This window comes from Talpa occidentalis, unplaced genomic scaffold, assembly GCF_014898055.3.
Source record: "Talpa occidentalis isolate TD23 unplaced genomic scaffold, MPIMG_talOcc4v2.1 talOcc4.16, whole genome shotgun sequence".
Classification (NCBI taxonomy): domain Eukaryota; kingdom Metazoa; phylum Chordata; class Mammalia; order Eulipotyphla; family Talpidae; genus Talpa; species Talpa occidentalis.
In genome coordinates, this window is record NW_023601653.1 from 35,587,777 (window position 1) to 35,645,431 (window position 57,655).

The 57,655-nt window shown below is 41.7% G+C and overlaps 2 protein-coding genes across 2 annotated transcripts; both read right to left on the bottom strand.

Annotated features, from left to right (window-relative positions):
- Positions 1–19,823: 19,823 nt before the first annotated feature.
- Positions 19,824–37,252, bottom strand: YEATS4 (YEATS domain containing 4). Its single transcript, XM_037514008.1, has 7 exons — positions 36,994–37,252; positions 34,461–34,580; positions 31,589–31,655; positions 31,396–31,490; positions 27,524–27,616; positions 27,347–27,434; positions 19,824–20,456 (listed from the first exon to the last, which is right to left on the bottom strand). Exons 1-7 carry the CDS (start codon positions 37,042–37,044, stop codon positions 20,287–20,289), a joined length of 684 nt encoding a protein of 227 aa, XP_037369905.1. The 5' UTR covers positions 37,045–37,252; the 3' UTR covers positions 19,824–20,286.
- Positions 37,253–42,350: 5,098 nt separating this feature from the next.
- Positions 42,351–47,547, bottom strand: LOC119247522 (lysozyme C). Its single transcript, XM_037514009.2, has 4 exons — positions 47,365–47,547; positions 45,179–45,343; positions 43,865–43,943; positions 42,351–43,068 (listed from the first exon to the last, which is right to left on the bottom strand). The coding sequence occupies exons 1-4, from the start codon at positions 47,531–47,533 to the stop codon at positions 43,002–43,004; spliced, it is 480 nt and encodes a 159-aa protein (XP_037369906.1). The 5' UTR covers positions 47,534–47,547; the 3' UTR covers positions 42,351–43,001.
- Between the last annotated feature and the right edge of the window lie 10,108 nt (positions 47,548–57,655).

Consider the following 57,655-nt stretch of genomic DNA (forward strand, 5'->3'; position numbering starts at 1 on the left):
CCATCTCTAAAACATCAGACTGGTTAGTCTTGCCCTGCCTTACATCTCAAAAGATTCTTATCCTATTATTAGGGGCTTCAAATCCAGGAGAGGTTGCTAGAACTGGTTGCTCAAGTGCCAGATAGAACCCATAATTTTTTTTTAAGATTTTTATTTATTTATGCATACAAGAACTGGGGTGTAAGCCAGAGGTGTGGGGGTGAGAGGATTCACCAGAGAGAGTGGGGGACAAAACAGGCAGATCCACTAAAATACACTGCTGAGGGGAGCAGCGGGCGAGACAGGAGAGGTCTGCTGCACCATGTGGGTGCTCCCTGACTGGCCGGGGATCAAACTCGTGCTGCAGTGGCTGGTGATATCTTGATAGCACTGTCTTTAACCCCTGCACCACCAGGGAGGCCCTAGAACCCATAATTGCAGTTCACTTATTCTTGCAATATTTTTGAAATCACTTAACAATAAGGATTTCAGATTCTCTATAAAGGTCAGACTGGCTGTCCTGGGCTACTGTTTCCATATGGTTCAATGAACTGGGCTCAGCTTTGGATGGACATGTAATCACAAGGTTTTCACAGTCTCCTCTGACTTGTTAGTTCTGTTACCTGTCAGGTCCTGTAATCATTTGAGTTTGCAATCCCCTGTGAGAGCTTTGGTTTTGCCTCTATCTTGCAAGTACAAGTGCCCTCTTGAAGGTCACTGGAGACTTCCTAGTTATGAATCACACAGATGTTTGCTGTATGCTTACTGCCCTACACCTTGGGCATCCTCTATCACCTCTCTAGTGACTACACTCAGCTTGGCTTCCTGAGCATTCCTGGTTCTCTTAGACGCCTAATGCTGATGTGTCTGGTTATTTCCTCCTACATCCTAAAGTTTCCTAAGACTTAGTCCTAGAATTTTCTAAGACCCCACCTCAATTTCATCAGTTCACCCAGTTCTGTGACTTTTGCCATTCATCCCTTTATGTGAAGAACTGCCAAGCTCTGTCTTTTTTTTTAAAGATTTATTTATGCATAGAAGAACGGAGATATAGGCCAGAGAAGTGGGTGGTTCACCAGAGGCAGAGTGGGGAGAAGAACAGGCAGACTGACTAAAATACACTGCTGAAGAGAGCAGTGGGTGAGACAGGAGAGGTCTGCTGCGCCATGTGGGTCAGCTCCCTGGCTGGGATCAAACTCAGGCCACAGTGGTGATAGCATAATAATGCTGAAACTTAACCTCTACACCATCAGGGAGGCCTCCAAGCTCTGTCTTGATGTCTCTTCTTCATCTTCTTTTCATGTATCTCCAACAATCTCCTGGATACCGAATGTGTTTCCAGAACCTCTGACTTACCACATCAGAAACACAACTCATCATCTTGCCTAGCTTCCTCCTGAGTAGTCAACTGTTGGAGTTCTCAGTTGCCCAGGCTGAAAATCATTTTGACCATACATTTCCTTTAACCCTCCAAGTCATTTCTTTAGGCCCTCAAAACACCTGGCCTCTGGACTGGCCTCCCTGCTTCTGCCCCTCTTCCAAATCTATTCCTGGCTCATTTCTGACAAAATTGTTTCTCGAAAATACTACTGTGAGAATATCTTCCTATTGCTCTACATTTGAGACAGCTATACAGGGGCTATAGCAGGGCTACAGTGGGTCAAAGGACAGTGCCTGGTGAAAGACAGGTCACAATCCATGGCTTCTCAGCGGCACACACAGTTGCAAGATCACTCAGGTTCGGGGAACAACAATAGAGTTTATTTAACAAACAGGGGAAACAAAGAACTCTCAAGGCCACAAATAGCCAGTTATCTCACCCAAGATAGTTTTCACAGTGTCCAAAAATCCTAAATAAAAGGCCACTCATCCAAGATGGTGCCATCTTGCCAACGAGGGCCTGGAGCTCATGGCAGGCTGCAGGTAGTGGGCCAGGATCCAACTTACCACAAGTTGGAGGTGCTCACAGTTAGTGCCACTGAAACGATGCTGCGGCAGCCCACTGTCTGATGGTCAGGTGGAGCACTGGATGCTGGACCAGACAGTAACGGAGGCAGCAGTACTGGGAATCAGTGCCAACGATCAGATACACTGTGTTAACAGCTTTCAGAGGTGACTCAGACACAGAGTGCCAGTCACCCATCAGCAGTGCTTGGCAGCAATGGCCAGTAGTGCTGGTCACCTGGTCACTAGCGTTACAGCTCTTTGTGAGTCACTGACCCACAACAAGACCAAACAGCTCTTTGAGACACCAGGCCTGGGGCCTCTGGGCTTCTTTCAGGTGGTGCCAGAGGCAGACCAGAGGGTGGGGGCTCCTGGTCTCTGCAAAGCAATTTGGTTTCCCTGCAAAGTTTTTTGGTGTTTGGAGGTCGGCTGCTGGATGCTTCTTCTTTCTTCTTTGCAGGCCAGTCCCAAACTGGCTCCTGCCCACTTTGTATCCTCTTTCAGGGTTCCCCCACCCCACCTACAAGTCTGACTGGATTGTTTTAGGGATGGCTGATTGGACTTAACAACAACCAGCTCACAGCTTGCACCTGATCTACAGTCCATTCTAGGATCCAGGTACCAAATCCACGGGCCTCTCTACTGCCTGCAGCTGGAGTGAGACAATGTGCTGGAGCTGCCTCAGGGGCCCCATGCTCCTCCCTGCAACCCTGAACCAGGGCCTGCATACCCTGGGGCAGCTGGCAGGGGAGCCACTGCTATCCACAATCACTGTTGGCCTTTGCCTGCAACCTGAGCCCCAGTGAGGGCCACTGGTGGGGGGGGGGGTGGTAAAATGCCCATCACCTGCTACCGCTTGCACTGATTGTGTGCAGCTCTCTGGGGCCAAGTGCCTCGGAGCCCCAAGTTGGGGGTGGGGGAGGAGGCCCATCTCCAGTTCACATTCCGTACCTGAGAAAATAAGACACATCAATGTCAGGATTCCTGTCCATGCTCTCAGCAATCTACTTATATTTAGACTGCAAAGCAATGACAGTCCACCTTGTCTACACCATTCTTGATGCATCAGAGACTTTTAGTAGTGTTCCATCATTGGAAGAATAAAATCCAGAACTTATGACCTTAAGCCTCTAGGCTCAATCAGATTTTCTTTTTTTAAATATTTATTTTATTTATTTATGCATTTATGCTGGGGTGCAGGCCAGAGGTGGGGCGAGGGTGAGAGGATTCACCAGAGACAGAATGGGGAACAGAACAGGTGGATCCATTGAATACACTGCTGAGGGGAGCAGCGTGTGCGACAGGAGAGGTCTGCGCGCCATGTGGTCGGCTCCCTGGCGGGGGATCGAGCTCATACCTCAGTGGCTGGCGATAGCTTGATAGCACTGGGACTTTAATCTCTGCGCCACCAGGGAGGCCCCTATATTTATAATTTATTGGCAATTTTGATGATAGTAAGGTAGCAACCTTGAAGGATTAGCTCAACTGTATTTAGATTATGTAGGTTTTACTTTGAAACAGATACAAGAGTGTTAGCTCCATCACACAGAGATGGATTTTACCAAAGGAAAAAGACAGAAGACACCACCTTGATTCACTCTAATTCTTGGTCGTTGACTCCTTCTAGGAAAATGTTTTAGACTAGCAATTATTAACATTTTAAAAAAGAAGGGTAGAGAGTAGACAATCAAACGTTGGTGCAGATAACTAGTGAAAATTACCACATACATATTGCAAGCATAGTCTCTGTAGTCCGAATACAACTTAGATTTTAGAACTTCTCCACCCTCTGTACATGATTTGAACAGTATTATCACCCGCCAAGGCTGAAGTCACTGCTAAAATGGCTTCTAAAAAGAAGACAATCCCCAGAATCTGTCAGAATGTGTCAGAATGACCTTTGATTTTTTTTTGCTAGAACACACAGCTCTATTTGACTAAGGTAAACAAAAAGGCCAGAAACTTTAAATATAACTGATTTCATTTGATCATCTTAACTGAAATCTCTTTTTACATGAGAAAAGATTTTCCCATCAGCAGTTTTTTAAAGGGACATCTGGCTTCAAAAGCTTTTATTGCTTTTTTTTTCTATTGTAAAAATATTAAGTCAAGCATTCTGGGGAGGCACGCAACAAAAATGCCAACATCAAACTAAGCCCTGCTGACTTCCACTGGGACTGTTTCCACAATAACAAGTGGTTGCTTTTTTTTTTTTTTTTTCCAGAAACACCAGTAAGTAGTCCTAGAAATACAGCACATGGTTGGTAATCAATAAAAATGAACGATCTCTCCATTTTAAAGTAATAAAACAGAGCACAATTACAAGTGGAAAACTCAGAGAATTGTATTTGAAAAGCAAAGAATTTAGGGGTCTCCCTAAATTTGCAGGGGTTAAGTATCAGTGTTATCAAGCTATTGCCAGCCACTGCAGCATGAGTTCAATCCCCAGCCAGGGAGCTGCCCACATGGCACAGCAGACCTCTCCTGTCTCACCCGCTGCTCCCCTCAGCAGTGTATTTCAGTGGATCCACCTGTTCTGCTCCCCATTCTGTCTCTGGTGAATCCTCTCACCCCCTGCATCTCTGGCCTAGACCCCAGTTCTTATATACATAAATAAATTTTAAAAATCTTAAAATAAAAAGTAAAGAATTTACAGTTGCAGGAGGTTTAGCTTCCTGCCCACCCCATCTTTATGAATTAGTATTTGGTCATCCTTTCTCATTTGCCCAGAAGATTCAAAGGGATTCAGCCAAGATCTTAATGATTTAACCCTGGCCCAGCTGGGCTGAAGCCATCCACATCTCGTCAAATGCATTCCTACCATCAGAATCAAGCTTTGGAGGGAGTTGTTATACCTGAGGAAAAAAGCACACTGTCGACAATGCCTTGTAATATCAAATCCAGAGCCTGGGGAAGCCAGCCTGGATCTCAGGGGCTGGGATGGGGAGGTGGGCAGGGAATGACCAGTGTGCATCCCCCATCGCCCTTTGAACCAGATCAATGGAGATCTTTCTTTACTCATGATAAATGCCTCACAGACTGATAAGCACCATTTGGAAATCTTCACTCTGATAAACATCACTAAGACACTGTGAGTGTTACTGAGTTCTAGGTCTTTCCCGGGGCCAGACAATCACTTTGTAATGCACCTCTTGGGCAAACTCCAGTTCCCTAGCTAGAGGACTGTAAATATGGTAAGAATCAGGAGAATTTCTTTTTTTTTTTTTTATTGCTTGCTAGATAACAAATTAAACACAAGAAAGGAGTCACAAACCTTTAAGTAGGATGTCATGTTGTCTTAGGTATCAGAGAACAACTGATTAACCAGGTTGAATTCTTTCCCCTGTTTGCTTTTTGAAGTGCACTATACAGGTGGGAGTTAGTGGGGGCAGCAGAAGCAGAGAATTGAAGCTGAGATGCAACCCCATCTTCCACTCTTTTCCCTAAGTGGGAAGAGGGGCAGGAAGGCTTTAGAGGTGCCAGGCTGGAGGATCCAGCTGCCTCTGGCTTCTGAGGCTAGTGTAATGGCTCTATTCTCACAGAAGTGCTGACAGAACATGACGAATAGAAAACAGATGTGAATTGACCTTCCAAAAATGTATTCAAGGCCTTTTAATCTTCATAGGAATCCTTCAGAGTGAGAGATGCCTTCAAAACAGGGACACTCGGACATTTAAAGAAGGGCTGCTTTCTCTGCCTGGGACTCCCTGGATGACCCCCTGGCCTCTGTTCCTCCCACCCTCCCTTCCTGCACTGTCCTTTCATAAAGATGCCATCAGAGGGCCTCCCTGGTGGCACAAGGGGTTACGTAGCAGCACTATGAAGCTATCCGCAGCCACTGCAGCTCGAATTTGATCCCAGGCCAGGGAGCAACCCACATGGCACAGCAGACCTCTCCTGTCTTGCCTGCTGCTCCCCTCAGCAGTGTATTTCAGTCAGTCTGCCTGTTCTGCCCCCCACTCTGTCTCTGGTGAATGCTCTCATACCCGTACCCCACATCTCTGGCCTGCACCCCAGCTCTTGTTTGCATAAATAAATAAATCTTAAAAAAAAAATTCCATCAGAATCCAGTTCACTGATGGTCATCCCCCACATATACGTGTCCCCCCTCCTGTCCCCACAGACAGACTTGACTTTCACCGATGGTCCACCTTCAGGAAGCAGTGTGGACACTCCTGTTTTTGCCATTCGACCCACACATGCTTTGAAATTGTCACTACTGCTGGGTCCGTTACTAGCTCCAAATACTTTCTGACACTAAGTGTTAATTTGGAACCACTGAGTACACTGGACTTTTGCCCACTGAAGTTGGAAATACTGAAGTCTGGTGGTACAAAGGCCAACCAGGGAAATAAGTTCCCATGCTCCTCTTCTATTGACTTCTAGGTCCCTGACTTTGAGGGCAAAGTCCTGGTCTTTCAGCATGTGAGCATGGGCTTTGGCCATGCATGATTCTAAGGCTTTGGATTTCTTTGCTTATATTCTTTGTGGACATCTGTCTGCTTCCAGTAAGAATTTGGGTGGGATTTCCCAGAGTTTAGTCTTCCCAATGATTACTACTTTGTAGAAGACTTTCTTCTTTGTCAAGTTGTTGATATCTCACAAAACAATTTGTGGCAACCTTTCCCCTGATCTAGAATGCCATGTGAGTGCATTGCAGCACATTCACCCCCAATGCCACTGATGAGCAATCAACTACATCACCCCAATTAATCCCAAATCAATCAGGCTTCAAAGTCTGAGCACTTCTCAGTGAGCCATACCAGTTCTCGCCTCGGACTTTCAGGGAACTCTCTTATTTATTTATTTTTTTTAAAAAAAGATTTATTTGTGCATACAAGAGCTGGGGTGTAGGCCAGAGGTGCGTGGGAAGAGGGGAGTGAGAATGAGAGGTTTCACCAGACAGCATGGAGAGCAGAACAGGAGGATCTACTGAAATCCACTGCTGAGGGGAGCAGTGGGCCAGACAGGAGAGGTCTGCTGCGCCACGTGGGTAGCTGCATGGCCGGGGATCAAACGCGGCTATAGTGGCTGTGAATAGCTTCATAGTGCTGAGACTTAACCCCTTGCACCACTAGGGAGGCTCTGAATTCTCTTCTTAAGACGTCAGTGTGTTTTCTACTACTTTCAGACATCATGGGCCAGGAAATTCCTATCTTATTTTGCTGTAAATTAAATAGAAAATTTTGGATGGAGTTTATAGAATTCAAACATTTGAATCTTTTCCTATATCACTTAAGACTAAATCATTAACCCATTGTGGGACAATAAAAATGCACTCTTTATCAGAATTTGGAATGGTTCTTGAGATATTTGAAGTTTGCAAATGAATATAGAAAGTGTCAAATATGCAGTTGATATGCATTAGCTCAGCTGAGAGGGATGATCTTATGAGATGTGATAAATCAATTTTATAAAATAGAGAAATGAAGTTTATAGACATGACATAACTTATGTTATTTCAAAACTAATAAGTGGTAGAACAGGATTCAATTAGTCTTATCTGTAATGGTGACTCCAAATTTTTTGTATTAGAAGGGATGGGGGCAGGCACCTGATGGCAGTGTGGGCAGGGGACTTTTCTTGAACCTGTGTTCACACAGCTAGGTCATTGCTTTACTTAGTATATTCAGTTGGGTTAGTTCCATGTGGCCATGGAGAGCAGGTGGGCTTTACCCTCCCCACTGAGAGCTACTTCTTGGGTTGCCATTACTCCTCTAACTCCAAGACCTACTTTCTTTCAATTGACATAGTGAAAACACGAGATTCCAGGAAGAAAAACTGTGATTATTTTTAAGTGTTTTTTCTGTTTTTTTTTTTTTTTGCGTAGAACTGGGATGTAGGCCAGAGGTGCGAGGGGTAAGAGGATTCACCAGAGACAGAGTGGGGAGCAGAACAGGCAGACTGACTGAAATGCTCTGCGGAGGGGAGCAGTGGTCAAGACAGGAGAGGTCTGTTGCGCCATGTGGGAAGCTCAGTGATGATAGTACTGAGACTTAATCTCTAGACTACCAGGAAGTCTCCCAGTGAAAAATTTAAAGACAAATCTACAGCTAGTAGATTATCAGTTCATAGATTTATTAACCTAAAGTTCTATTCTCTGCCTGTTTTGCTGGTTCATTCACACAAGTGCAGACCCAACAACATTATGAATTTCTTCAGACATCCATTTGTCCTGCTTTCTCAATTTTAGGTCTTTGCACATGCTCTCCCCTCTACCTGGAATGCTCCCCTTCCTGCCCTGCTTTATCTTCTCCTGGTAAACTCACTCCTAAGTTTCAGCTCCAATGTCACATCCTCCCTCCCACATGAGCCTAGCATCAACCTCACCATGATCACCATGTGTAAGTCAGCCATCCTGGAGCTGACCTTGTGTGCTTGAATTCTAACTGCTTGTTTGTGCAAATGTGGGCTACTCACTAATCCTCTCAGTGTTTGACTTTCCTCATCTTAATATGAAGACAATAGTGGTATCTCACCCCTTGAGCTAAATCCACGTTCACTAAGAGAATACCTTCTAAGCACTTAGATCAACCTGACTTATGGCACGCACTCCATCTTTGTTAACTATTAGCATGTTTACAGCAACAGGAGAGGGACTGTCACATGCCCCTGTGAACCTTTGCTTGGTATGTGAATCTCCAGTTGTACAAGCATGGCTAGTCCTCTGCTCCCAACCCAGAATATACTAGATTCTGATCTAGACTGTATCTAAGTTCTGAAATACACTGACATTCCTGTTTCTATCCTTGCTCTCCTCTAGCCCAGCCAGAAAGAACTTTTCTTTTTTTTTTTTTTTAAAGATTTATTTATTTATGAAGACAAGAGCTGGTGTGTAGGCCAGAGATACAGGGGGTGAGAGGAGTCTCCAGAGACAGAGTGGGGAGCAGAACAGGCAGATCCACTGAAATACACTGCTGAGGGGAGCAGCAGGCGAGACTGGAGAGGTCTGCTGCTCCATGTGGGTCAGTTCCCTGCCTGGAGATCGAACTTGCAGTGGCTGTGGATAGTTCCATAGTGTTGTGTCTTAACCATTTGCACCACCAGGGAGGCCCCCAAAGGAACTTTTTCATACTAAAGTCAGATCATGTTGTTTTTCTGGTTTCCCATTTACTTGGGATAACAATAAAAGTCCTTGCAATGGCCACCAAGACCCGTGTGGTTAGCTCCTTATCTATGTGACCTCATCCTCTGCTACTTTCCAGCCGCTTATTTGACTCCAATCATGCTGGCTCTTGGCTGCTCTTTGAACACATTAGGAATGCCTTTGTGCCTTTGCTTTGAAAGGGAATTTACTCTGTTACTTCTGCCTGGACCACTTGATCCAGAGAGTTGTTGACTAATCCTGCCTCCTTCAATGCCTGTGCTCATGCTGCCTTCTCAATAAGGCTACATTGATAACTTTATTTAAAATGGCAAACTTGGGAGCCTCCCTAGTGGCGCAAGGGGTTAAGCACAGCACTGTGAAGCTATCTGCAGCCTCTGCAGCATTAGTTTGATCCCCAGCCGGCCAGGGAGCAACCCACATGGCGAGGCAGACCTCTCCTGTCTCGCCCGCTGCTCCCTTCAGCAGTGTAGGCTGGGAGGCTCCAGCCACCAGGGAGGCTCCCAAGTTTGCCATTTTAAATAAAGTTATCAATGTAGCCTTATTGAGAAGGCAGCATGAGCACGGGCATTGAAGGAGGCAGAATTAGTCAACAACTCTCTGGCTCAAGTGGTTCAGTCAGTCTGCGTGTTCTGTTCCCCACTCTGTCTAGTGAATCCTTTCACCACCACCCCCACTCCCCCACCATGCCTCCCTCACCTCTGGCCTGTACCCCTATTGTTATATACTTAAATAAATAGATCTTTAAAAAAAAATGGCAAACTTATCACACACAACACACAAAGAAAAAATTAAGAGGCTAGGAGGAAACTTTTGGAGGTAATAGATATGTTTCTGTCTATATGTTTATAGCATAGAGTAGCAATGGTTTCACTGCTGTGTATATATCTCCAAATTCACCAAGTTGTATACAGTAAATGCGTAGAGCTTTTTGTGTGTCAATCATGCCTCAGTAAAGTGATTTTACAACAAAGCAGAAAAATAAAATGGCAGCCTTGTCCAGGCTCACTCCTAGCACATCCTTACCTTATCTAATTTCTTTAACACCTTTCCACTTAACACTACAGTTAACTTACTTATTATGTTTATTGTTATTTTCCCATTTTCTCTTCCAGAATGCCTGTGCCACAAGCACAGGAACCTTTGTTTATTCCCTGATATACTCCCAAGTGCTTAGAGCAGTACCTGGCACACACAAGGGACTTAAATGTTCTTGAAGGAATAGTTACATATGCCTGCCTTTATAGGAGTATCCACAGTGCCAATTTAGAAGTTGACTGTGGGTGGTAAGACTAATAGGGGGACATTCCTCTCAGTGAGAAAAGCAAATGCTTCTCTTACAGTTTTGACATAATGCCCTAGATAGATTTCAACTGTGTGGATCTTTTCTTTTTGAATATTTACTTATTTATGCATACAAGAACTGGGGTACAGGCCAGAGGTGCGGGAGGGTGAGAGGATTCACCAGAGACAAAGTGGGGAACAGAACAGGCAGACTGACTGAAATACACTGCTGAGGGGAGCAGCGGGCGAGTCAGGAGAGGTCTGCTGCGCCATGTGGGTAGCTCCCTGGCCGGGGATCAAACTCATGCTGCTTTGGAATGCTTCATAGTGCTGAGACCTAACCCCTTGTACCACCAGGGAGGCCCTGTGTGGATCTTTCAACAAAGCCCCATCTTTGTGCAGCCTCGAACACCGTCTGACCGCTGGGTGCTGGGCTGTCTAGGTGTGGTCCCGCACATGCGGCCTTGATGGAATGTCCCGATTAGTTATCAGATGTGCCTGAGCAGCTCTGGGGAATAGCTTGTCAGTTCAGGTCTCACCGTAAAGAAATGTTTTTTTCATTAGCAGTTCACTGAAATCTTTCCTGGGCTGTCTCTGTCTTCCTGTAACTCAAAAAAAAACCTTTCTCCCTTGTGGTCTCTTTTGTTGAACTTTGTCCTTATTGATAACTATAAATAGAGTGTTTCTTAATTTATGATTACAGTGGTTGTTTTGACTGAATATTTCAATCCCATTCCGGCTAGCTGTGTACATAGGTGACTTTTGTCTTATATTACATAAACTATAATAGAAATAAAGTACTGTATTGAAGTTATGAGGCACAGGATTTGGGTTCTTCAAAAGAAGTAATGTATAGATAATCAGGATATACAATGGGTTGATACGTGATATATAAAACTTCTTAATTGTTGGAAATGATTTATTTTTATTTTTTTAAAGATTTATTTATTTATTCATACAAGAACTGGAGTACAGTCCAGAGGTTTGAGGGGTGAGAGGATTCACCAGAGACAGAGTGAGGAGCAGAACAGGCAGACTGACTGAAATACACTGCTGAGGGGAGCAGCGGGCGAGTCAGGAGAGGTCTGCTGTGCCATGTGGGAAGCCCCCTGGCCGGGGATTGAACTTGTGCTGTTGTGGCTACGGATAGTTTCGTAGGTTGCGTCTTAACCCCTTGTGCTACCAGGGAGGCCCTGTTGGAAATGACTTATATGAAATGTCCAAAAAAGGCAAATCAGGAAACAGAGAGAAAATTAGTGGTTGCCTAAGGCTGAAGGTGGGACTGGGGAGTGACGGCAAATGAGGACAAAATTTATTTTAGGAGTAATGAAAATAATCTCAGATTGCACAACTCTGTTAATTTACCAAAAGTTGTTGAATTATCCACTAAAATGAGAGAACTTTATGGTTTGTGTATTAGTTTGCTCGGGTTGCAATGACAGGGAACCACAGAGTGAGAGGCTTAAACAACAGAAATTTATGTCTCCCCGTTCTAGAGGCTGGAAGTCTGAGACCAAGACGTCAGCAGTGTTGGTTCTTTCTGAGAGCTGTGAAGGAAGGTGTTCCTGGTCTGTTTCCTTGACTTGTAGATGCCTATCTTTTTGCCTAATCTTCATATCACCTTCCCTTTGTACATGTCTTCGTCCAAATGTCCTGTCGTGATGCATTAGGATCACCCTAATGACTTCATTTAATAACCTCTTTAAAGAACTTCTCTTCCAGGGCCTCCCTGGTGGTGCAAGGGGTTAAGCACAGCACTGTGAAGCTATCCACAGCCTCTGCAGCATGATTTGATCCCCCGGCCGGCCAGGGAGCAACCCACATGGCACAGCAGACCCCTCCTGTCTCGCTTGCTGCTCCCCTCACAGTATATTTCAGTTGGTCTGCCTGTTCTGCTCCCCACTCTCTCTGGTGAATCCTCTCACCTCCACCCCCAGCACCTCTGGCCTGTACCCCAGTTCTTGTATGTATAAATAAATAAATCTTTTAAAAAAAGATATACTTCAATGTACAATAGTTGTTTTAAAAAAAAACATACTAATCAAGCACTTATGAGGTTCTGGGTACTAAGACAAGTACTTTACCTATATCATCTCATCCGATCTTCTCAACACTATGAGGTAAGTATAATTATGTCCATTTTAAACTTGAGAAAAGTAAGGCACAGAGAAGTTAAATAGTTTGTCTGTGATTACAAAACCAATAAGCAATGAAGCCATGATTGAAACCAAGTAGCCCAACTCCAAAGCCCACACTTTAATCCCTATGTTAATATCTACGTTGTACCAAGAATTCAGTCCTATTAAATCAGCCTTCTGATATCAGTTTCATAATCTCAATTTTATGCAAGAGAAAACTGAGGCTCAGACAAGTTAAGCAATCTACCCAGTTTACACAGACCCTAATTGGGCTTTCTCCAAAACCCAAGTTGTTTCTAAATATTATAATAAATATAATTATGTATAACTGTGGCTCTCCCATTTTTTTATGGTAAAGCAAATTTTGGGGAAAATTTGGCAATGTCATTAACATTTTAAAATGATGTAGACATCTATGTCTTTATTTGCAAGATATTTATAGTAGTCAGGGTCTAGCCACAGACACAAAACTCATGTTAGATAATTCAATGTCATGTACTTAGTATAAGAAATAATTATAGAACTTTAGGGCCTCCCTGGTGGCGCAAGGGGTTAAGACGCAACCTATGAAGCTGTCCGCAGCCACTGCAGCACGAGTTTGATCCCCGGCCAGGGAGCTACCCACATGGCGCAGCAGACCTCTCCTGACTGGCCCACTGCTCCCCACAGCAGTGTATTTCAGTCAGTCTGCCTGTTCTGTTCCCCACTCTGTCTCTGGTGGATCTTCTCACCCCCCACACCTCTGGCCTGTACCCCAGTTCTTATATGCACTAATAAATAAATCTTTAAAAAATAAAACAAAAAAAAATTTGTAGGCAAACTATTTTATATTCAGAGGGCGATAATCCAGGTGCTGACCACCCTGCAGGTGAAACACAGGCAGGTGGAAAGTTGGGGAGGACTCAAGATGTCTCTATCCAAGGCCACTTCTGCTCTCTCAGCTTTTGTGTGTTACCTTCACTCTCTTGCTGAAGTCAGCTTTCTGCTCTTGTCCATGCACATCGCTGGACCAGCTCCAGTTCAAACATCAGGAATGGCTGAAGCTATATAGAGGAGATAATCTGATAGGGCCAGATTGGGTTAAGCATCCTCCCAAGTCTCATCAGCTCTAACCAAGGTGAAGGGCCATTCTCCCTTGGGAGTGTAGCCAGTAGTTCTCACCAGAGGAACCTAAGCTGAGGAGATCTTATCTGCTACGAACCAATGGGCAACTCAGTTGTTACTAGTGCCATCTATCAAGGTAGGGAGTTCATGATGACGAAAGATCAGAACAGAAGATGATCACTTAAGTTTTGAGTATGTTCAGTTGACTTGCCCACAGAACATCCAAATTATTGGCTAGGAGACAACTGAACGTAGAGTCCAGAGTTTGGCGTGGGAATCTGGACTGGAAAGCTAGGCTTGTGGCAATTAACAAAACCAAAAACGGGTATTTGTAACCATGGACGAATAAGAAAAACATGCTGCTTCAGGATTGAGTGCCAGAGAATAAAAAATATTTACAGGATAAGCAAAGAGAGAGGACATAATAAAAGACACTGAGAAAAACTGCCAAAAGAACTAGTGAAGAAGGAAAAAAAAGTCTTGAAGAAAGTAATAGGGTGTTTCAAGGAAAAGAAAACTGCCCGGTTGGACATGGCCCCAAGATCTCTGATGTGGTGAGCACCAGAGTGACAGAAATAACCATGTGCAATGAATTTAGGTTAGGAAATTAATTTTTCATGATACAACGCTTTTTAAAAAAAATTTTTATAGTTTTTTTTTTTAATAGAGGCATGTTTTTATTTATTTGTTTATTTTATTTGTTTGTTTGTTTTGTTTATACATGCACTGGGTACAGTCAGAAGCGCGGGAGGGTGAGAGAATTCACCAGAGCCAGAGCCAGAGCGGGGAGCAGAGCAGGCAGAAGGACCGAAGTACACTGCTGAGGGGAGCAGCGGGCGGCAGGAGAGGTCTGTGCGCCATGTGGGACCCTCCTCCGGTGGCCGGGGAGCAGCCGGGGATCGAACCAGCGCCGCAGAGGCCGCGGGCAGCTTCGCAACCCAGCGCTAAACCGCTGCGCCACCGGGGAGGCCCTTAAAAAAATTTTAATTCCTTTTTTTAAAGATTTATATATTTATACAAGCACTGGGGTACAAGCCAAAGGTGCGGAGGGTGAGAGAATTCACCAGAAACAGGGCAGGGAGCAGAATAGGGAGCTGGTGTTGCAAGGGGTTAAGACACAACCTATGAAGCTATCTGCAGCCAATGCAAGGCGAGTTCCATCCCAGCCAGGGAGCTACCCACGTGGCGCAGCAGACCTCTCCTGACTCGCCCGCTGCTCCCATCAGCAGTGCATTTCAGTCTTTCTGCTCCCCACTCTGTCTCTGAATCCTCTCACTCCCCCACACCTCTGGACTGTTTCCCAGTTCTTGTATGCATAAATAAATAAATCTTAAGAAAATTATATAAAAAAATCCCTTTGTACACGGGATCATGGACTAAATGGTCAGCTTAAGACATTTATAGAGGCCTATTCTTAAGACTTTACTTTGAATTCACAAAGCAGATCCTAGGGCTCCCTCTTGGGGCTGGTGATCTTGTGTGTTCCCAGACTTGAGAAACAGTAGGACAAGCATCAGCAAACTATGCACCTGGTCTGCATCTGACCAGCTACCTGTTTGTTTGTTTTTAAAGATTTATTTATTTATGCATACAAGAACTGGGGTACAGGCCAGAGGTGGGGGGGTGAGAGGATTCACCAGAGACGGAGTGGGGAGCAGAACAGGCAGATTCACTGAAATATACTGCTGAGGGGAGCAATGGGCGAGGCAAGAGAGGTCTGCTGCGCCATGTGGGTTGCTCCCTATCCTGCTGCTGATCGAACTTGTGCTGCAGAGGCTGCGGATTGCTTCATAGGTTGCGTCTTAACACTCTGCACCACCAGGGAGGCCCTGGTTAGATTATTAAAAAAAAACAGAAGGCAAGCATGTAAACTATGCAATTGGAACTTATTGACATCTTCTGAGAGCGTGTGCTACAGTTACTCTATCTTTTTTTCTGGAGGAAAAAAAGGCATTTAGTATTTTTTTTTGATATTAAACTTTATTATGGAAACATTATAAACATATAGAAAATCTGAGAACAATATAGTAAATTCTTCCATAACCATTGTCCAGCTTCAAGAATTGCTAACATAGTTAATCTTGTTTCATCTACATGGTATTCCCCCTCCTATCGCCCATTCCCCAGTTTATTTTAAAGCAAATTCCAGAGAACTGTTTAACTCTTTCAATTTGAGATCCAGAACTTCATGATTTCTGGATTTTCTGTTATGCTTAAAGTGCTTTCCACTCCAAAATATTTACTTGTTTCTTGCTAGCTGCTACCTTTATAATCTTATTTTCTTTAATTTTGATCTCAAAAGTTTAAAGTCTAGGGCCTCCCTGGTGGCACAAGGGGTTAAGACGCAACCTATGAAGCTATCCTCGGCCACTGCAGCACAAGTTTGATCCCTGGCCAGGAAGCTACCTACATGGTGCAGCAGACCTCTCCTGACTCGCCCGCTGCTCCCCTCAGCAGTGTATTTCAGTTAATCTGCCTGTTCTACTCCTCACTCTATCTCTGATGAATCCTCTCACTCCCCACACCTCTGGCCTGTACCCCAGTTCTTGTATGCATAAATAAATCTTTTTTTAAAAAAGAAAGTTTAAAGTCTATTACTATTTAAAACAACAAAAACAAACAACAAAAACCCAAACTGGAGACATTGCGGGTAATGTTAAGAAAAGTTACCTGACATAACTTCTGAAAAATTTCAAGTATCTATTCTTTACTACTCCAGCCAACAGAACTTAATACCAGGATTTTCTTGTTATTAATGGCTAGCAAGATTCTTATCTCAGTGTTTCAAATTATTCCAATTAGTTAAGAAAGGACATTTGAGATGTATTTAGGTATGAGAAACAGACAATTAAAAATACTAACGCTTTGAACATGAGAAGAATTAAGTATTATTGAGGCAGAAAGGCCTATTGCTGTAGATAACGAGTCTGAGTCACATTGTTGGTTGACTCCACATCTAGCCACAGTCCCTTCATCTCCTATCTGTAAAATAAGGCTAGCAGTAGCATCTACCCACCATACTGTTTAGAAAAATGACTTAGACTTTGATCTTCATTAACAAAGTGAGCTGCCTAGTTAGCTGAGTTTCCTTTAATTGTTCTTAGTCTTTATCTTGCAGTAATTAATCCTTGATAAATATTCTCTTCCACTCGTAGAATGGGGCAAGAGAAAGCCAGGCCTATTCTAGTTTCAGTTTTTATAATTTGAAACAAAAATTGTCAAATATTGAAGCTTTGAGACAGAATTCACATAGTATTAATTAAAATCCTTTAAAAACATATAATTCAGTATTTTTAGTCAGATTATGCAATCACCACACCACTAATTCTACATTTCACCTTGTCTCCATCCACTGGCAAAAATCTTTTTTTTAAAGGACTTAACTATTCTGAACATACAATATGTATTTTTTTATGTCTGGCTTCTTTCACTTAGCACATTGTTTTCAAGGTGATAGCAGAATCAGTACTTCCTTCAGGCTGAACAGTTTATTGCATGACTACACATTTATTCATTCATCGCTAATGGATATTTGGGTTGTTTCCTTTTTCGTTATCATGCGTAAGCCTGACTTGAACACTCATGTACAAGTTCTTGTGTGAACATGTTTTCTTGGGTACATACCTAGGAGTAAAGCTGGGTCACAGGATAAACATGCTTAACTTTTGGGGGAGCTGCCAGTTTATCTTTCGAAGTGGCTATCCCATTTTGCATTCCCACCAGTACTGTATTAGGGTTGCAATTATTCCACATCCTCACCAACTTATTTTCCATTTTTTGCTTTATTTAAAATTATAGTCATTAGGCCTCCCCGGTGGCGCAGCGGTTGAGTGCTGGGCTGCCAAGCTGCCCGCAGCCTCTGCAGCGCCAATTCGATCCCCGGCCACCAGGCGAGGGTCCCACGTGGCGCACAGACCTCTCCTGCCGCCTGCTGCTCCCCTCAGCAGTGTATTTCGTCAGTCTGCCTGTTCTGTTCACCACTCTGTCTCTGGTGAATTCTCTCACCCTCCCGTGCTTCTGACTGTACCCAATGCTTGTACAAATAAATAAATAGATCTTTCAAAAAAAATAAAAAAATAAAATTATAGTCATTCTAGTGGGTGTGAAATGCTATCTCATTTTGGTTCTGATTTGCATTCTCCTAATGAGTAATGATGAGCATGTCCTCATGTGCTTATTATGGTCATTTGTATTTCTTCTTTGGACAAAGGTCTATTCAATCCTTTGCCCACTTTAAAATTGAGTTGTCGGGCCTCCCTGGTGGTGCAAGGGGATCAGACGCAACCTATGAAGCAATCCCTGGCCAGGGAGCTGACCGACATGGCGCAGCAGACCTCTCCTGTCTCACCCGCTGCTCCCCTCAGCACAAATAAATAAATCTTTAAAAAAAAAAACAAAAAACTACCAGTTCTTTGTTAAAAAAAAATTAAATTGTCATTTTAATGTTGTTAAAATAAGAGTTCTTTGCAACTTCATGGAAAGATCATACTTTTGTTAAAAATGAAAGAAAACACAGAAGAGCTGACAGAGGGCAAAGCCATGTCACAATGATACATTTTGTTTAAAGATTTATTTTATTTATTTATACAAGCACTGGGTACAGTCAGAAGCACGGGAGGGTGAGAGAATTCACCAGAGCCAGAGCGGGGAACAGAACAGGCAGACTGACAAAGTACACTGCTGAGGCGTGGCAGGAGAAGTCTGTGCGTCATATGGGACCCTCGCCCAGCGGCCGGGGATCGAACCGGCGCTGTAGAGGCTGCGGGCAGTTTCACAACCCAGCGCTCAACCGTTGCACCACCAGGGAGGCCTATAATGATAAATTTTGAACACTTGGATGCACCCATGCATAATCAGACTTACCTCCAAGAACTTTGGCTTTATGAAAGAATACATTCCAGGGGGCCCATCTGACTAAAATAATGAAAGGATGATCTCCCATAACACGGTTCCTTGTAGAGAACTGGCCTTTCGCACATTATTATTTCTGTGAACACGGGGATAAAAGGTAGGGGAACGCTGAATGATGCCTGGCACAATTGAAAGTACCCATCCCAACCTGCAGAGGGTCTCTGGCAGAAATTTCAGACCACAGAGAAGTTTTCACAACCTCCATAATACCCACAAATGCCACAATTAAAAAAATAAAGCAACAGGGCCTCCCTGGTGGCATAAGGGGTTAAGATGCTACCTATGAAGCCATCCACAGCCACTGCAACATGAGTTCAATCCCCTGCCAAGGAGCTACCCACATGGTGCAACAGACCTCTCCTGACTCGCCCGCTGCCCCCCTCAACAGTGTATTTCAGTCAATCTGCCTGTTCTGCTCCCCACTCTGTCTCTGGTGAATCCTCTCACACCTCTGGCCTGTACCCCAGTTCTTGTATGTATAAATAAATCTTTAAAAAAAAAATTTAAAAAAATTAAAGCAACAAAGTAAAACATAATCCAGTAAAATATAACCAATGACGACAGAAATTATAGAATCCCTGCATTAGGCATAGTTGCCATTTTTGGGAGTTGTGTCATTTTTGCTAATACTGGATGTTTTCCAGCCTCCCCTGTGGCGCAGGCAGTTGAGCACAGCACTGTGAAGCTGTCCGCATCCTCTGCAGCATGGGTTCGATTCCAGCCAGCCTGGGAAAATCCCACATGGTGGGGCAGACCTCTCCTGTCTTGTCTGCTGCTCCCCTCAGCAGCATATTTCTGTCACTCTCTCTGTTCTGCTTCCTGCTCTGTCCGTGGTGAATCCACTCACCCTCCCACACATCTGGCCTGTACCCCGGTTCTTGTATGCATGAATAAATAAATCTTTAAAAAAACAAAAAAAATACTGGATGTTTTCCAAAATACCTTCCTATGTATTATTGTCCCGAGGTTGCCAAGTGGTTCAACCTACCTGGCTAGATTAAGCATTACAGAGTATTCAAATGTGATGAGTTTAAAAGTAGAGGGCTCACCATACGAAGCTGAACAGGAGAGGCTGAGGAACAGTAGAGAAATTAGCAGTGGTAGGTAAAGCTGATAGATACCTGCCCTCTATATATCTTTGGAACATTCATGAGAGATTAAATATTTTTCCATGCAAAAACTATTGACACTGTGGTAGTTAGGCAGAACAAAGCTAAGATATGATCTTTGCCATCGAAGTGCTTCTGTACATTACAATAAGAGATGTTTGGTCACAATAGTATGGAGATATATTAATTGTTAGATGAGGGCCCCAGATGCTTCAAAGAGGAAGAAATACATGAAGCAGCAGAAACACAATCTGTAAGTTACATTTATTGAGTACTTACTGAGCATATCATATACAAAAAAGGATAGGGTCAGGTAAGAACTTAAAAAATTAAATATACACATTAATTTTACAACTAATTCTAAATACTTGGTAAGTACAAAATTTGTCCAAGTTATACGAGTACTTCCAATGTCTGTCAAAAGCACAAGCTACATATGCAATGGAATAAAAAAAATTTAATTGTGCTTAACATCATAGAATTACCCTAAAATGGGTTGATAAAATGCCTATATTGCATTCATTCATTATACATACATCTCATATTAAAGACTGCCTGAAAAGTATAAATACTTTGACCCCATTGCCAGAAATTTATGGTCAACAACTACAGATACAGTTCCTCTAAGAAACACAGCATTTGCAGTCCATTTTGCCTTTAAAATTCACCTTGATTTCAGTTTAGCTGACTGTCAAGATCGCTTCAGAATTGTTTAAATCTCTTTTGTCTGATCATCTTCTTCAAGTTTTCTAATTTCATTTTTTAAACAATTTATAGTTTCACGACTTGCTTTTAATCTCTCCTTAAGTTCTGCAATTTCAAAGCTTGTTTTCTTTTTTGCAGCTTCTAATTTTTCTCTGGTTTTCACTTCAAGTTCTGCAACTAAGGAAAATAAATTTATTGAATAATTTAATTTTTATCACAGGTTGAAGATATGTCAGAGAGCAACAAATATAGCATTACCTTATGTCAATGTTTCCATGATGAAATATAAACATAAATAATATTAAACATGGGGGGGAGGGGTAAAAAAGCTTGAACTCCCAAGAGAGCATCTAAGATGTTTTCAACAACTAAGAAAGAAATTCTGGTTGCTAATATTTTAACTCACAATTAAGATTTAAAGATATAGCACCCTAGTTTCTCTCCATATACATATTAGCTTAGAAACAAGGGGGCATACAATCCAAGAGATATTCAGCTAATAAATAATTATAGTATTAAAAGCTAGCAATAGAAATCTAGATTTGAAATCAGATCTACCATTTATCAGCTGTGACACTCTAAGTCACTTCTATCCCTATTTCCTCATTTATGAAATAGAGATAACAGAAAACACCTAATAATATTTTTGTTAATAAGATTCAAGTGAATTAATGTATATAAAGTATCTAGAATACTGCCTGGTATATAAGAACATTAAATGATATGTAAAGCATTCTATATTGTGCCTATACAACAAATAACTAACAAAAATATAATCACTACAAAGTAGGCTACATATTTTGAACAGTCTGTTCAGATAGTGTAGCACTATCTTTTTAAAAATGACTATTTTCATTCAATATTTCTGTCTTGTGGATACTTCCAATAACTGCGGATGACTACTAAAAGCATAGTTGTGCTTTTGCTAATTGGAAGAAGCCTGGTTTGGTTAAAAAAACAAACAAAACTGGGCCTCCCTGATGGCACAAGGGGTTAGGACGCAACCTATGATGCTGTCTGCAGCCATTGAAGCATAGTTCAAATCCCTGGCCTGGGAGCTGCCCGCATGGTGCAGCAGATCTTTCCTGACTTGCCCACTGCTCCCCTCAGCAGTGTATTTCAGTCAGTCTGTCTGTTCTGTTCCCCACTCTGTCTCTGGTTAATCCTCTCACTCCCTGCACCTTTGGCCTGTACCCCAGTTCTTGTATACAAAAATAATCTTTAAAAAAAAAAACCAAAAAACTAAACCTTTGATATTAGAAACACGAGTTCTAATATACCCTTAGCGCCCTATTAGCTGATTACTTTGTCTTCTTCAATCTCTTTTTCTACATGGTAATGTCACAACTTTGTATTTCTCAGAGGATTAATATATGTTAAGAACCTAGTACATAAAGAACATGCAATAAACATTAATGAGGACTTTTCTTATTTGTTCACTGCTGGTGACTTTTTGTGGTGTACTTTGTAACACAGGTATATTTTTATATTGCCCAAACAATCCACATCTATCTTTGTAATTTCTTTCATTGCTTTTATTTTCTTATTATTTTTAAAAATAGGAAGTACATGGCGCAAGGACCTCTCCTGCGGCCTGCTGCTCCCCTCAGCAGTGTATTTCGTCCGTCTGCCTGTTCTGTTCCCTGCTCTGGCTCTGGTGAATTCTCTCACCCTCCTGCGCTTCTGACTGTACCCCGTGCTTGTATGAATAAATAAATAAATATTAAAAAAAATAGGAAGTACATACACATGATACAAGATTAAAAGGCTGAAGAACATAGAGAAAACATGTTTCCTGTCCCCCGACTCCCACACCATTGACCAGTATTTCTTTCCAGAGATAATCACTGTTAGGTTTCTTTCGTATCTTTCCAGAAATAATCTGTTCACAGAAAAGTATACACCTAAGTGTGATTTCTTCCCCTCACCCCAACACACGTAATTTCACACTATACACAGTTCTGCATCCTGCTGTTTCACTAAACATTTTATCTGAAAGCTCATTTCCTATCACAGAGCTGTCTTACTCTTTGGTTGGCTAGAGAGGACCTCGCTCAGTGGACATAGATAATTCATTAATCTATCCCCTTTGATGTACATTCAGAATATTTTAATTTTTTTTCCTGTTATAAACAATGCTATAATGTAGTGTTGTGTATCTCAGTATACTTGCAGAATAAATTCCTGTAAATAAAATGTAAAGTTGGAGAACATGAATTTATAGTTTTGGAAGAATGCCAAGTTACTCTTAAAGGTTCTACTAGTTCATAACCCCACTAGTTTGTTTTCCTGTTGCACGAACTTTTGGGTTTTAGTTCATCAGAAAAGTAAAACATGGTATTTCAGAGTAGTTTTACTTTATGTTTCTCTTATTATTATTGAAGCTGACTAGCCTTTTTATATATTTAAGGTACATTTCTTCCTTTCCTTTTGATTGTTTTGTTTTGTTCATTTTACTACTGAATTATTTGTCTTTCTTATTGATGTATAGGAGCTCTTTATAAGCTAGTCATTTGTGTTAAAGTGGATTTTTCATAGTTGATGTGTTTTTAGACACTGTTTACAGCACTTTTTACTATGCAGAATTTCTATTCCCTTGCTTCCTTCCCCATATTAATTGAAAAACATAAACTAAATGATATTTACTTTTAGATACTATGGAAAGAAGAATAAAAGAAAAATGAGTATGATATCATGAGGTAATCTTAGGAACCTACAACTCGGACTGGACTCATACCAAGGGAAAGGGGTGTGTGGGTATCAAGGAAGGCTTCTCGGCAGTAGTAATACCTGAACTGAGTTTTAAAGAATGAGAAAGAAATTAAGAAGGAGATGAAGCGGATGTAGCAGGCCGTGGAACAGCACGTATACATTTGGGGAACTAGGGGTTCTGTATGACTATATGTGATAATTTTAAATTCAGTCAGGCAAACCTGATTTAACTCATTTGCCAGAAGGACAGTATTCAATGTATAGATAGATTCTTGTTATTTGATTTTGTCCTTACACTTCATTTTTGACAAATTGTAAGACTGTAAAGGGTATGGTATATTTGGAAGATGACCAAGTTAATTAGCAATGAAATCCTAGGGGAAGATACTTCAAAACTTTGTTTAGCTTGTTCTAGTTTTCTCCTACCTGTATATTAAATGCTTATACAGAAAAGAAAAAAAAAATTGTTTTTGATTTTCAAGTGAAGCCCAATTTACAATGAATCAATCCAAAGAAGAATTATTTTTGTGAGCAAATGTTACTTACTGGTTAGGAACACAGACTGCTAAGACTTTTACACAGAGACAGAGCAGACTATTAAGAGCACAGACTCTGCAGTTTAAATTAGGCAAGTTATCCAATATATTCTTTTTTTGTCTTTACCTATAAAGCAGGGCTAATAGTAATACTTTCCTCCTAAGTTTGTTATGGGTATTTAGTAAGTTAAGAAATGTAAAGCACTTGGGCCTCCCAGGTGGTGCAAGGGGTTAAGTTTCACCACCATGAAGCTATCCACAGCCACTGCAGCATGAGTTCCATCACCACCCAGGGAGGTGACCCACATGGCGCAGCAGAGCTCTCCTGCCTTGCCCATTGCTCCCCTCAGCAGTGTATTTCAGTCTGCCTGTTCTGTTCCCCACTCTGTCTTTGGTGAATCCTCTCACCCCACACCTCTGGCTTGTACCCAAGTTCTTGTGTACACAAATTAATAAATCTTTAAAAAAGATTGTAAAGTACTTGCCTTGTACATAGTAAGTTCTCAAATATTCAATACTATGTAACTCTGTAGAAGCAGTTATTATTATTAAAATCTAGATCGTTAGTATTTAAGTAAATTTCCAAAGCTTTGCAGTATAAATGGCTGTATAAACATTTAATATGCATCCTTATGAGAAACCACGATCCTGAATATTACTGTTTATTATTAAGTTTTTAGAGCATGAGTTCCACCTGGGAACCACCTGGAATCAAGTCCTGGCTCTACCATGATAACCAGGGCAAGCTTCTTAACATCCCTGTGCTTCAGTTTCCATTCAGAAATAAAGTTATTATAGATTTAAGTGAATTCATACAAGTACAAATAGTACACACTCAGTAAATCTCATATTTTATTATCACCAAATATTCAGTAAAACGCCCTCAGATTGATAAATGTGTACCTGTATTTTTTAGGTCTTTGACTAGTATTCCCAAATTGCTTTCTTAAAAGGCTAACACAGTTTATATTCATAGAAATAATTCATGAAACTGTAAGGTTCGTCAGATCCTTAAAAGTATAACTACTGCATAGATTCCTTCTGTTAATTTAATACAAATATGGTCACCCGTTACTGTTTTATTTACATTTAAAAAATTACTAGCACACGTGAAACAAGTTAAAATGCGAAAGACAAATACCAGATCATTTCAGTTATATGTGGATACCCAATGAACTATGGTGGAAGATTATTGGAGTTTGGTGGTAGAAGTGGTGTGAGACATCTGTAGAAATGTGAACCTATATTGCCAAAAACATAGAGCGCTGTAAACCAACATTACCTCAACCAATAATTAAAAAATAAATAAAATTGCTAGCAGGGCCAAATATCTTCCCATTTTATTTACTGGACATCTCTTCTTTCATTTCTCTGTCCGTGTCTTTTGTTCATTTACCCACTAAAGTTTAATTTTTTTTCTATTTTTTTACCTATTTAGGGTTTCCAAATATATAAACACATTTATTCCTTGCCACATTTCTACAAATTAATTTTTCTTCTTTGCCCTTTCAAAATGCAGAACTTACTTTTTTAATATAATCATGTGTGTCCTTTTTTTAAAAAAGATTTATTTATTTATGCATACAAGAGCTGGGGTACAGGCCAGAAGTATGGGGGATGAGAGCATTCATCAGAGACAGAGTGGGGAACAGAACAGGCAGACTGACCAAAGTACTCTGCTGAGGGGAGTAGCAGGTGAGTCAGAAGAGGTCTGCTGCACCATGTGGTCTGTTCCCTGGCCAGCTGTGGATCGAACTCATGCTGCAGAGGCTGCGGACATATTCATAGGTTGTGTCTTAACCCCTTGAGCCACCAGGGAGGCCCATGTGTGTCCTTTTTTAATGTTTTTTAAAAATATTTTATTTATTTATACAAGAGCTGGGGTACAGGCCAGAGGTGCAGGAGCGTGAGAGGATTCACCAGAGACAGGGTGGGGAGCAGAACAGGCAGACAGGGGCCTCCCCGGTGGCGCAGCGGTTGAGCGCTGGCTTGGGAAGCTGCCCTCAGCCTCTGAGGCGCCGGCTCGATCCCCGGCTGCTCCCCGGCCACCGGATGAGGGTCCCACATGGCGCGCAGACCTCTCCTGCCGCCCGCTGCTCCCCTCAGCAGTGTACTTCGGTCCTTCTGCCTGCTCTGCTCCCCGCTCTGGCTCTGGTGAATTCTCTCACCCTCCTGCACTTCTGACTGTACCCAGTGCATGTATAAACAAAACAAACGAATAAATAAATAAAAACACATGCCTCTAAAAAAAAAAAAAAAAGAACAGGCAGACAGAACAAAAGCACTTCCGAGGGGAGCAGTGTGCGAGACAGGAGAGCGCCGCGCCAGTGGGCATCTCCCCGGTCGGCAGGGAATCAGCCGGCAGGGAATCAAACCAGTGCTGCAGAGACTGTGGACCGCTTCACAACACTGCACTCAACCTGCTGCGCCACCGGGGAGGCCCATGTGTTCCTTTTTTTTTTTTTTAAAAAAAAGACTTATTTATTTATACAAGTACTAGGTACAGTCAGAAGCGCGGGTGGGTGAGAGAATTCACCAGAGCCAGAGCGGGGAACAGAAAAGGCAGACCGATGAACTACATTGCTGAGGGGCAAGGCAGGAGAGGTCTGCGCGTCATGTGGGACCCTCACCGGTAGCCAGGGATAAACTGGTGCTGCAGAGACTGCGGGCAGCTTTGCAGCCCAGCACTCAACTGCTGAGCCACCAGGGGAGGCCCACTGTGTGTCCTTCTTTTAATGTGACTTCTTCTAACATCTTAAGTTTCTAACCTCCTAATCACTATTCTTTCTGTCCTTTCTAATGCATTTTTCATCTCATTAATGCTTTAGCTCCAGAATTTGTTTGGTTCTTTTTAAAATTTCAGCTTCAATCTCTTTGATAAAGAACTCCTACATTTCATTAATTTTATTCCTAAGTACAGTACTGCCTTTCTGAGTTCTGTATAACTCACTGCATTTCTTCATAACAGCTATTTTTAATTCTTTATCAGTTACATTGCAATACTCTCTGCCTTTAAGTTTGAGTGCTGTAAGAATCATCATTTTCTTTTTGTGACAACACATTATTTGTTTTTCATAGTATTCGATGATATGCCCTATTTTCACATCTGAAATAGCAGACACCTTATTTAATTAAGAATTCGAATCTAACAGTTCAACATGCAGGCAATTAAAAAGTCTTTTGTATTCCAGAAGGTGGCACTAGAGCTCAAGTTTTTGGTCTCTCCTGTCTGGATAGCACTATTCTTACTGTCCTTTCTAATGCATTTTTCATCTCATTAATGCTTTAGCTCCAGAATTTGTTTGGTTCTTTTTAAAATTTCAGGTTCAATCTCTTTGATAAAGAACTCCTACATTTCATTAATTTTATTAATTTATTAATAAATCAGCCAAAAAAAAAAAAATCCTGGCAGCACAGTTTAATACCTGGGACTCTGGGGCTACCCATAACCAGAAGGATCTTCCAGCTGGTGACTCCAGAGGTTCACTGGCTGACATATTCAAATCTCTCCTATAAGAAATGCTGAAAGGAGCTCTTTTAATAAAAAGTTTTGCTTAAATGTTACTGGGTAAAAGAAGACAAAAGGTATTTCAGAGGATGTATAAGAGCCTGTCTGTTACTTAAAAGTAGGTCTACCTTGGATACAACTAAAACATGCTTCTTACATGTTCTATACTAACATATAATTTTGTTTTTTAACTCCTAAAAAAATTACCTATTTATATTATTTTAAAAAATTAATAGTCACTAATGGTACAATCTTTTCACCATTACAAAAAACATTATTTTTCAGGAATAATTATGAATTCATGCACTTACATTCTGTTTCATGCTTATAGGCTCCTAATGTGAGCTGACGAGATGTTGTTAATAATTGCTGCATCATTGCTGTTGGGTCTTGAAAAATCTAATGGCATAGAATGAAAAAAAGCCCAATAACTCCAAAGTTCTACAAATTAATAAGATTTCAAAACTCTCATTGTAAGATCGTCTTACCATTTCATCATAGAATTCTGAAACCACTGTCTTTTTTCCCAGCATTGCATTGGTGTCTGATTGAAACAGCTTTAGTAAATGATATAGGGTTACCTGTGAAATAAAAACAAACATATCTGTGGAATGGTTCTCATCATCACTGTGAGACAAGTGTTATTTCTGTAAGTGAGAGACTGGGATAAGTAGAATCTCAACTACAACTTAATTTGGCAAATCTCCCAAACTCCCTGTACTTTTATTTCCTATGAGATATCATTATCCATATTATGTATTTAATGTAAATATTTTAAAGAGGGTAAGTAAGGATCTGTTAAAGCATCTCTAGTGAGTTATACATAAAAATAACACAAGATGCAGCTATGGAAATTAAATCAAGAAAACACTAAGACATGAACTTTTACTTACATGTTGCAAATAGATTAGTTTGTGACAGTTTTCTGTGAAGATTAAAGTTTATAAACTTACTATGGGAGAAAACAGATTTGATTTTTTAAAATAGTATGACCAGGGGCCTCCTTGGTGGTGCAGGGGTTAAAGTCTCAGCATTATCAAGCTATGGCCAGCCACTGCAGCATGAGTTCAATCCAGACCAGGGAGCTGACCCACATGGTACAACAGACTTCTCCTGTCTTGCCCGTTCTCCCTTTTGCAGTGTATTTCAGTAGATCTGCCTGTTCTGCTGCTCAGTCTGTCTCTGGTGAATTCTCTCACCCCCTGCACCGCTGGCCTACACCCCAGTTTTTGCATGCATGAATAAATAAAAAAAAAAAAATCTTAAAAAATACAAAAGGGATGACCAACGTTAAAACAGTGAAGGCAAGATATAATTTCTTTAATGATCTGTAAGTAACATGATAAACAAAGTCAGTGATAATTCACTTTGGCAAGAGAAACATGTCCTCAAAAGACTTAAAAACAGTTATAGTAAGAAAAGCTTTGCAGCTCAGTGTGTGATCGAGCAAAATAAAAAATAAGCCTAGCTGGCAAAACATCAGACTGCAGGTTGAAGTTGTAGAAACTAACTCACATGCCTCAATGAATTTTCCACAAAGTTAACAAAAATCATTATAAGGAACATGCATGACATGCTATACTTAAAGCAGACAGCCTGACAAATTTCTGAAATAAACAAAAAACACATGAGACTACACAGATAGATAAACCATAGAGAAATCCACAACCTGAAAATTAAGGAAGAAAACGCATCAGAAGTGGAGCCAGCACATCTAGTGGAGGCTGAGAGATTCCAAACTCAAACTGAGCAGATACAGAAATAAAGAATGCAGGGCCTGTTACCTTCCCTTCATCTCCCTTCACTCTTAGATATGCGAGTGTATCCTCCTGTGGAACTACAGTTTTTCACCCAAATAATTGAGCATGAAGTGAAAATGTATTTTCAGAAAGCAATGGCTCCAAAAGTTTGTTTCTCAGGAATCTTTTCTGAAGAAATTCCTCCAGCAAAATGTGATCTTATTTAGCAATAGCACCTTTGCAGATGCAATCAAGTTAAGATGAAGTCATCAAGGTAAGTTAAGATGAAGTCATCCAGTAAGACTTGTGTCTTCTTAAGAGTAACAGAGATGGGAGAGAGATCACGTGAGATGGAGGCAGAGACTGGATTAGGCTTTCACAACTCAAGGAATACCTGGGGCTACAAGAATTTTAAGGAACAAGGAAAGGGTAGAGATATGGTGAACATCCTGAGTCTGGACTTCTAGCCTCCAAAACTAGCTTACGGAACCGTAAGAAAAAACTTCTTTTAGTCAAATATGTGGTACTATTATGGAAGTCCTAGGAAACGTGAGACTTGTAATTAAAAACAAACTGCATATCTGACTTTTATTAAAAACTAAAACTTAAAATTATAAACCTATCCTCTATATTTTTATTTTTTTGTTAAAGATTTATTTATTTATGCATACAAGAACTAGGGTACAGGCCAGAGGTGTGGGGGGTGAGAAGATTCACCAGAGGGCCTCCCCGGTGGCGCAGCGGTTGAGCACTATGTTGCGAAGCTGCCCGCAGCCTCTGCAGCGCTGGTTCGATCCCAGGCTGCTCCCCGGCCACTGGAGGAGGGTCCCTCATGGCGCGCAGACCTCTCCTGCCGCCCACTGCTCCCCTCAGCAGTGTACTTTGGTCCTTCTGCCTGCTCTGCTCCCCGCTCTGGCTCTGGTGAATTCTCTCACCCTCCCGCGCTTCTGACTGTACCCAGTGCTTGTATAAATAAATAAATTAATTAAAAAAAAACAAAAGATTCACCAGAGACAGAGTGGGGAGCAGAACAGGCAGACTGACTGAAATATACTACTGAGGGAAGCAGCAAGGGAGGCAGGAGAGGTCTGCTGCACCATGTGGGTAGCTCCCTGGCTGGCCGGGGATCGAACTTGTTCTGCAGAGGCTGTGGACAGCTTCACAGTGCTGTGCTTAACCCCCTGCGCCACCAGGGAGACCCCCTTCTCTAAATTTAATAATCAGATTCCCAAAGACATTCATGCAGATACAGTCAATGAAAAATTTCACATGCCGGGCCTCTCTGGTGGCTCAAAGGGGTTGAGTCTGATGTAGGCAGTTAAAAACAAAAATTCTCTGAACAGCTGATATTCTCTGAACCAGTGATATTCAACTCCTTTAAAAATATATTTTTAGGTTTAAAAAAATGTAATCTAATAATAAAGGTGTAGATGTTTGGTGTTACAGGAATGAACTGTATCTAACTCACAAGATGAAAATTAATGGTGGTGTTAAAGTCCCAAGAATTCTAGCCAATAAATGCCAGTTGTGAACTTAAAGGTTTAAAAAAGAAAAAGAAAAAAAAAAAAAAAAGTTCAGTGGTTTTATTCAAAAAAAAAAAAAAAAAAAAAAAAACCCCAACATAGTAATGACAAAGAGTTTGAGGTGTGAACACAAATACTTGGGCTAAAAAATGAGCTTTTGAGCTTTGCCATAATCATTTGAGTGTTTTTGAACATATGACTTGCTTTCTGAGCTTATTCAATATCTTCATCTCAAAGTTGCTTCGGGATCAAAGTGAAAACTCTGAGGAACTTTTTGCACTATCTAGCAACAATCTGATAAGTGAAGATCAAAAAACGAAAAAGTCAGTGGTTATAAATAAGAATTCATGAATAAGTATATAGTTACCAGTATAATGGCAGCTTGAAAAAGCAAAAAGACAACTACAAAAAAAGTATAAAAAACTAGATACTTCCATTTTAGAAAGTACATGGATTCAATTATTACTAATAATCAAATATTACTAATGAACCTTAAACTTCTTTGCCACAATAATCATTACACTTCCATGGATTCTTTCCAATAAATGTTCATATTGTATTCCTTCTTCCTGTGCTTAAAACATGGTTAGTTTTTTTTTTTTTTTTATGGAGGCATGTTTAATTAATTTATTTATTTTACTTGTTTGTTTGTTTTGTTTATACATGCACTGGGTACAGTCAGAAGCGCGGGAGGGTGAGAGAATCCACCAGAGCCAGCGCGGGGAGCAGAGCAGGCAGAAGGACCGAAGTACACTGCTGAGGGGAGCAGCGGGTGGCAGGAGAGGTCTGCGCGCCATGTGGGACCCTCCTCTGGTGGCCGGGGAGCAGCCGGGGATTGAACCGGCACCGCAGAGGCTGCAGGCAGCTTCGCAACCCAGCGCTCAACCGCTGCGCCACCAGGGAGGCCCAAAACATGGTTAGTTTTGAAACACCTCACTTAAACTGGAAAATCTTAACTCATGCCAAGAACACCATGCCAAAATTTACACAAAGTATACCCAAATGAAAATGTCACCATATCACAAGCTGTTTATAATTCTATCTTTACAATTACTAAAAAAAATGTTACTTATATTTGCAAAGGTTAACATTACTCACAGGTCTTTCATTAGGATCAATGAAAAATATTTTGATGATTATTTCAAATTCACCCCATCCTGTTTCAGTAATTTCATATGGGGGCTTAGTAACAACTAAAGAGAAAAGAAAAATAAACCAATTATAAATTACTGATTTAGTTTCTTAGCTCTTTTCAAATTTGTGTATTATGAATTAAAAAACTATACTGTACCTCTTAAAGGATTGCCATAGCTTTCATGTAATTTAAATTGGATTTTCTTCACATATGCCGACATATCCTAAAATACAGAAGAATAAGTTCTGCTATCTACATATGTAAACTAGAAGCAAAATATACTGAGAGTATGTACCTAATTTTATAATATACACTTCCCTTCAAATTTTATGGAATCAAATTTTCTTAATAACATAATTTATAGCTGGGAAGATTTTTATTTTAAAAACAAAGGAAGCCTGTGAATTCTTTCATAATTCATAAAATATAGGCATATAGATGTCCCTAATTCATTCGTTTTGCAAATGCTATTTTTATATACATCTATATACAATACTCTAGAACACTGTTTTTCCATAAAAACAATAGTACACTTTCAATAATGTTATAGAAAAAAACATACAGACCAAAGAAAATTGACAGTCAACTTCAAAGAGCAAAAATTGTATTATATAAAGCTAAGATCCACTAAACAATGCAACCTCAAATTTTAAATATAAAACTTATATTTTTCTTTATTTTAGAGTACATTCATTAGTTCTGCCAGATTAAAGGGCTTTTCTTGGTGAAGGTGACTTTCAAGAACACAATTACAGAAAAATGTAAAACAGAGTAAGTCATACTAAGTAGTAATGTTTATTAATCACATGCTTTCAGGAGAGCTTTATGTGCTTATCTACATATATTATTTTTAAAAATTGGGATCATACTCTAATGGCATCTTAACATCTGATTTCATCACTGAGCATTGTGAGAATTTTTTTCTGAGGCAGGTTTTCATAAGCATCTTCGAAAACTATCTCCGGAATACTTTCACTCACTTCACATATAGAAGTTACTACAAATATTGTGGTATTAGATGCCCTATTATAGTAATTAATAGGGTCTTGCCCAAAGGATCTTGCTGCAGAGTAGGGAGCAGACAAGAAAATTATCATTTCAATGTAACCTGCAAATGAGGGCATTAGGTACAAGAACATAAGAGGGTCACCTAACTTTGTGGAGACAAGAAAGTAGTGGGGAGAAAAACAACACTTGGACTAAGACCTAAGGGGACTGTGGGAATGGAGTAGGGAGAAAGGAATGAGTGAAGAGATTTAAGAGTGCTCCTTAGGGAAATTGAGAGTAATTTATTATTAGAAGAAAATGTGGCAAACACAGATAGGATAATTGTGCAGAGACAGAATAAGAAAAGATCATGGCAGGTCTTCTGGTGGTTTTAACTTCATCATTAGGGCAAAAGGTAATCATCAAAGAATTTAAAAAAAAAAAAAGTTTATTTGAGATGCAGTTCACATATCACATAATTCACCCATTTAATGTGTACCAGACAATGGTTTTCAGTAATTCAAAGAGTTGTGCAACAGACACAATCTCATAATTAAAAGGAACATTTTTATCATACAAAAAGAAACCACACACCTATTAGTACTTTACTCTCTCATCCATCCCACCCCCAAACCTGGCAACCACAAATCTATTTTCTATATAAATGAATAACAAGTTGGTCCCCAAGAAAGGGGAGGTTCCAGGTTCCCTGCCCCACCCAGGGTAGGGTGGAGCTGAGCAGGGAGAAAAGCTGCTGTAAAGGAGACTGGAGAAGGAAGGAAGCAGGAGGGAGAGGCAGAAGGAGACCTGGAGGAGGCACATGGAGCAGAGGCTTGTGAAGAAGCTGCTCTTGCTTTTTGATCCTGGACTGGTTGAAACAGACATGGGTGAGACTTGTGGGGAGGCTATCACTAGCAGTGTTTATCTTGATTTTGATTTTGCTCTTTTCCTTCCAGACTTGTCTGGCTATTTCTGACCCTCTTCTATGGGTACCCACTAGAAAGTGCTTTAGACTTATGGCAGGCTCTCAGGCCTGCTTTGGGCCAATCCTGTTTGGCTGGACATTTACCCACAAGGGGATGGGTAACTTTGGGTGCATGATTTGGACACTTTATTCTTCCCCTTTTCTTTGTTGCACACTAATTGTATTCAAATTCCTTTCCATTAAAGGGCTGATGCATTAGAGTATGTTTTGCCTTGATGCAGAGGATGGCAGAATCTACATAAAGTGGGCAGGTTTGAGGTTCTGGGGTACCTCCTCCTCTGTTCTGTAATATATATATTTGCCTATTCTGGGCATTTTATAAAAATGGAATGATATAATATGTGGCCTTTTGTTTCTGGCTTCCTTCATTTACCAAGTTCTAAATTTCTTGCATATGGTAGTAGCAGGTATCATCATTTCCCTTCTTTTTATTGCCTAATAATATTCCACTATATACATATACCACATGGTATTTATCCATTCATCAGTTCATTGACATTTGGGTTGTTCCCACTTTTTAGCTTTTATGTATAATGTCTCTACAAACATTCATAGACCCGTTTTTATATGGACTTTGAAGAGTTTTTAGTAGAAGAATAGTTTATTCATTCAATAAATGTCTGTCTGAATGCCTACTATGTAATGGCTGCATTCCAGGCACTAGATGTTTAGCAGCTAAAATTACCAGCAGTCAGATTATGTAGATATATGTTCCATTTTCTCTGAAATAATCTTACTACCAAATTATCACTTCAAAAGTATTAATCGCTATTCCTGAAACACCTGATTAAATACTATGCTCACTGAAACATGATGTTTGGAAGATGTACTGTGTTGACAGCATACCTCTTGCTACTGTAGTTTAATGACAAAATATTTCTGGAACATTTGACTTCTATTAAGAACTATGTGAAGATAATAGTTCTTTAATCTTGCAACTCTTTGCAACATTTGTACAATGCACCAATTTTATGATTAGAAAGGTACTATGAAAACATTACAACTCATCTTCAAGCAAAACAAATTTTAAAAATTGTAGAAAAATTAAGTGCCTACCTCATTTCTGTATGGCTTTACATAGACTGTCCACTGATGGGTGTGGCCATCCTCTTCTCTTTTCTTTCCAAAATACCGAGCAACATTACCATAAACTATTGGTTTAACAATAGTAACCCCCTAAAAGAAAAATAATTTAAAGATCAACAATTATTGTCATTACCCAAAAACAGAATGAGAGTTTGGAAAGCTTGTTTTAAGGAATGGCAGGTAGTCGAACAAACTAGAGTTTGCTTCTGAAACCATAACTAATCAGAAACTCAAAACCCACAATATTAAAAAATGTTGCATAGGAAGGGGTTTTTATAAAATTGATTTAGATAAAAATACTAATCACAATTGGATTCAAATATTGGTGAGTGGCACCTGACAACTGAAACTTGGTAAAAACTGGTGATGGTTTGTTTGCTACATTAGTGCTCACTTCTGAGATGTACATACATGTTTCTCAGCATCTGGCAAATATAAAGGCAATGAGTAATTGATAGATTATGATGGAAAGGAGAGATAAATTGAGTGAAGAGAAAATACGGGATGCTGCACATGAACTTGAAATCAGTTTTTCAAGAATGTACCTGAAGAACAAAGAGCAAGACATAACACACATGAAAAGTGCTGTGCCAATCTAATCAATAATAAAAAATGAGGAAAATGAACAAAATGGAAAACTTTTCATTGTGACTGAATAATCAGCAATTAAAATGAACACCTCTTAGCCTAAAGCTAGGTCAGAAGATAGCAAGCAGTTTTTATGAAAACTGAAAAAAAATATGGATATGCTATTGACACTTTTGTGGCAAGCACAGATGGAGCTGTTTCAAGGCCTGACAGAATGAGTACAAGCAGCACTGACATGGTGGATGTATAATCCAACCCCTAGCAGCTACCTTCTTTCAAGAACTTGCAGAGTTCCTCACTGGTGAAAAGGGGCATCATTTATCAAGATTTGTTACCTGGATGAAATTTAACTGAACTGAAAAAAGATGCCACACTGCAAAACCATCAGCAAGAAGTAATTGTAAGGCTCTAATTGATTAACTCACACCCACTTCTAGTGGTTAACTAGATTAACTTGATTAACTCACACCCACCCACTTTAAGTCACTAACCTCAAGTCTAACCTCAAGTGACTTGACTGAAATTTACAAATCGAACATAGATTACAAGTAGAGAAAGTTCTGTAGCTTCTCTAAAATGTAATATTTTAACACTTTCTTTGTAGTTTCCTCAGTCCAAAACCTTGCCCAAAGTTGAGAGAAACATATTGATGAAACTTCTCATATTTTTACCTGGCATGCTTTACCCTCCATTAAATTTCAGCACCTTTTGAAATTTTGGAAGAACTCCCACTTGACATGTGCTATTTAAGCACTGGTAAGGTAGTTTACTAGAGTATAACTAAAATTATGTTAAAACATGCCATGGATAAGGACGCAAATAAACCCAAAGATTAGGTAGGCACAAGTAGATGATTCTCTTTCAGAGAAAAAGCGCCTTTCTGCAAAACATAGGTGTTATCATGAACCGGTTCTTCTTGCCTTAAAAATTAATGTACCAGGGCCTCCCCGGTGGCGCTGGGTTGCGAAGCTGCCCGCAGCCTCTGTAGCACCGGTTCAATCCCCGGCTGCTCCCCGGCCACCAGAGGAGGGTCCCACATGGTGCACAGACCTCTCCTGCCGCCCGCTGCTCCCCTCAGCAGTGTACTTCGGTCCTTCTGCCTGCTCTGCTCCCCGCTCTGGCTCTGGTGAATTCTCTCACCCTCCCGAGCTTCTTACTGTACCCAGTGCTTGTATGTATAAACAAAACAAAACAAACAAATAAATAAATCAATCTTTAAAAAAAAAATTAATGTACCAGGGAGGTAGGAAAATGCATCTGTGTCAAACATATCAGGTACAGTTGTGTTACTGTAATACTGACTTTAAATAAGAAAGAAGCTGGCCAGGCCTCCCTGGTGGTGCAAGGGGTTAAGATGCAACCTATGAAGCTGTCCGCAGCCACTGCAACATGAGTAGGATCCCCGCCAAGGGAGCTACCCACACAGCGCAGCAGACCTCTCCTGGATTGCCTGCTGCTCCCCTCAGCAGTGTGTTTCAGCCAATCTGCCTGTTCTGCTCCCCACTCTGTCTGTGGTGAATCCTCTCACCCCCCACACCTCTGGCCTGTACCCCAGTTCTTGTATGCATAAATAAATCTTTTTAATTAAAATATGTATGTACAGCTTTCCCCAGGCCGTTAGATTGTTTTTCTGTTTTGTTTTGGCGCGGACGGACGGGTGATGCTGACGCGCCCAACCTGGGGCCCAATGAACACTGACTCTTCGCTCGGGAGCTCGCCTCGCTCTCCGCCTTGAAGCGACGCTTCCACCCCGAGCAGGGCGGGCGCGAGGGGCGGGCGGGCGCGAGGGGCGGGCGGGCGCGAGGGGCGGGCGGGCGCGAGGGGCGGGCGGGCGCGAGGGGCCGGCGGGCCCGCCCCACGCCGCGCAGAGGGGCGGCGCCGAGCGCCCCGGGGCTAGCGCGGGCCGGGCACTGACCTTCACTCTCCCGCCGGAGTCAGGCCCAAATTCGGCCATTCTCTTGAACATATTGTCCCACGGAAGAAGCCGCCGCCGCCAGGGAAACACACCGGGGCCGGCGGGGTCGCCGCTCCCCTCAGAGCCCCCGCTCCTCCCGCGCGGGCCCAGACCGAGCGCTTCTGGCCGAGGGCGGGCGAGGCCGGGGCGAGCGGCGCGGAGGAACCGCCAACTCCTCACGGCGGGAGGCGGCCCGGAAGCCCATTCAGCTGCGCGCGGGGAGAGGGAGCGGAAGGAGGCCGGCGGCGGCGCGTGCGCAGGCGCGACGGGCGGGCGGGCGCGCGCAAAATCTGCGCATGCGTGGGGCCGCGCCGCGCGGGGAGGGCGGCTGAGTCTGGGGCGTCCGCCGCGACCCCGGAGTCCGCGGTCAGCCTGTGGTCAGCCCAGCTAAGGAAATTTAGGGACGCGCTGCCGTTACAGCTAGGAAGATGAAATCATGTATAGGAAAGTAATTGAGTTATGGCTCTATAAGTACTGCATATCCATCTAACCAAAAAATGATACGGGGCCTCCCTAGTGGCGCAGCGGGAACAGCGCTGCGCTGTGAAGCTGTCCGCAGCCTCTGCGGCGCGGGTTCGATCCCCGCTGGCCCGGGAGATACCCAGGTGGCGCGGCAGACCTCTCCTGTCTGGCCCGCTGCTTTCCTCGGCAGTGTAGTTCACGCAGTCTGCCTGTTCTGTTCCCCACTCTTGTCTCTCGTGAATCCTCTAACCCTCCCGCACCTCTGGCCTGTACCCTTGTTCTTGTATTAAAAAAATAAAAATCTTAAGAAAATATATGTTTACATTGGAAGCATGGGCTTTGGGGAAGTTTGCTGTATGTGAAATGTGGAAGAAAGAGTTTAATCCTTAACGTCTATAGTGGGAACTTAGTAACCAAAAATAAACATCAAGAAGGAGCAATATAGGGCCTCCCTGGTGGTGCAAGGGGTTAAGACGCAACCTATGAAACAATCCTCAACTCTGCAACACAAGCTCTATCCCCGGCCCGCCAGGGAGCTACTCATATAGAGCAGCAGACTTCTCCTGCCTCACCCGATGCTCCCCTCAGCAGTGTACTTTGGTCAATCTGCCTGTTCTGTTCTCCACTCTGTCTCTGGTAATCCTCTCACCCCACCCCACACACAAACCTCTGGCCTGTACCCCAGCTCTTGTATGCATAAATAAATCTTTTAAAAAAAAAAAGGAGCAATATAAACCTATTGATAATACCTAAAAGCATTAATTAGATTTAAAATCATTTAAAATATTAAGTTGAAAGAGAAAAAAAGTGGTTGCATGTGAAGAGGGGGCATGGGGAGGTTGGTTATATCCAATCTAACCTTGTAGAGCTATCTCACAACACTGAGGATTCGTAAACTTGGTAAAATTAAAATGATTTCCCGGGCCTCCCCCGGTGGCGCAGCGGTTGATCCCTGGACTGGGAATCTGCCCCCAGCCTCTCTGCAGCAACGGTTGGATTCCCGGCCACAGGCGAGGGTCCCACATGGCGCACAGACCTCTCATGCTGCGCTCACTGCTCCCTTCAGCAGTTTATTTCGTCGGTCTGCCTGTACTGTTCCCGCTCTGGCTCTGGTGAATTTTCTCACCCTCCCGTGCTTCTGACTGTACCCAGTGCTTGTATAAATAAATAAATAAATCTTAAAAAAAAAAAAACCCACAAAATTATTTCCCCCTCACTGTAATGTGTCTCTGGTTTATATTTGCCTGTTGATTTTGGTAGATGACTGGATCAAGAAGATGTGGTACATAAACACAATGGAATATTACTCAGCAATCAAAACAGATAAACTCATGCCATTTGCAGCAACAGAGATGGAGCTGGAAGGGATCATGCTCAGTGAAATAAGCCACAAAGAAAAAGAAAACTACCGGATGATCTCACTTATTAGTCAAAAAACTTTGTGAGACCAAGTCAGTTACTTTTCTTTGTTGAATAATTGAATTAATTCTGATTAGTAAATAGTATTATTTGTCATTTTAAAGACATGCAAGCTTTAAAAATTAAGGTTTTATTTTTTTAAGATTTATTTATGCATACAAGAACTGGGGTACAGGTCAGAGGTGTGGGGGATGAGAGGATTCACCAGAGACAGAGTGCGGAACAGAACAGGTAGATTGACTGAAATACACTGCTGAGCAGCAGGTGAGTCAGGAGAGGTCTGCTGGACTATGTGGGCAGCTCCCTGGCCGGGGATCAAACTTGTGCTGCAGTGGCTGTGGCTATCTTCATAGGTTGTGTCTTAATCCCTTGCGCCACCAGGGAGGCCCCTAAAAATTAAGGTTTGAACTAATTCTTATTAACCAAAAAGTATTTCAGTGACTTTTTTTTTTTTTTTAAGATTTATTTATTTATTTATACAAGCACTGGGTACAGTCAGAAGCGCCGGAGGGTGAGAGAATGAGCCAGAGTGGGGAGCAGAGCAGGCAGAAGGACCGAAGTACACTGCTGAGGGGAGCAGCGGGCGGCAAGAGAGGTCTGCGCGCCATGTGGGACCCTCCTCCGGTGGCCAGGGAGCAGCCAGGGATCGAACCGGCGCTGCAGAGGCTGCAGGCAGCTTCACAACCCAGCGCTCAACCACTAGGGCACCGGGGAGTCCCTCCAGTGACTTCTTAAATATTTTGAGTTAGTTGCTACAATATTCTTGAGTTGAGAATTCATGTGTGTCATCTATACCCCAATTATATATGAATTCTATATATTAGACAAGACAAAGTGAGAAAAGACATATCCTTACTTTTCACAAAAATTCTCTCTTTATGCATTTTTTTCCTTAGATTTTCCAAATTGTTAACCCCTACAAACTAATATTTTGGGAGTAAACTATTTTCTCACAAGATGTTCTCTGAATCTTTTCCTCACAGAATTCTCTCAAAGACCTTTTCATAGACTTTTCTAAAAAGCTACTGACTTCCAAACTGTGTTGTCCATCTTCATAGTGCGGGTCCAGATATTCCCAGATGTAGGAGGAGGTAAAGAAAATCTCCATTTTCCTAGCTTACCTAATTTTCCAAATTGTTCCTTTCCTTAGCATATCAGTGGGGTGCCTGCAGATAGGCTGCCTGGAATGCCCTACAGCCCCTTTTGCTCCTTCAGTGAGCCAAAAGGGCTTCACTCAACTCACTCAAGCGTTCTCTACCCTGTCTTTCCTGACACTGAAAGTAAATTTAAGCCAAGCCACAAGGACAGTGCCAGTTACCTCCCTGGAGGATTTTAGAACAAAAGAGTTTTTGCAACCCCTGGGGTCTTCTAGGGTGGTCAGCAGCCAGTCCTGTCATCAAGAAAATTGGAGGAATGGTCTCAAGAGACAGAGGCCCCGTCCCTTCCTAGTCACCAAATTGTTACCAATTCTGAAGGGCCATTGTCTCTCTTTCACCAACTAACCACACAAAAACTTTGATAGCCAGTGTAGGGTAAAGAAAAATGTCAGGCTTTTCTGCCCTCCCACCATCAGGATAGGTGATGGATCCTTGCGGTCCTGAATGCATGCCTGATGGTGGGCACCTGGAGTAGGGTGTGGGCGTAGGTAGATGGGATTCACCTAGGCTGAGACTAGGCTTTTTTTTTTTTTTTTATAGAGGCATGTTTTATTTATTTATTGGGTACAGTCAGAAGTGCGGGAGGGTGAGAGAATTCAACAGAGCCAGAGCGGGGAGCAGAGCAGGCAGAAGGACCGAAGTACACTGCTGAGGGAGCAGTGGGCGGCAGGAGAGGTCTGCGCGCCATGGGGGACCCTCCTCCAGTGGCCGGGGAGCCCAGCGCTCAACTGCTGCGCCACCAGGGAGGCCCTGAGACTGTGCTTTTAAGGGCGGTGTCATGGGGATGCCAGCAGAAGCCGAAGAGAAGCCGAGAGAGAAGCAAAGAAGCAGAAGCAGAGAACGCCAGAGAGCCCAGAGAGAGTGAGGATTTGCTGGGGGCTAGGAGGACTGCCAGCCTCCTGGCCCCCCCAGCGCCCCTGCCTGCCATGTACGTGGTAATCCCAAGAAAAACCTGCAAAACCCTGAGGGTTCCAGGACTCCTCCTTTACTGCGTCTGCTGGATCATAGAAAACCTGCACTGTAGTCTTCCTGACTCTACAGCCAGTTAAAGGTGTCAATAGAAGAACATTTATTGTGGATAAACAATAGGGGAAGGGCCTCCCTGGTGGTGCAAAGGATTAAGTCTCAGCACTATTGACAGGCACTGCAGCACAAGTTCCATCCCCAGCCAGGGAGGTGACCCACATGGCACAGCAGACCTCTCCTGTCTCACCCGCTGCTGCCCTCAGCAGTGGATATCTGTCACTCTGCCTGTTCTGTTCCCATATCTGTATCTAGTGAGTCCTCTCACCTCCCACATCTCTGCCCTGTACCCCAGCTTTTGTATGCATAAATAAAAAACCTTAAAAAAAAAATAGGGGAAGGGCCTCCCCAGTGGCTCAGCAGGTTGAGCACAGCCCTGTGGAGCTGTTGCAGCCCCTGTGGTGTGGGTTCCATTTCCGGCCCCCAGGGGATTCCCATGTGTTGCAGAAGACCTCTCCTGTAGCACCTGCTGCTCCCCTCAGCAGTGCTTTGGGTCTGTCTGTCTGTTCTGCTCCCCACTCTGTCTCTGGTGAATCTTCCTGTGCCTCTGGCCTGTACCCCAGCTATTGTATAAATAAGAAATAAATCTTTAAAAAAAAAATTCTTCCTCTAAAAAAAAAATGGGGGAAGAGAGACAAGTGTCCTGAGTCATACTCCCAAGTAGAGAGGAATGGGAGTTCTGGTTTTATGTGGTTGATCACCAGGACAGGGCAGCAGCATATTGGTCGTCAGGTTTTGTAAGCAAGGCATCAGAACCTTTAAGCACACACAGATGCTTTACATCATCTCAAGTTTGTACCCTTTCTCCCTCACTCTGAAGTCCATCAGGATACCGTTGCAGGATATACCACAGGCATTGAGTGCCCCTCGGGTTTTTCCATCATTACACCACCAGTGGCTGTTGATCTGAAATATCCCATAATCGGTGCTTCTGCTTCCTGGATTGCAGTTTGAAGCTCGAGTGTTATAACCACTTTCCCATTTAGTCAAGCACTTCCCTGAAAAGAATGTATTTTTAGTAATAAACATCAGGTTGTCAACAAAAGTAGACGGAACTAGCACCAGGTTAATCCAATAACACAAACAGCAAGCCAAATACAGGGGCCCTGTAACATATGTGGATTGTTTCTCTAGCTCTTTAGGTTCCACTAGGGATAGAGGAAATAGTAAAAGTACCAAATCTTTTTATTTCCCCAATATTTTTTTTCTTCAGAGATCACATGGGTTTGAACAAACAAAGACAAAGTATGAGTTGCAAAGCCTTTAATGAAAAAAATGTCTTGTTTACAACATGTGTAATTTCACATCTGTGATTAATTACAATTATTTCAGTTTCTGCAAATTCATCTGTCTCTGTGTTTGGTGACAATGCATGACTCTAGGTCAATAACACTAAACCAGCAACAGCTCAACTAATCCTTTCGATCCAAGCCAGATGCATAGAAGAGTTCTTTAAAGGAAGAAAACAGATTGATATATATAAATTGTGATTTTATTTCTAAAGCTATAAAAGCAACATTTAAAAACTCCTTTCCATTAGCATAAAGGCCACAACTACCAATCTCTTCAAGAAAAGCTGTTCTGTATCTTGGGTTTCCTGTGAGGCCACTGTGCAACACTGGTCTTAAAGTCCTTAGGGCTAGAGAGCCTGGAAATGTACTGGAAATGTATGGATAGTCTAAAATTTCACAGTCATTCTGTTAGTAAACTGAAATATCTTGTAGGCTTCATATAAAATAATAAACACATTAGTAGATATTGCGTCTCTTAGGGGAAAGACCGTATTTTGTTTCTACTTCTGTTTAAAAGCAATTTGTTTGGAAAAAAAAAAAAAGGTATTGTGACCTTCCCCTCAACTGCTACTCCATATGCAAAGAAACAAAATGAGCTGAAGAAGGGAAATTGCAGTTAAACTCCACAACCACTTATGTACTGACTGACATCTCTGTTTCTACAATGGCTTTTCCATGCCACCCTGTAAAGGAAGGAGAAACAGTGATCAGCTTAAACACATCTTCACTGTAAAACAGACACATTAATTCCTTTGGGAAAATAAACTCTTTAATGTAAATGAAATACAGGCTATAGCTAGGTCCTGGTTTGCTATTTAGAAAATGGAAAAATGTAAAGAAAGAGCTTCATTTCTCCTCCAAGCCTTCACTAGAGCATAGAGTGGTGAACAGCTATGTGCATTTGACAACAGCAACTGCTAAGTGCATTCCTTAGTTCCAAAAACAATTTCAAGATACAAGTAGGAGCTGGAGAGTTACAAAAATTCTGGAAATCCCCTAAAATAAGTTGAGGCAGGGCCTCCCTGGTGGCACAAGGGGTTAAGATGCAACCTAAGAAGAAATCCGCAGCCACTGCAGCATGAGTTGGGTCCCCAGCCAGGGAGCTACACACATGGCACAGTAGACCTCTCCTGACTTGCCCACAGCTCCCCTCAGCGGTGTATTTCAGTCAGTCGGCCTGCTCTGTTTCCCACTCTGTCTTTGGTGAATTCTCTCACCACCACACCCACCCCACACCTCTGGCCCTTCCCCAGTTCTTGTATGCATAAATAAATAAATCTTCCAAAAAAATAAAATAAGTTGAGGCTTAAAGGAGTAAGATTCTGAATCAGTAAAAGTGGACTGTTTCTAGGTAGTACATTGTTTAGCAGAAGTCTAAAGCTACGATTTTAAGTTCTCAGTAGCATACTCTGGACTCTGAAAATCTTCTCTCACAATAACTGAGTACAATAGCTTTCCCCTTTGATGTTGAAAACCTACCATGCTCCAATGCCTTGTGGGTCTCTGACAACCCTCTTTGCACAGTTAACAGCTTCGGTGATGTCATCTTGAAGTAAAGCTGAAAAAGAAGTGGTAAGGAGGGAAAACCACTTTCTTAGACGTTCCATTTTAAGTTTAGGTTTAGCCAGCTTTATTCATTTAGGCTAAGGAAAGAACACTGAAATTATTTTCCAGTGTCTGTGAATATTGAGGGAAAACTAGGCACCGTTAAAAAAACAAACAAACAAATAATAAACCAGCAATTCTACTACTTGAAATTTATCCTAAAGAAGTAGTAAGAAATGCACCCGGGACCTCCCTGGTGCCTGGGGGTTAAGTCTCAGGGATATATTGCCCTGAGTTAGATCCAGGGCCAAGGAGCTAATCCACATATGGCACAGCAGACCTCTCCTGTCTGGCCTGCAGTGTATTTCAGTAAATCCACCTGCTCTGCTCCCCACTCTGTCTCTGGTGAATCTTCTCACCCCTCATACTTTGGCCTATACCCCAGTTTTTGCATACATAAATAAATAAATCTTTATAAAAATTTAGAAATGGAGTGTCATGTTTCTAATTCAGTTTAAAGTCATTCAGCAAGTCTGCATAAAAGAAATGAAAATGACAAAAGAGGGCCTCCCCTGGTGGCCAGCGGTTGAGAGCTGGGTTGCAAAGCTACCCGCAGCCTCTGCAGCACCGGTTTGATCCCTGGCCCCAGGGCGGGTCCCGCATGGTGCTCAGACCTCTCCTGCCGCCCGCTGCTTCCCTCAGCAGTGTACGTTGGTCCTTCTGCCTGCTCTGCCCCCTGCCCTGGCTCTGGTGAATTCTCTCACCCTCCCGCGCTTCTGACTGTACCCAGTGCTTGTATAAATAAATAAATAAATCTTTAAAAAAAAAAAAAAAAAAAAAAGAGCAACAACTTTAACATAATGTAATGGGCATGTGCATATGGCCATTTATGACAAAAGTGCCTCTAATTTTCTCTAGATTTAGAACATTTTATAATAGAATGTAAATACAATTTTAAAAAAGAACTAAGCAACCAAATTATCCTTTAAGTTCCGCAAAGTAAGTTGGAGGAATTGCTCTCTTATTGACAAAATATCAGTAAGTCCATTTATAATAAATTAATAGGTCATCCCAGGAACATTCATGTATTAGAAAACAGCAAGCCTTTATTATAGTGACTCTTTAATTTCTTATATAAGGATTTATGAGAGAATAACAGTTTCTAGAAGTTGAGGTGGAGTTTTTCTAGGTCAAGACTTTTCCATTTACACTGAATCTCTATCTTGTCTTACAATGCTATTGTCTTACCGTTGCAGGAAATACCACAGGCATTGACGGCCCCTGGGGTTTTTCCATCATTACACCACCAGCGACTGTTGATCTGAAATATCCCATAATCGGTGCTTCTGCCTCCTGGATTGTAGTTTGTAGCTCGCGTGTTATAACCACTTTCCCATTTAGCCAAGCACATCCCTGAAAAGAATGTATTTTTAGTAATAAACAGCAACAGGTGAGTTATACTGCATATCATAATCAGCTCTATTTAGCTAATTCTATTTTTCTAGTAACTTAATTTATAAGTATAAAGAAGTATTTTGTTTGTAAACTGTTTTAAACCTTCAGTGTTGAAGGATCCTTAATAGAATCCTTTTTTTAGCAAATCATTTTTAATACCAATGAAGCAAGATAACACACTTAAAAATATTAAAATAACTGTTTCTGTTATTGTCATTGCCCTTTCCTGACTCTCCACCCTCAGGCAAGTTTCAGCCTAGAATAGAAAAATCAACAGAGTTGTTGAGTGAATTTTGCAATTAATGGCAATACATATGCTGATGGACAAATGTTATTAGGAAAAATGAGGATTTTCTGAGAGAAATGTTTTCTTATAACACCTGAAAATGAATTTGGATATCAAATTAGAATCTGGAAAACAAGATAGAGATTCATCCATTCCCATAAACATCCACACATTCAATCAAAAGATTAATAGTTTTCTCTATGGAGAGCTGTGTGGAGATTGCTTGACCTACTAAACATAGAGCTTCCATATGAACCCGCAATTCCACTCCTAGGTATTTACCCAAAGGACACAGAAACAGTAATTCCAAAGGGCACCTGCAAGCCTGTGTTTATAGCAGCACTATTTACAATAGCTAAGCTACGGAAACAACCCAAATGCCCAAAAATAGATGACTGGATCAAGAAGATGTGGTACATATACACCATGGAATATTACTCAGCAATCAAAAAAGATAAACACATGGAGTTTGCAGCAAAATGGATGGAGCTAGAAGGGATCATGCTCAGCGAAATAAGTCAGAGAGAAATAGAAAAATATCGGATGGTCTCACTCATAGCAGGAATTTAGAAAACCTAAATAAGAGACTAGGAAAAAGACTAATCAATACAAAGTAAAAAGGGCCTCCCCGGTGGCGCAGCATTTGAGCGCTGGGTTGCGAAGCTGCCCGCGGCCTCTGCAGCGCCGGTTCGCTCCCCGGCTGCTCCCCGGCCGCCGGAGGAGGGTCCCACATGGCGCGCAGACCTCTCCTGCCGCCCGCTGCTCCCCTCAGCAGTGTACTTCAGTCCTTCTGCCTGCTCTGCTCCCCGCTCTGGCTCTGGTGAATTCTCTCACCCTCCCGCGCTTCTGACTGCACCCAGTGCTTGTATAAATAAATAAATAAATATTAAAAAAAAAAAAAGTGCAGTGATTACACTGACAAATATTGATTAAATATAACATAACTTTCATTCAGGGCACATCATGAATTGGATGGAGGAAACTGAAAAGTATTAATTAACTAACTGGGAGTAAGAGTAATAGGACATTTCATGCTGCATTTCAGAGTTCCCCTGACAGTGACTGAGAGGAAATGGATTCTTACTGCTCTAGTACTAAGAGTGCAAAATAATTTTTTTAAACTTTGCTGGTAAAAATCCCACTTCATGGAAGGAGAAAGACAAAGGAAACACGGCATTACTCTAGGCTCACAGAATCCAAATGCCCGAATGGAAATGACTCGAGTCAAGTACTAGAACTTAACAGAGATGTCTTGAGTTCCCAAATGCAGCTCTCAGTCAGCCTAGCTGTGTTGAGTCAGGGACAGCGGGCACCAGAAGGGTACAGGGGCCCTGGCTCACTCCCTGTGCCCTCCTCATTCCTTCATTTGGCATTTCTGATTCTAAAGGAACAATTTGATATTTGTTTTTTAATATTTAGTTGAGGTAATATCGGGGTAGCCCATAGGTATCACCACCAGGCACTTACCCATATTTCACCACGCATTTACTAACATTCCTCCACCATAGACCCATTGTGTTTCTTTCTTTCTTCTTCTTACCCCTTGTCCCCTCAATTGGATGTTTTTGAGGAATGTAAGAAAACAAGCTTTCAAAAAAATTTTAAAAGCCCATTCATTCAAATCGCCACTCTTACTGTTCATCTTCTAATATCTTACCCACACTTGGCTTATGGAAGTATGAAGTGGACTTACAATTTGCCAGGCTGACTCCCCTGTAGCCATCCATTCCAAATCTTTTCAGAGTTCTGGCCAACTCGCATCTTTGAAAGACCTTGCCTTGGACAGTGATGGCAAAGAGGAGAAGTCCGAGAATAAGGAAAGCCTTCATGTTGCCTGGGAAGCCAGATGTCCAGCTGAGCATCCCCAGTCACCCCTGGTATTTAAAGCGCTTAACTTCCTCTTCCTCTTAGTGGTTTGGCAGCTCCACCTCTTGAGATATAAGGAGAACAGGAAAGGTGGTGGGTTGACTAATTTTTAAAATTTTTTTTTCTCAAATCAAGCTACATGGAATGATGAAATGACATTGTTGGAAGAATCAGCCCATGAAGAAGTGGGAAGCAGCGCTGTTTCCAAAATAGGAACTTTCTCCCACTTTATAATGAATTTGAGAAACTATAAGAAAAAGACCCAAACGAACATTTTACACAACTGAAAACAAACTCTGACCTTTGATTAACACTCATTTTTATAAATTTTTTCTATGCATTTAATATGGCCTAGTCATGTTTTTCACTTAAAATTATATATATATATATATATATATTTAATATATATGTATTCCACAGATGCAACCTAGGAAGCTATCCATGCCACTGAAGCACATGTTCAATCCCCGGCAAAGTAGCTAGGCCAAGGAGCTACCCACATGGCACAGTAGAACTCCCCTAACTCGACCGCCGCTCCCCTCAGCAGTGTATTTCATTCAGTCTGCCTGTTCTCTTCCCTGCTCTGTCTCTGGTGAATCTTCTCACCCCCCACACCTCTGGCCTGTACCCAAGTTCTTGTATGCATAAATTAATGGATCGTTAAAAAAATAAATAAATAAATAAATAAAACAAAGGGTCTCAGTCCATGGGTCTTGTCATCTCTATCTTTTTAGGTTTCTTAGAACAACAGTTAGCATTTTGAGCCCTAAATATGTACCATGCAATCTCATAAATACTTTGCATGCGGTATCTCAGTTCTTCCGACTGTATGAAACATGAATTACTGTCTCCATTTTACAGAAGAGGAAACTGAAGCATAGAGAATTAAGTAACATCTGTGTTCACAGTGCTAGTGAGCAGCTGGGCTGGGACCCAAACCCCTAAATGCTGCACCATCAAGCTATAGATCCTTCCAGGCACATGAGTAAGCATGTGATTGAGGCTGGAAATACCCAAATTCTCAGGCCCAGTGACATTTTCTCAACTTAGTGGTAGCCTGCAGAAGTTTCTGGTTAGCCATTATTGGCAGTCAAATACCTTAAATTTATATTAAAACCTTTGTGTTTTTACTTTGATGGTGATTTAAGAAAATGAATTAGAATATTCAGGATCATTAGGAGAGCCACCAGTTTACATCTGATTTTATATTTACAAATATTTAAAGGTCATTAATGACAACTGTTAAAGCTCAACACAGGCTGTCTCCACAGTGTCTCACTTTGTGAGCAACTGAAGTGTCTATACCACCAGCAACAATCAAGGTTTTTGCTTTCTTAGGCGCTCTTTGAGTGACTCTGGATCTTGAGAAGGCTATTTCCTTTGCACCCCTTTGGGGGACACCTCTTGTGTCCATTTTAAACCAGAAAAGACTTATTTGTTTGGAGTCACCATTAGAAAAGGTATTCCTTTGAAGATGTGGGTTTCTATATTTAAAAGGACTTTTTACAGTGCTCTAATCCTAAATAAACCTTCTATTTGTATCCACGGAAAGGAAAATTGAGGGAAAAAAGGTAAATAGAGAAGAATGCCTTGGCGGGGGCCTCCCTGGTGGGGCAAGGGGCTAAGACGCAACCTACGAAGCTATCCACAGCCACTGCAGCACGAGTTTAATCCCTGGCCAGGGAGCTACCCACATGGCGCAGCAGACCTCTCCTGACTCACCCACAGCTCCTGTCAGCAATGTATTTCAGACAAGCTGCCTGTTTTGCTCCCCACTCTGTCTCTGGTGGATCCTCTCACCCTCCCCTGGCCCTGGCCTTTACCCCAGCTTTTGTATAAAAATAAATACATCTTTAAACAAAAAATGTGTTTAAAAAATTTACAAAATATGTTTTTTGGGGGGTTGCTCCCTGGTGGCGCAAGAGGTTAAGACTTAGCACTATGAAGCTATTGGCAGCCAGTGCAGTACGAGTTTGATCCCTGGTTCAGGGAGATGACCCACATGGCACAGCAGACCTCTCCTGACTCCCCCGATGCTCCTCTCAGCAGTGTATGTAAGTCAAGCTGCCTGTTCTGCTCCCCACTCTGTCTCTGGTGGATCATCTCAGACCCCCACACCTCTGGCCCGAACCCCAGTTCTTGTATGCATAAATAAATAAATCTTTAAAAAAAAAAAAAGAAGAAGAATGCCTTGGCTAGTGCATGGGGAAAAAAGGGAAAAACCCAAAAATGCTTCCGTAGCAAGAACAGGAGGTGGAATTCAGACTCACAATAAGTTCAAAAACTGTAAAATGTGTTTAAGCAGTTGTGGAACCTATGTAAATACTGATAGTCGGGAAATTGCTTTGACAAAGATCCAGAACACACAAGAAGGCTACAGTTATTGCCCCTTATTCTGTGAGCAGAATCACCCGTGATCAGGCCTTCCTGTAATTTGGGTTTCCACTGCCAAAAAAAAAAAAAAAAAAAAAAATCATCGGACAATTGATTGTCTTTCTCTTGAGGAAAAAAAAATTTCTATGAGGGCCTCCCCGGTGGCGCAGTGGTTGAGCGCTGGGTTGCGAAGCTGCCCGCGGACTCTGCAGCACCGGTTCGATCCCCGGCTGCTCCCCGGCCACCGGAGGAGGGTCCCACATGGCGCGCAGACCTCTCCTGCCGCCTGCTGCTCCCCTCAGCAGTGTACTTCGGTCCTTCTGCCTGCTCTGCTCCCCGCTCTGGCTCTGGTGAGCTCTCTCACCCTCCTGCACTTCTGACTGTACCCAGTGCATGTAAAAACAAAAACAAATAAACAAATAAATAAACAAACAAATAAAACATGCCTCTATATTAAAAAAAAACGAAAAACAAAAAAAGTTCTGTGAATATTATTTATCCTGCATTTCAATAATAGACAAATATGTCAATGAGTTCCTTCTTAGTTAAAACTTGCAGTCTTTTTCAGTCCCCCGGAAATATTAATCTTTGAAATGTAAACATCTAAGAAAATAACTGTTGACCAAAATAGCCCAATTTTGGAGGGGAAAAAGAAGCAAAAAGAAAAGGTTTTTAAAAACCCAAATGCTACTTTGATATATCGATGCCATTCATCACCCAAAATATAGTGCATAGCCTCTATAAGATTATTTAATAAAGGCAAATAAAAAAAAATGAAGTCTTCTTCAGAAATATTGGTAAAAAGCTTTAGCTATCTGAGGGTGTAGCCTTAGCTTGCTCTAGCTGCCAGAAACACCATTTAGCTCCAACTAGTCTTTTACAAGGTAGTGAATTTTTAAAATTAATTTTTAAAATTTACAAAAAAGAGCCTCCCCGGTAATGCAGTGGGTTGAGCGCTGCACTGTGAGGCGTGCCGCAGCCTCTGCAGTGCGGGATCGATCCCAGCTGGCCAACGAGGATCCCACATGGCACAGCAGAACTCTTCTGTCATGCCCGCTGCTCCCCTCAGCAGTGTATTTCTGTCGCTGCCTGTTGTGCTCCCTGCCCTGCCTCTGGTGGGTCCTCTCACCCTCCTGCACCTCTGGCCTATACTCCAGCACTTGTATAAAAATAAATACATTTTTTTAAAAAACGTGTTTAAAAAAATTTACAAAAAAAATTTTCTGGGGGGGCCACACCCTGGTGGTGCAAGGGGTTAAGACTCAGCACTATGAAGCTATTGGCAGCCAGTAGCATGAGTTCAATCCCCGCCCAGGGAGCTACCCACATGGCACAGCAGAACTCTTGTGGATGCCTGCTATCCCCTCAGCAGTGTATTTCATTCAAGCTGCCTGTTCTGCTCCCCACTCTGTCTCTGGTGGATCCTCTCCCCTCCATACCTCTGTTTTGTACCCCAGTTCTTGAATGCATAAATAAATAAATCTTAAAAAAAAAAAAGAAGAATGCCTTGGCTAGTGTATGGGGGAAAAAAGGAAAAACCCAAAAATGCTTCCGTGGCAAGAGCAGGAGGTGGATATCAGACTCAACAGTAAGTTCAAACACTGTAAAAGGTGCTTAAGCAGGTGTGGAACTTATGTAAATACTGATAGTCAGGAAATGCTTTGACAAAGCTCCAGAGCGCACAAGAAGGCTACAGTTACTGCCCCTTATTCTGTAAGTAGAATCACCCATGATCAGGCCTTCCTGTAATTTGGGTTTCCACTGCCAAAAAAAAAAAAAAAAAAAAAAAAAAAATCATCGGACAATTGATTGTCTTTGTCTTGAGGGAAAAAAAAAGGTCTGTGAGTATTATTTACCCTAGATTTCTGATAATAGGCAAATACGCCAATGAGTTCCTTCTTAGATAAAACTCACATTATTTTTCAGTCCCCTGGAAATATTACTCTTTGAAATGTAAACAGCTATGGAGATAACTGTTGACCAAAATAGCCCCTGATTTTGGAGGGGGAAAAAGAAGAAAAAAGAAAAGGTTTTTAAAAACCCAGATGCTACTTTGATATATCGATGCCATTCATCATCCAAAATATAGTGCATAACCTCTGTAAGATTATTTAATAAAGGCAAATAAAAAAATTAAGTCTTTTTCGGAAATATTGGTAAAAAACTTCAGCTATCTGAGGGGGTAGACTTATCTTGCTCTAGCTGCCAGAAATACGATTTAGCTCCAACTAGTCTTTTATAAGCTAGTGAGTTTTTAAAATTAATTTTTAAAAATTTACAAAAAATATTTTTTTTGGGGGGTGGGGTTTCCCTGGTGGTGCAAGGGGTTAAGATGCAGCACTATGAAGCTATTGGCAGCCGGTGCAGCACGAGTTTGAACCCGGCCAGGGAGGTGACCCACATGGCCCAGCAGACCTCTCCTGACTTGCCCACTGATCTCCTCAGCAGTATTTCAGTCAATCTGCCTGTCTGTTCCCCACTCATTCTCTGGTGAATCCTCCCACGCCCCATACCTCTGGCCTGTACCCCAGTTCTTGTACGCACTAATAAACAAATCTTTAAAAAATAAACCAAAAAAAAATTTAAAGGCAAACTATTTTATATTCAGAGGGCGATAATCCAGGCATACTGACCACCCTGCAGGTGAGACACAGGCAGGTGGAAAGTTGGGAAAAAGGACTCAAGATGTCTCTATCCAAGTCCACTTCTGCTCTCTCAGCTTTTGTGTATTACCTTCACTCTCTTGCTGAAGCCAACTTTCTGCTCTTGTCCATGCACATCACTGGACCAGCTCCAGTTCAAACATCAGGAATGGCTGAAGCTATATAGAGAAGATAATCTGATAGGGTCAGATTGGGTTAAGCATCCTCCCAAGTATAGTCAGCTCTAACCAAGGTGAAGGGCCATTCTCCCTTGGGAGAGTAGCCAGTAGTTCTCACCAGAGGAACCTAAGCTGAGGCTATATTATCTGCTACGAACCGATGGGCAACTCAACTCAGTTGTTACTAGTGCCATCTATCAAGGTAGGGTGTAGGTGATGGACGAAAGATCAGAACAGAAGATGATCACTTAAGTTTTGAGTATGTTCAGTTGCCTTGCCCACAGAACATCCAAATTATTGGCTAGGAGACAACTGAACGTAGAGTCCAGAGTTTGGCGTGGGAATCTGGACTGGAAAGCTAGGCTTGTGGCAATTAACAAAACCAAAAAAGGGTATTTGTAACCATGGGCATATAAGAAAAACATGCTGCTTCAGGACTGAGTCCCAGAGAATAAAAAATATTTATAGGATAAACAAAGAGAGAGGACATAATAAAAGACACTGAGAAAAACTGCCAAAAGAACTAGTGAAGAAGGAATAAAAAAGTCTTGAAGAAAGTAAGAAAAAGGGTGTTTCAAGGAAAAGAAAACTGCCCAGTTGGACAAGGCCCCAAAAATCTCAGATGTGGTGAGCGCTAGAGTGACAGAAATAACCACGTGCTATGAATTTAGGTTAGGAAATTAATTCTTCATGATACAACGCTTTTTTTTTTTAAGTTTTCTTTAATTTTTTTTTAAGATTTATTTATTTATACAGGCACTGGGGTACAAGCCAGAGATGCGGAGGGTGAGAGAATTCACCAGAAACAGAGCAGGGAGCAGAACAGGCAGAAGGACTGAAATTCACTTCAGAGTAGGGAGCACACAAGAAAATTAGCATTTCAATGTAACCTGCAAATGAGGGCATTAGGTACAAGACCTTAGCAGGGTCACCTAACTTTGTCTGTGGAGACAAGAAAGCAGTGGAGAAAAAAATGACACTGAACTAAGACCTAAGGGGACAGTGGGAGTGGCATAGGTGGGAAGGAATGAATGAAGATTTTAAGAGTGCTCCTTAGGGAAATTGAGAGTAATTTATTATTAGAAGAAAATGAGGCAAACACAGAAAAGATAATTGTGCAGAGACAGAATAAGAAAAGATCTATGGCAGATCTTCTGGTGGTTTTAACTTCACATTAGGGCAAAAGGTAATTATTGAAGGATTAAAAAAAAAAACAGCTTATTTGCAATGTATTCACATATCACAAAATTCACCCATTTACTGTATACAAGACAATGGTTTTTAGTAATTCAAAGAGTTGTGCAACAGACACAATCTCATAATTAAAATGAACACTTTTATCACACAAAAAGAAACCACACACCTATGAGTACTTTACTCTCTTATCGATCCCACAACCAAATCTGGCAACCACAAATCTATTTTCTCTATCAATGTATAACAAGGTGGTCCCCAAGGAAAGGGGAGGTTCCAGGTTCCCTGCCCCACCCAGGGTAGGGTGGAGCTGAGCAGGGAGAAAAGCTGCTGCAGAGGACACTGGGGAAGGAGGAAGAAGGACCGAGAGCCAGAAGGAGACCTGGAGGAGGCACATGGAGCAGAGACATGTGAGGAATCTGCTCTTGCTTTTTGGTCCTGGACTGGTTGAAACAGACATGGGTGAGAGACTCGTGAGGAGGCTAACACTGGCAGTGTTTATCTTTTTTTTTTTTTTTAAATTTTTTTTTTTTATAGAGGCATGTTTTATTTATTTATTTGTTTGTTTGTTTGTTTTGTTTATACAAGCACTGGGTACAGTCAGAAGCGCAGGAGGGTGAGAGAATTCACCAGAGCCAGAGCGGGGAGCAGAGCAGGCAGAGGGACCGAAGTACACTGCTGAGGGGAGCAGCGGGCGGCAGGAGAGGTCTTCGCACCATGTGGGACCCTCCTCCGGTGGCCGGGGAGCAGCCGGGGATCGAACCGGAGCAACAGAGGCCGAGGGCAGCTTCGCAACCCAGCGCTCAACCGCTGCGCCACCGGGAAGGCCCGGCAGTGTTTATCTTGATTTTGATTTTGCTCTTTGCCTTCCAGACTTGTCTGGCTATTTCGGATCCTTCTCTATGGGTACCCACTAGAAAGTGCTTTAGACTTATGGCAGGTTCTCGGCCTCAGTGGCACTGCTTTGAGCCAATCCTGTTTGGCTGGACATTTACCCACAGGGGATGGGTAACTTTGGGTGCATGATTTGGACACTTTATTCTTCCCCTTTTCTTTGTTGCACACTAATTTTATTCAAGTTCCTTTCCATTGAAGTGCTTATGCACTAGAGTATGTTTTGCCTTGATGCAGAGGATGGCAGAATCTACATAAAGTGGGCAGGTTTGAGGTCTGGGGTACCCCTTCCTCTGTTCTGTAACAATGGATTTGCCTATTCTGGGCATTTTATAAAATTGGAATGATATAATATGTGGCCTTTTGTTTCTGGCTTCCTTCATTTACCAAGTTCCAAATTTCTTCCATGTGGTAGTAGCAGGTATCATCATTATCCTTCTTTTTATTGCCTAATAATTTTCCACTGTATACACATAACCACATATTTATCTATTCATCAGTTCATTGACATTTGGTTTCTTCCCACTTTTTAGCTTTTATGCATAATGCCTCTACAAACGTTCCTAGACCCATTTTAGTATGGACTTTGAAGAGTTTTAAGAAGAATAGTTTATTCATTCAATAAATGTCTGTCTGAATGCCTACTACATAATGGCTGCATTCCAGGCACTAGATGTTTAGCAGCTAAAACTACCAGCAGTCAAGATTATGTAGATATGTGTTCCATTTTCTCTGAAAGAGTCTTACTACCAAATTATCACTTCAAAAGTATTAACCGCTATTCCTGAAACACCTGATTAAATACTATGCTCACTGAAACATGATGTTTGGAAGATGTACTGTGTTGACAGCATACCTCTTGCTACTGTAATTTAATGAGAAAACATTTCTGGAACATTTGACTTCTATTAAGAACTATGTGAAGATAATAGTTCTTTAATCTTGCAACTCTTTGCAACATTCATACAATGCACCAATTTTATGATTAGAAAGGTACTATGAAAACATTACAACTCATCTTCAAGCAAAATAAATTTTAAAAATTATAGGAAAAATAAGTGCCTACCTCATTTCTGTATGGCTTTACATAGACTGTCCACCGATGGGTGTGGCCATCCTCTTCTCTTTTCTTCCCAAAATACCGAGCAACATTACCACAAACTATTGGTTTAACAATAGTAACCCCCTAAAACAAAAATAATTTAAAGATCAACAATTATTGTCATTACCCAACAAACGGAATGAGAGTTTGGAAAGCTGTTTTAAGGAATGGCAGGTAGTCGAACAAACTAGAGTTTGCTTCTGAAACCATAACTAATCAGAAACTCAAAACCCACAATATTAAAATATGTTGCATAGGAAGGGGTTTTTAGAAAATTGATTTAGATAAAAATATTAATCACAATTGGATTCAAATAATGGTGAGTGGCACTTGATAGCTGAAACTTGGTAAAAACTGGTGATGGTTTGTTTGCTACATTAGTGCTCACTTCTGAGATGTACATATATGTTTCTCAGCATCTGGCAAATATAAAGGCAATGAGTAATTGATAGATTATGAAGGAAAGGAGAGAAAAATTGAGTGAAGAGAAAATACGGGATGATGCACATGAACTTGAAATCAGCTTTGCAAGAATATACCTGTAGAACAGAGAGCAAGACATAACACACATGAAAAGTGCTGTGCCAAGCTAATCAATAATAAAAAATGAGGAAAATGAACAAAATGCAAAACTTTTCATTGTGACTGAATAATCAGCAATTAAAATGAACACCTCTTAGCCTAAAGCTAGGTCAGAAGATAGCAAGCAGTTTTTATGAAAACTGAAAAAAAATATGGATATGCTATTGACACTTTTGTGGCAAGCACAGATGGAGCTGTTTCAAGGCCTGACAGAATGAGTACAAGCAGCACTGACATGGTGGATGTATAATCCAACCCCTAGCAGCTACCTTCTTTCAAGAACAGTATTATTTGTCATTTTAAAGACAGGCAAGTTTTAAAAAATAAGGGTTTTTTTTAAAAAAATTTATTTATTTATGCAAACAAGAACTGTGGTACAGGCCAGAGTTGTGGGGGGGTGAGAGGATTCACCAGAGACAGAGTGGGGAACAGAACAGGCAGATTGACTGAAATACACTGCTGAGCGGCAGGCGAGTCAGGAGAGGTCTGCTTGACTATGTGGGCAGCTCCCTGGCCAGGGATCGAACTTGTGCTGCAGTGCCTATGGATAGCTTCATAGGTTTTGTCTTAACCACTTGAGCCACCAGGGAGGCCCCTAAAAATTAAGGTTTGAACTAATTCTTATTAACCAAAAAGTATTCCAGTGACTTCTTAAACATTTTGGGTTAGTTGCTACTATATTCTTGAGTTGAGAATTTATGTGTGTCATCTATACCCCAATTATATATGAATTCTAATATTAGACAAGACAAAGTAAGGAAAGGCATATCCTTACTTTTCACAAAATTCTCTCTTTATACACTTTTTTCCTTAGATTTTCCAAATTGTTAACCCTTACATACTAATATTTTGGAATAAACTATTTTCTTACAAGATGTTCTCTGAGTTTTTCCTCTCAGATTCTCTCAAAGACCTTTTCATAGTGTAGGGTAAGGAAAAAGTAGCAGGCTTTTCTGCCCTCCTGCCATTAGGATAGACGAGGGAACCCTGTGGTCCTGAATGCATGCCTGATGGTGGGCACCTGAAGTGGGTACACCTGGGTTGAGAGACTGAATTTATAAGGGCGGTGTGGCAGGGACACTGCAGAAGCCAAGAACGAAGAAGCCAAGAGAAGCAGAACCACGAGAGAGCAGAGCAGCAGAGACCAACAGA

What these genes read in the sequence shown, in the direction of transcription:
- LOC119247522 (XM_037514009.2), bottom strand. Translation starts at nt 47,533, where the DNA reads ATGCTCAGCTGGACATCTGGCTTCCCAGGCAACATGAAGGCTTTCCTT. An exon ending in GGGAGTCAGCCTGGCAAATT is followed by an intron (nt 45,344 to 47,364) that starts GTAAGTCCACTT and finishes CATTCTTTTCAG; the next exon opens with GGATGTGCTTGGCTAAATGG. An exon ending in CTGTGGTATTTCCTGCAACG is followed by an intron (nt 43,944 to 45,178) that starts GTAAGACAATAG and finishes CTTCTTTTTCAG; the next exon opens with CTTTACTTCAAGATGACATC.
- YEATS4 (XM_037514008.1), bottom strand. Translation starts at nt 37,044, where the DNA reads ATGTTCAAGAGAATGGCCGAATTTGGGCCTGACTCCGGCGGGAGAGTG. An exon ending in TAAAGCCATACAGAAATGAG is followed by an intron (nt 31,656 to 34,460) that starts GTAGGCACTTAA and finishes TCTGTATTTTAG; the next exon opens with GATATGTCGGCATATGTGAA. An exon ending in TTGATCCTAATGAAAGACCT is followed by an intron (nt 27,617 to 31,395) that starts GTGAGTAATGTT and finishes TTTATTTCACAG; the next exon opens with GTAACCCTATATCATTTACT.